Source organism: Ovis canadensis, chromosome 20 (assembly GCF_042477335.2).
Source record: "Ovis canadensis isolate MfBH-ARS-UI-01 breed Bighorn chromosome 20, ARS-UI_OviCan_v2, whole genome shotgun sequence".
In the NCBI taxonomy this organism is placed as follows: domain Eukaryota; kingdom Metazoa; phylum Chordata; class Mammalia; order Artiodactyla; family Bovidae; genus Ovis; species Ovis canadensis.
Window position 1 is genome coordinate 37251732 of NC_091264.1, and position 72089 is coordinate 37323820.

The 72089-nt window shown below is 38.2% G+C and overlaps 2 protein-coding genes and 1 pseudogene across 2 annotated transcripts; all 3 read right to left on the reverse strand.

Annotated features, from left to right (window-relative positions):
• Window positions 1-11736: 11736 nt before the first annotated feature.
• On the reverse strand, window positions 11737-12990 carry PGK2 (phosphoglycerate kinase 2). Its single transcript, XM_069563879.1, has one exon. It carries the CDS (start codon window positions 12988-12990, stop codon window positions 11737-11739), a length of 1254 nt encoding a protein of 417 aa, XP_069419980.1.
• Window positions 12991-23411: 10421 nt separating this feature from the next.
• On the reverse strand, window positions 23412-23962 carry LOC138425110 (histone H3.3A-like; annotated as a pseudogene).
• Window positions 23963-40614: 16652 nt separating this feature from the next.
• On the reverse strand, window positions 40615-57050 carry CRISP1 (cysteine rich secretory protein 1). The gene is made up of 7 exons (XM_069564267.1): window positions 56985-57050; window positions 51615-51743; window positions 45435-45525; window positions 43999-44147; window positions 42232-42323; window positions 41956-42044; window positions 40615-40742 (listed from the first exon to the last, which is right to left on the reverse strand). Exons 1-7 carry the CDS (start codon window positions 57048-57050, stop codon window positions 40615-40617), a joined length of 744 nt encoding a protein of 247 aa, XP_069420368.1.
• Window positions 57051-72089: the final 15039 nt, after the last annotated feature.

Below are 72089 nucleotides of genomic sequence, written 5' to 3' on the forward strand. Positions count from 1 at the left end.
TGTCAAACATATCTACACATAATTTTATTTTAAAAAAATTGATATTGATAAAGCCCATGCATAATGTCATAGAGAGCTAAAATTGTATATATTTCAATACAGAAATTTTGGTGCACAACTATGTCAGAAGACAGTGAAACTGTCAGATGATTGCAGCCTCTTTTAATGAATATATTTGTATTGAAAAGAATAAGAATGTCACAAACTATTCTGTACAAAAAGTACAGGAAGATGAAAAGGACAGAGATGTGGATGGACACCAGAAAAAATAAGATTAAGATAGTTCATTAAAGACCAGACATATTTAAATGTCATAAGAGAAAAGAGAATAACCTTAAGTGAATTTGGGATTAACTACATGGCAAGGCAAATCAGAGACTGACAAATCGAACAAATGAGAAAGTAAGAATTTCTTGTAAATGAGCTCAGCATTATTATACATCAATTGCTAAAATAATTCCTTGCGCTATGATATGGATCTCAGGGGGCCACTATGCTTTGCATGAAAATTTCTAAAGCCCCTTCCTGTGTCTGGGTAGATGAGGGTCCACAGGGCCAACCAGGAAGGGTGCTCAAGCCAGCCCAGTACCTGCGTGGGCCCCAGTGCTCATTTCTTTTCTTTGTGTCACTCTCCAACCTGCTACATATGGAGGGATACAAACCAGCAATAGAGCAGAAAAAAGTAATTAAGACTTTTTTGATCTTAAGGGTATGGTTATCTTTATGACATTAATTATTCTACTGATTGGATAAGTATAATTGTAGTTATTGAAAGTTCTGTAAAGAAATAAACGAAATAGGGTAGTTTGTAAACGTCACTTTAAAGAGTTGGTTTGAGCTTAATTCTTGTCTCACTTGTTGACGTTGCCCTTCAGCATAGAAGGCTTGTAATTCTTTGGACTACAATCATTAATTATTAACTGTGCATTAGAGTTTGTCATCTTTTTGCAAACAATACAATTTTGTAAGACCTTCTGACTTTTTCCATGTGGAAGTGAACCCAGAGGGATTTTATAGGTATTTGGGGACTATCCAAGTTTGACATGGCCTCTCAAAATAACTATTGGTGTGACTTTTTTAGACTATTTTGTTTCTTTGGGGTTAGAAATAAGGAGACTACAAGCAACTACGACTGTAAGTACCTTGCACTTCAAAATATGAAATAGACATTACACCATCTAGTCTTGGGTATATAAAGTAAATCACACAAAAGAAGGAAAGGAGATATAAATGGCATTTCCTTGTTTAGCATAACTGTATCTTCAGATGTGGATAATATTGTGGTTCTGCAAAATCACTGTGCAAGTACTTAGTGTGGTTGAATCAGGAAGGAAAATAGAGTTCTGTTAAGTTAATTCCACTTGAATTCTATAATACTAATGAAATGTAGATTATGTCCATACCTAAGAAATGGGATGAAATCATACCGACAATATTGACTTTACAAAGGAGGAAAAGGAAGATATAAGCATCTGAATGCAGAGTTCCAAAGAATAGCAAGGAGAGATAAGAAAGCCTTCCTCAGCGATCAATGAAAAGAAATAACAACAGAATGGGAAAGACGAGCGAGCTCTTCAAGAAAATTAGAGATACCAAGGGAACATTTCATGCAAAGATGGGCTCAGTAAAGGACAGAAATGGTCTGGACCTAACAGAAGAAGAAGATATTAAGAAGAGGTGGCAGGAATACACAGAAGAACTATACAAAAAAGATCTTCACGACCCAGATAATCATGATGATATGATCACTAATCTAGAGCCAGACATCTTGGAATCTGAAGTCAAGTGGGCCTTAGAAAGCATCACTACGAACAAAGCTAGTGGAGGTGATGGAATTCCAGTTGAGCTGTTTCAAATCCTGAAAGATGATGCTGTGAAAGTGCTGCACTCAATATGCCAGCAAGTTTGGAAAACTCAGCAGTGGCCACAGGACTGGAAAAGGTCACTTTTCATTCCAATCCCAAAGAGAGGCAATGCAAAAGAATGCTCAAACTACCGCACAATTGCACTCATCTCACCTGCTAGTAAAGTAATGCTCAAAATTCTCCAAGCCAGGCTTCAGCAATACGTGAACCATGAACTCCCTGATGTTCAGCTGGTTTTAGAAAAGGCAGAGGAACCAGAGATCAAATTGCTAACATCCGTTGGATCATCGAAAAAACAAGAGACTTCCAGAAAAAGATCTATTTCTGCTTTATTGACTATGCCAAAGCCTATGACTGTGTGGATCACAATAAACTGTGGAAGATTCTTCAAGAGACGGGAATACCAGACCACCTGACCTGCCTCTTGAGAAACCTATATGCAGGTCAGGAAGCAACAGTTAGAAGTGGACATGGAACAACAGACTGGTTCCAAATAGGAAAAGGAGTACGTCAAGGCTGTATATTGTCACCCTGCTTATTTAACTTCTATGTAGAGTACATCATGAGAAATACTGGACTGGAAGAAGCACAAGCTGGAATCAAGATTGCCGGGAGAAATATCAATAACCTCAGATATGCAGATGACACCACCCTTATGGCAGAAAGCGAAGAGGAACTAAAAAGCCTCTTGATGAAAGTGAAAGAGGAGAGTGAAAAAGTTGGCTTAAAGCTCACCATTCAGAAAACGAAGATCATGGCATCTGGTCCCATCACTTCATGGCAAATAGTTGGGAAACAGTGGAAACAGTGTCAGACTTTATTTTTTGGGCTCCCAAATCACTGCAGATGGTGATTGCAGCCATGAAATCAAAGGACGCTTACTCCTTGGAAGGAAAGTTATGACCAACCTAGATAGCATATTCAAAAGCAGAGACATTACTTTGTCAACAAAGGACCATCTAGTCAAGGCTGTGGTTTTTCCTGTGGTCATGTATGAATGCGAGAGTTGGACTGTGAAGAAAGGTGAGCACCGAAGAATTGATGCTTTTGAACTGTGGTGTTGGAGAAGACTCTTGAGAGTTCCTTGGACTGCAAAGAGATCTAACCAGTCTATCCTAAAGGAGACCAGTCCTGGGTGTTCATTGGAAGGACTGATGCTGAAGCTGAAACTCCAATACTTTGGCCACCTCATGCAAAGAGTTGACTCATTGGAAAAGACCCTGATGCTGGGAGGGATTGGGGGCAGGAGGAGAAGGGGACAACAGAGGATGAGATGGCTGGATGGCATCACTGACTCGATGGACATGAATTTGGGTAAACTCCAGGAGTTGGTGATGGACAGGGAGGCCTGGCGTGCTGCTATTCAGGGTGTTGCAAAGAGTCGGACATGACTGAGAGATTGAACTGAACTGAACTGAGTACTGTCATTATAGTGTAAAAGATATGCACGTAAAAAGCGTTTGGAATTCAAATAAGGATGCAATTCCTTATATTATAAATTACAAAAGTAGGTTCCAAAACACCATTGCGTGCCTCCAAGGAATTCCCAACTGAGAAACTGAAAGGTTAGGAGTAAATTCTCTGGCTTCAGTTTTAGGCATATCAGGTTATTTTCACTGACATCTTTGGTCTGTCGGCAATATCCCAGTATGTCTAATGCAGTTTGATTCACTTTCTCAGTTTGACCATTCTGAGGAGGGTGAGTATGGATTTTCGTTTGGAATATCTTATGCAAAACACAAATTCTATATCACACTGTATTCAAGCTATTTCTGTTTTGTTGGCAAGGTTTTCTGCCAAGTCTCACCTTCAGATTTGAAATTCTCAGTCCTCTTAAACCTTTAAACAAACTTGTGTTAGCACTAGTGGTCTTTCCAGCCCTGGAAACCTCAATCATAACATTTTCAGGACCACAGGAAAATATAATTGAGGGATTTCTTTTTTGCATTGGCCACTTTTACACTATTCAAAAGAATTTAAGTAGCAATAGTTTTGTCAGTTTTGGGGAAATAATTCTGATTTTTCAGGCCACCTTCACCTTCCCTTCTGAGAAGACATGCTTTTCCTCTAATTATCTTTTATAGGCCAGTTCTACTAAAAGTGCTTTCTCTAATTCTTTGCTTGTTATAAGCATAATTTGAGGAAGGATCAAAATATTTTTATTAAGGCTTATATCTTTGTTAAATATATATTATTTCATGCAAATGTTTCGTCTTTCCAAGGGAACTCTGATATTGTGAAAATATTCTTAATCCAAAGATGAACCATTCTTCTACTACTAATGATATAAGAAGCTTACATACTTAGAACTTTCTGCCAAACACTGTAATGATTGCATTAGAAATACTGTCTCCTATCATCTTCACATAAACACACATAACTAACACCTTAATATCATTTCCACTTTGTAGACAAGAAATTAAGGATACATATATCTTTTCTCTGGTAAAATATGCAGAGTGTTTATTATAGATATCAAATTCTTGTGATTTTCAGTAATAAGTTTTCATTGGTGCTAAGTCGCTTCAGTCTTGTCTGATTCTGCGACCCCATGGACTGTAGGCTGCCAGCCTCCTCTGTCCATGGAATTTTCCAGGCAAGAATACTGGAGTGGGTTGCCATTTCCTTCTCCAAGTGCCCATCAGTTATATACAAGTTAAAAATCTTTCTGTTTTTGTCTAGTAATTGATCGTTCTGTATCCTAGCCAGCTTGCTTTCTTTCTGTAGCATACTAAGTAGAATATTCAGTTTCTTTTGAAAGTTAAAAAAAACTTCCTGATCGTGAAAGTGAATTTCCTTTTATGCGGCACTGGAAACATTGTTACATTTCTGCTCTCACTGAGCAATTTGTGTTTTACCACTTGTCTTCAAATATCATGTGAGCTACACTTTCAGTTTATAAAAAAAACATGATCAACAGAAACCTTCAGTGTGCTAAATACTGTGCTAGGGTACCCTGGAGTAGAGCCTTTGCGTAAGATGTAAACTCTGACTGTCCAGAGCTGGGAGAGATGGGTATGTAAACAATAAAAGTCCCAATAATCTTAGCATGAAACAAGTGGTTTGCATAAAGAAACAAAAGTCCCAAGGGTTGATTCCTTCCTGTGGATGTGTGGATTGGGCAGTGGAAATTAAAGTAAGGCTTCTTTCAGTGGTAATATCTAGGAGTGTCCAGTTAAATCCATATTCTTCTCAGTTGCAGATGATTTTTCCTAGTTGAAAAAATGATGCATGCACCAATTTAAACTCTAGAAGAGCCCATTCCATGAACACCAAGCCTCTTTCTACTCTATATTTCTATCTTCACAAGCAACCAAATCAGAGCTTTAAACATCTACCAAAGCCACACAAGAAAAAAAAAAAGGAAATCCTAAAATGTACAAGTATCCAAGTATCCTCTGTGAATATTCAATTTTCTCCTGCAGACATGAACTTTGGACTCATCTTCTCTTTATCTAAATGACTCTAATAAGGCAAAGAGCAATTCAGTATATTTCACTGTATTTCATTCTATTTGTACTTCATTAAGCTCTCAAGACACTGTAGTTCAGAGGAAATCACTTTCATATACACAAAGTACAGTCAAATTGCAAGGAAATTTATCTTTGAGAGCCAAATTTCTGATGTTCTTCCCCTTTTCGGTTTAGTGTCTATTAGCTCTTGGTCCTTTTCCCCTCTTTTTCAAGAGTCTTGTAGTTTCAAATATACCAAAAAGGAATTCAGAGCCATGTAATTTGGGAACTAGAAGGAACCTCACATAACATACGAATAATATAACATTTTTTTCCAGATATGTGCACTCAGAAAAGTGAAATTATTTGCCTCGACTAACATGGAAATAGTGTGATGACCACTGGTTCCTGTTTCCCCTTTAAAGTGATCTTTATTCCATACCAGTGGTTCTCAGAATAGCTGAGATAGGAACACTAGGGAGCTTGTTAAAACACAGATTGCTGGATTCTACCCAAAGCTTGTGAGTCAGTAGGGCTGGTGGGTGGCCCAGTAGTCTGCATTTCTAGCAAGTTTCTGGGTGTTCTTGCTGCTAGCCTGGGGAGAACACATTTAGATCCTATTCTACAGCTTGCATTTTGATCCCTTTAGTTTGTTTGGTCTAAGTATTCTCAATCACAAGCCTCTGAGAATTTGCTACTAGGTATTTCTCTCTGGGCAAGTCGAGGTTGCCTTATCCCTTTGGTAAGATATCATCTCTCTGCAGTACACTTCAAGGCTTTATTTGCTAACGGTTTATTTTAAGACCTGAAGTTTTTCTGAGCAATTACTTATTTATCTAATTTAAAGCCAGTTGCTGTATGCATGCTTCTTAAAATACTGAATACTAAAAAGCATTTTATCATATCCCTTACTTCTACTACAGTGGTCAAAATTATTCTCTATCACTATGCATTCTTGATAATCCATCTCTAACTTGCCAACAACGCTTGCAGATTATTCTGTCACAGTTCTAATATCCGCCTGACCTCTTCCCGCTGCTTCCATATTCCCTTCCCTCCCTCCTTTAGTACCTGAGCTCAGGTGGCCTCGCATGTAATAATTGTACCTTTTCTTTTCTCTTATTCCACACACATAAGCTTATAAAAGTCATGTTTCTTCTAAAGACATCATAGAGTCCAAAATAACTCTAAGGTTTTTTGAATATATAAGAAAATAAATATTAAATGTTTTAAGCAAATGTAACCGCCTCAGTTAAAAACACATCTTTAAAAATATTTTAGGTCATTTTTGCATTACTGAATGCAATGTTTAATCAACCACTATAAATAGCACATTTCACTTATGCCTATTGCTTTCTGTGAAAAGAACTGTGTATGTTTTCAGAGAAAAAAATAATATCTAAAATATCTATAGAATTTAACTAGAATTCTTGACAGAAATATTCTCAATGAACTCCTTGCTCTGCTCGTCTCTCGACAGACATGAGGATCCTCAGGGAAAATGAAGAATGTCTTGAGAAGAAAGAGTGTCCTGTCTTGGGAACACTGAAGGGCATCATGTTCTCTTTAATCTCTCTTTTCTTCCTTTTTTGGTAAAGGTAGCAAAGAACCGCTGGAACACATTTTAATGCAAGAAAGGAGTCATTACAGAAGCTAACACTGATTTTGTGTGTGTGTTCATTTAAACATCCATCCATTCAGAGGCCATATTTGGGTAGAGATTAGTTTCCAGATGAGGTTTATTTTCAGATGATGAGAGGTTATATCTTCTGAAGCATTTTTATGAGCTTTAATTCTTTTTTTAAAAAAGTTTATTGGACTATAGTTGATTTACAATGTTGTGTTAGCTTCAGGATTTAGTCATACATTTACATATATTCAGGGCTTCCCGGGTAGCTCAGCTGGTAAAGAATCTGCCTGCAATGCAGGAGACCCCAGTTTAATTCCTGAATCGTGAAGATCCCCTGAAGAAGGGATAGGCTACCCACTCTAGTATTCTTGGGCTTCCTTGGTGGCTCAGCCTGTTAATGTTTGATCCCTGGGTTGGGAAGATCCTCTGGTGGAGGGCATAGGAACTCACTCCACTATTCTTGCCTGGAGAATCCCCGTGGACAAAGGAGCCTGGTGGGCTGCAATCTATGGGGTCATGAAGAATTTGACATGACTGAGTGACTAAACACAGAACAGCACACATATATATTACTTCTTTTTTGGGGTTCTTTCCCCATATGGGTGATTATAGAATATTGAGCAGGGTTACTTGTGCTTTTGAGCTTTAATTCTTCAGACAGTCTTCAGGAGGGCTTCTGTATGGTTCCTGCTCCCAGAAATGGAGGCCAGGTGCAGCTGATGGCAGTGATGCTGCTAGCCTGTGTACTGGGATGAACTCAAGAAGTGTCTACTTACCCATAACCACCCTGGAATGTCACAAGAAGAAGAAAGAAATTTCCATGTTGACATTTTGATGTGGATAGTTGTTGTGAAGGTTGTCCTATGTCTTGTAGGATGTTTTGTAGCATCCTTAGCTGCAATCGCAAGATGCCTACAGCACCATCACCTCTCCTATTTGTGGTAAACAAAAATGTCTCCATTATTTGCAAATGTGGGGAAAATTGTCCCCAGTTGAAAATCGCTCATTGTTAGACTGGCTAGTTTAGACACTGCTGCCTGTACGAGGGACAATGCCTTAATATAACTCATGAATGAGAGCATTCATCTAGGGGTCAGGTAAAGGAAAGTGAGTAAAACAACATGGAGGGCTGGAAGGTGGTGACCATTTTTCTCCTGTGGCAATTGGTAAAACCACTGCTCGTGGTATGGAGCAGACTGAACACGTTCTTACGAAGCCTAAAAGCGTAGGGAAAGGGTTTAGTAAGAAGCAGAATGTCCGCATGTTTTGGCTGTTACATGCAGTTTTAAGCAAACAATGAGCACAGTCAGGAAATATTGGACAATCTGCTTGCTGTCTGCAACCTAAATTGGCCAATAGACCAGGAAAGGTGAGGAAGGCCAAGAATATGAGAGCAGAGTTGAAAAAGCAAACTGTCTTAATATCACAAATAGCAAGAGAAAGAATGTCACTCGTAATTTTTCTCAAAATCCCCCATGTGGACTTTCCAGATAAAAATATGGGAAGGTCACAGGCAAATACGTGATTATAGGTATTGCCCCCCTCATCACTACCTACATTTTTTAGGGGGCCACGAGTTAACCGCGCTTAAAATGAGGAAGAAGGAAATGGATCCAGCAAAGAAGCCAGTGAATTAAAAGCAGAAGTCAAAGGATTAAGAACTATAGCTAGAGGAGATTTTGGGGTGAGGTTCTTTTGACATGAGAGATAGATGGGCTTCTGGGCTGGACAGCTGGAGTTCATCAAATGAAATAAAACTGAAGCTTTGTTCTCACCCAGACACTCTGAGGACAAAGCTGGTGGCAGAAGCTGAGCTCTACTGCAATAAAGAGATAAGATGCCACACCTGGGGTTAAGGAAAACTTCCTTGTTTGCACAAACGCAGGAAGGCTCACTAGGGGTCAAAAAGGGAAGGGGGTGCCATTCCATGATAAATATGGATATACAGCCATAGACCTCTGCAGTGAGATCTGTCTTAGCAAAAAGTTCCTCATGCATTTTTGGGAGAGTCTTAGGACCAGTCACCTGTGAAAAAAGAAACAATTGGTCAAAGATAAACAAAAAAAACGGAAGGACTGTCCTATGCAAGTGATTTAAATCTCCTTACTGCCCTCCTCATTCAGGATGCCCACATTCCTCTCCAGGTGTGTATTTCTACCCTGCTTCTTCTTCTTTTTTTTTTTTTTTTAGTTTTTTAGTTTTTTAATTTTAAAATCTTTAATTCTTACATGTGTTTCTGACTTCAACTGTTACTCTGTGTGCTCTCCCAGTCCTGCTGTGTTTCCATTCATAAACTCTGTATCTGTTTTGCAGTTTTTGCCTCCCTGAAACATTTTTGCTTTCAAAGAGGGGTAAGAATCAGGGAATTTTGCTTCTAGCCTCTAGGCTGGTGGTCTACCTGGTGGACTGGAGGCCAGGTTCAGTTCCTGGCAAGTGAAATAAGATCCTGCTTCAAGACTATTCGTCCTTCCAAGAACACTTCCACAGGGAATTAAATAGATCAGAAACCTTGATTCTTGAGAAAGTTGAAAAATCACTTCGGTCTGGTCTTCAAAAGCTTTTAATTGTGTGATTATATAAAGAATTTCTTGGTTTCTTAAACTTCACCAGCAAGGATGATACTAGGAAAGCTGTACAGTGGCCTAAAGTGGCCCAGTTTCCAATATCTGTTTCAAAAGATGTCATGGAAGATTAGGAAACAAAAGAAAATTTCCAGGATAATGAAACCTGGGGCCAAAAATAATGAAGTAACTTCCTTCCAAAGAAGAAAATCAGAGTGTGATCAAGGAAATTCTCCTACTGTCAGGCCAAGGAGTTCTTGAAATTTCTATCCAGCAAGGTTTATTTCATAAATGTAATAAACCAATGAATTTTTTAAATGAAGATTTTTATTGCACTTATTCCATTTCTTTTACACTTTTGAATTATCAGGTGGGTATGTATGGAGAGGGGCTTTGGACAGGTAAGAAAAAGAAATGACTATACTTTTTTAACTCACCAGACTATTGGACTTCCCAATGGATCACATAGAAAAGGTTGTGTATCACCCAGGGATACCCAGTTTTGAGTGGAATGCAGTAACTGAATAAGACATTTGATTGTGCTTCTTGAAGAAGATATGTTTTCTACACGTAGGAAGGGGGATACATGGATACTCATACATAGATACTTGTGTGGTCAGAGTATCAGTTCATCAGAAACCATTACTTTTACCCCAGTATTTATTCCTATCCCTACTTCCTTTTAGTAGCAGAATCTACTTCCTTTCAGTAACAGATTTTTAGTAGAATACAAGTTGCCCGACTGGAGAAAATACATTCTCAAGTTTCCCTTGCAGAAAAGGACTTATCACACAACTAACAGCCAAGAGAATAAGTGAAAAAATATCTTGCAAGTTTTTGGTATTTAAAAGAAATCCACTGTCTTGTACTAACTTTCCCTTTGGGCTGCCTATCAGGTAATAAAACTCAGACGGACACTTTAGGCAAGTGAAACTCCCTTACTTGGAGGAGCAAGTTTTTTCACAAGATGACCTCATGAAGAAGAGAACATCTATTTAACCCAGACTTCTAGGCAAGAGAATAACATGCTATAATCTTGCTTCAAATACTGCAATGGTCAGTTTCATCTATACGTGAGTCTATATCTTAACTCCTTCATATTCCCTAGAGGTACCGTGGCACTGTTAATATTGTCCTTAGAAATAAGGTAAAATTTCAGGTATATTAAGATTTAACTTTAAACTGAATTATTCAGAAAGTTGAATATATAGAATTGATCAGAGGCTATGGGACAAAGGCTATGACAGCTGGGATAAATTACTGTTCATTTTCACTCTTAATTTGTTAGCAGCATTGCCCTGGACTAGCTCTTGGTTCACAGAATTAAGCAAAATATTTTCCAATAAGTATTTTCATTTCTTGTACATTTCTTAGTATTTTATTATTCTATTTTCTAACATGGAAGTGCTTTCACATCTCTACATTTGCCCATAACTAACCTATACATGTGCACGACTTTTCCCCATAACTGAACTATATATATGCACATATTTTTATTTATCGCAAAAACCCAATTTTAAGATTTAACAGTTATCTATTTATTAAATAATACCCACTTTAAAAATAAAGCAATTACTTCTTTATTTGAAATTGGATTTAATTTTTAGCTCCCATGTATGTGCACTCTTGTATATCTGCACACACAGCTATATTTCCTTCCTTGGGTTTCATTTTTTCCCTTTTAATTTCTCAGGCTTAATATGTATCTTTTATTTCTCTTTCTTATTTAGTAAAAAATTTCCCCTTAGCAGAGCTTTAATGGTACCCACAAGTTCTTAAATATAATTACTTTTCTCAGTTTATTTGGGCTCTTTCATTGTTTAATATGTTTAAGAATTTGTCAGCTTCTATTCCACCCTTCCTCAGCAACCATTTTTGTCTTGTTTCCATGGGTCAAGTAGTGAAACAATAATAAAGTTGGTCTAAAATTAAGAGAGACAGCTTCAGCTTATTCAACTCATTTTAATAAGTAACTCACTTTGTATGAATCACAACGGTAAAGTCCAAATGAGAACCTGAAGAGAGTAAGCAAGTGCATGGGATAACTAGAATGAGTGCATTGCTGGGCTGATGTTAAGAGTTTCTGATGGTCGGTCCATACTTTGGTCATATTGCCTGAGTTTTTATTTAAAGGTTCATTTTAACAAAAGTCGAGTTGAGATGTGAAAGTACTAAGTTGACTTAAAGGCTGTGGACAGAAAAGAGTAAGTAGGAAGGGACACTGTCAACTACAGGTTGCTGAGGGCATTCACTCCAGGAAGGACTTTACCTTCCAGAAGCTCTAGACTGGCACCTCCCCCAGTGCTCACGTGACTGACTTTATCTTCAGTGTTCCATTTGGCACAGCAAGTAGCAGTGTCTCCACCTCCTATAATGGTGATACAGCCCTTGGAAGTGGCTTTCACAACTTCATCCATGAGGGCTTTTGTTCCTTTAGCAAAAGCATCCCATTCAAATACCCCTACAGGTCCATTCCACACAATTAACTTGGCTCGCCCCACCACAGCTGCGTACTTCTTAATGGTCTCAGGACCACAGTCCAAACCCATCCAGCCGGCAGGTATCCCTGATGCTACAGTGGCTTGGCCAACCTTAGCATTCTCCTCAAACTTGTCAGCAGTGACAAAGTCAACAGGAAAGGTAATGTTCACACCATTCTTTCCAGCTTTGGTCATAATTTCTTTGACAATCTTGGCTCCCTCTTCATCGAACAAGGAAGCACCAATCTCCATGTTGTTCAAGACCTTAAGGAAGGTGTAAGCCATTCCCCCACCAATGATCATCTCATTGACTTTGTCCAGCATGTTTTTGATGAGTTGGATCTTGTCGGCCACTTTGGCTCCACCAAGTATAGCCAAAAATGGTCTCTCTGGGTTTTCCAAGGCTTTGGCAAAGTAATCTAGCTCCTTCTTCATCAGGAATCCAGATGCCTTCTGGGGAAGATTCACTCCCACCATGGAACTGTGGGCCCGGTGAGCTGTCCCAAAAGCATCGTTGACATACACATCCCCTAGCTTGGAGAGGGATGCTCGGAAGGCTTCTATTTTATCTGGCTCAGCTTTAAGCTTATTTCCAGAAGGATCTTGGCCCTTGCCTTCTTCTTCCACATGAAAGCGCAGGTTCTCCAGCAAGATGACTGTACCGGTGGCTGGGTTGGCACACGCCTTCTCCACTTCCGGACCCACACAGTCCTTTAGGAACAGAACGTCCTTGCCCAACAAGGATTTGAGTTCAGCAGCAACAGGCTCTAAGGAGTATTTATCAGGCATTGGCACACCATCAGGTCTACCTAAATGACTCATAAGAACTACTGACTTGGCTCCATTGTCCAGACAGTACTTGATGCTTGGGAGAGAGGCCTTGATTCTTTGGTTGTTTGTGATCTGGTTCTTCTTCATGGGGACATTGAAGTCAACTCTCATGACGACTCGCTTCCCTTTCACATCCACTTTGTCCAAAGTTAACTTCTTAGAAAGAGACATCTTGACGATACAAAGACAGGTTAATACATAGATTCCGGTGTTGAAGAGAACCACTTTACTGCTGGCGAGATGTTGGGTGGGTGGTGTTTTCTAACGCCTTTCCCCTTGGCCTGCCCCTTTCTTCCCAGCACTAGCTCTCCCACGAGGCCAGCCATGATTGGACCATGGAAAGGAAACCGGCTTTGCGATTTGTCAATGGTCCTGTCAGTCTGAATTCAGAGTGTGCTGCGTCGTGCAGATTCTAACTGCCAACGCTGAAGGTGAACCCGGAACTGGCGGCTTGGGGGGTGACTGTTGAAGAGGTGAAGAAATTGGAATTATACGCCTCCTGCTGGTTCTTTCCCACATCCCTTTTAACAATTTTAAAAATTCTTTTAAAAGAAAAAAAAAAAAAGCCCTCATTCGGTCAAATCCTGATTATATTGAGGGTAAAAACTTGTGCAGCATCCCATTAAAGGATTTGAAATAATGGGTCTCTGACACCTTGTTTATTCAAGGCAATATAATATGCTTCTGTTTTATTCCTTATCTTGACAAATAACTCTGCTAAGAGCATGGTTTTGTGTTAGACTTTGGCTTCAGATAAATTCTCGGGTGTGGGGTGGGAATAGCATGTTCTTCCAGTCTCAGACTACTTGCTTCTTCCATTCTCAGACTACTTGCTTCTTCCATTCTCAGACTATTGTGAGGGAACGATGGTGACTTGTTCAAGAGAAGCTCCTGAGGTCATAGCAGAGAGAGTGCCAGTAGAGCACTTAAGGTAGTGGTGACATTTCTTTCAGGCTACAAAATTATGATGAAGCTCTTTACCTTTTTCTCTCCTCTCTCTCTGTTTCACTATCAGCATAACTTTAAAATTCATCTGAAAAGAGCATGGTTTCATGAGGATGAAAACATCTATTTGAATTGAAAATGAGTGAGAGTTTTTATTTTGGGGGAAAGTATATGTGGCTTATTGGTTTAGGTATAAAAATTGTGTAACTTTCTGCTCAGTTCAGAGTGAGTTTGAAAATAACTCATTGAGAAGTTCCCTGGTAGTCTAGTGGTTAGTATTCTGGAATTTCACTGCCACGGCCTGGGTTCAGTCCCTGAGATCCCATAAACTATAACTCATGCAGTAACATTATCTATAGATTAGCCAATGAATACAATTGTTAAATGTATACATTGTAATAATTGGTTGATTTTGAGAACTCAGCATAAGAAAATGTTGTGGAAGGGTACATATCAACATATGGCCAGACATCTATAACTTCTGTACAAGATGGAGACGTTTGCCATAGATGCTGATTATCTGTCTCTTATCTAGTCCTGGAGATGCCAGTGTGATTAAGTAGATTTCCTTTAGCAGCTACCAACCTATAGGAGGCCTATGGGAACCTAAGATTATTGAGCTCTTGTGTTTCTTAAGGCAAGGAGTATGGAAAGGGGGGCCTGAAAGGGAGAAAGAAAGGGAGAAGTCCAAAGCCCAAGAAGAGCTATTGGACTACTGTTGAGGATTTTTGTTGCACTGTTTCTCTCCCTTGTGTCCTGTTGCAGCGGGTGTGACCAGGAGAGAATGAATAGAAACAGCAGCAAGAGTGTACATCTCCTGAGCTTTGATGAGTAAGTTCTGGGTTCCCAACTCAGCAAAAAAACAAACAAACAAACAAACAAAAAAAAACACACACAAAAAACGTCAAGTGAGAAAGAAACAGAAAAAAAGGGAGAAAGAAACCCCACACAAGAAGCATTAAACCAGCGCCTTGGAATTGGTTCTAATTCTCTCTTATTGTAGAAGAATGTGAGGATGGTGCTGGGGTTAGACTAAAGTGAGGAGTCAAGAACAGTTATACTTCAGTTTGGCAGGCTCTCCTTTCAACTGATGATATGAGGATAGAAGTTATTAAAGTGGATGAATTGTAATATTCCCTAGAGAACAGATAATACCCATAGTGGAAATAGGAATGAGGAAAAGGGAATCACAGCAATGTAAGAGCTGTTTTGTTTAATATTTTCTTCCAGTTTCAACACACACATACACACACAAATGAAATTAGCACCTGAGTTTGGTTCACCCTGCTGATGTTAGTAATCAAGGGAATAAAAGTATTTATAGGGGAAAAATTCAATATATCTGAGTGCGCCCACACTAAAAGAGAAAGACAATAAACAGCACAATATACTCAGAAGTCAAATTCATGAGAATTAGACACAAGATTAAAATAAATGGGAAAATAATCTTAAAGCAAAAAAGATAATGTAAGTAGGAAGGCTGATGAAGCAGCTACAAAGCATAAACACTGGAACACATTGGACATAAAAGATGCTGAAACAACTCAAAAGTGTAAGTTACATGGTAAAATAGATAAAAAAGTAACTAAAGAATGAATTAGTGATCAGATAATTTGTGGAGGAATTGTTACATAATACATTTTAAAAGGACCAAGAGGAAGAGAGTAAAGACAAAGTCAAGGTGTGTGGGAACTAACAATTGTTTATACATCACAGAGATGTCATAAAGGGATAGAGAGAGCATGAAGGTGATAGAAAGAACAGTTGTAAAAAGTGATATCCTATAATTGAATAAACATGTTAGGTCTCAGTTTAAAAGAGACCATAACATAGTACAAACAGACTTGAAATAAACACACACTCTGGAAACAACATTTAGGAATATCTATATCAAGAAACAATTTTTTATAGTTCTATTATTTATTTGTATTTATATATAATTGACATCTAACATATTTGTTTCAGGTGTACCACATAATGATTCAATATATGGTTACATTGCAAAGTGATTGCCACAATGTCTAGTTAACACCCATCACCACACACTGTTACAAATGCTGTTTTCTTGTGATGAAAACTTTTGTGATTTATTCTCTTAACATCTTTCAAATAGAGAATGGGTAAAGGAGATGTGGTATATATATACAATGGAATATTATTCAGACAAAGAAAAGAAGGAAATTCTGTCATTTGCCACAACATGGATGATACCTGGGGGTATTCATGCTAAGGGAATTAAGTCAGACAGGGAAAGAAAAAAATTTTTTTTGAAGTTTATAGAATGAAAAAGCAGATCACATGCAAGGAAAAAGCTTCAGATTGAGAGTCCACTTATCACAATAAGCAAAAGACAACTTTTTACCAAAACCTTTATATCTAGGCAACATATCATTTAAATGAAGTTAAATAAAGGTATTTTAAGTTCTAAAAAATCAGAATGTTAATCTCACTGAGGCTGTCTTTTGTAAAAAAGTAAAGCAACTCAGGACAGCTTCTACCAGAATATTTAAATAAATTTGGGGAACTAAATAGTATTTCAATCTTAGTAAAACTTGTCTGACTAAGTAATGATCACAATTTCTAGAGTTTTTAATGTTATTAAAAATGGTAACTTGATTTTTATATTATTCCATAGTTACTGCCAATATTGCAAAACATTGTTTATGTTGATAGGTTGATTTTATATTGGACTTCTTTACTGAAGTTTCTTAGTTTAAAGAGAAAACTCAAAAGAAGCAACAAACAAATGACTTAAGTGATCATTTAATCTCTAAATAATTAAACCAGTTTCTCTTTCCTTCTTGTTTTTAATCATGTCTTAATCAAATTGTTTTGATAGAAACTTTCAGTAGTATTTTGAACACTTGTTATAGTATCAGGCATATTTCAGATACTCTGCTTTTTTCACAATTTATCTTCTTTGAAATTAGGATGATCCTGGTATTGAAGACATTTCATGGTAATTTTTTTTTCTTTTTCCTCTTTACTGGCTTATACAATAATTATGTATTATACAATTGATAACATCACCTACTAGATGAAAATACTAAAACACCAACATTTACCCCTAGTTGCCATGCTTTATTAGTCAATATACTGAAAAAAGTTGAATCCCTATTTTAATATTAGCAGAAGAAGTTGACAGTGCATGGCAACAAGTATATACTTTTTAGGGGCTAGCATGATGTTTAATGGGCTTCCCAGGTGGCTCAGTGGGTAAAGAATCTGCCTGCAACACAAGAGATGCAAACAGCCAAGAGTTCAATCCCTGCGTCAGGAAGATCCCCTGGAGGAAGGGGCAGCCCCCTCCAGTATTCTTGCCAGGAGAAGCCTGTAGACAGAAGAGCCTGGTGGGCTACAGTCTGTGGAGTCGCAAAGAGTTGGACATGACTGAAGTGACTGAGCATGCACGCATGATGTTTAGTAGCTGTTGATACGAGAGAAAAGTGTAAACAGAGGAGGCCTCCTTGTCACTTTCACTGCTTTTATTCCTGCCATCTCATGTCTAGGTCAACCTGAAATGTGTGTTTTATTGTAGCAAATATTTACCTGTGTTTACATAGGTGTGTAGACAATGCTATATCCTGCTGTTGCTCTGGCCCAGAAGTTTTCGGATTTTGTTTGTTGAGATATCCGATAACTGCTTCTCCATCATATCTATTTTTCCCCCACAGTTTCTTCTCTCTCTCTTTCTCTCTCTTTTTTTTAAAATAAAACACTTTATTGGGATATGATTGACATATGGAAAGCTGTACGTATTTGATGTATACAACTCAATGAGTTGGGAGATACACTCATGTAACCATCACCACAACTTAACACCATAAGCATGCCCATTATCTTCAAAGGTTTCTTCTACCCTTTTCATTTATTATTTTTTATGTGATTAGAACACTTAATAAGGTATATCCTCTTAGAAAATTTTTGAGTACACAACACAGTATATTGTTAACCATAGGAACAATGGTGGATAGTTGGTCTCTAGGACTTATTTGGCATAACTGAAACTTTGTACTCATTGGTTAGTACCTCCCTGTTACCCTCCTCCCCCGGCCGCAGGCATCCTCCTCATAAATCCAGCTGGTCTTTTAGTGGCTCCTCAGCTGTTTTTATTTGTCAGTGGCTGTTCTTATATTTTGTAGATGTTGAAAACAAGACTTTGAAGTAAGTAATCAGATATGGATATAACCTACTATTCTGTTAGTAAGTCATTTAACATATTTTGCTCATTGTAGTTTCATTTAACTTTTCTGTTGGCAATATATGTGAAGTATACATTTCACTGTGAAACATACAGAGTTCTGGGTACTGAGGTAAAAATCTGCATGAGTATAAGCTAACTGAATCACTTGTTTTATGACCAATATAGACTAATCTCTCAGTAAATATTAGGCTTACTTTTTATGAAGCAATCAATCTCTCTTTCAGAAATTCTAGTGAATTGCAAAGTTTAAAAGCCTTTTTTTTTTTTTTTTTTGCATCTGAAACATTTTTAGTAAGCCCTGGGGACTGTTCTTAAAGACAAAGAAGGGGAAGTTATGTGCTTATAACACGTTAGTCACTGTAGAACTAGTTTCAAAAAGCTAAAAAGTTGTGCAATACATTGCAGTTATATGAGCAATACATATCTTTTAAAGTTTGTATTTTATCTGCCGATTATTTTATTGACTTCCTTATTTATTTGTCCTTTTCTACAACAGATAAACATGTGGCCAAAGTTAAATGGCTGAATTGCCCACATCACAAACGGATACTCTTGTAGGACTTTTGCATGCAAATTACCAACCTCTGTTATCAGTTATTGATTAAGGGAAGCCCGCATAAACCTAACCTATGACATAAGTCTTAGATAGGGACTTTAATTTTACTAAAATGAAGTAAACAAGAATCATTAAAGGGGCTTTCCTGGTGGTTCAGTGGTGAAGAATCTGCCTGCCAGTGCAGGAGACACAAGTTCGATCCCTGAGCTGGGAAGATCCCACGTGCTGCAGAGCTACTAAACCCATGTGCCATGACTATCGAACCTGTGCTCTAAAGCCTGGGAGCCGCAACTACTGAACCCGTGTGCCACAGCGACTGAAACCTGCATGTCCTAGAGCTCACGCTCCACAAGAGAAGCCACTGTAATAAGCCCACACACTGCCACTAGAGAGTAGCCCCCACTCGTTGCAACTAAAGAAAAACCCATGTAGCAATGAAGACCCAGCACAGCCAAAAATAGATTACTTTTTAAGTTAAAAGAATCATTATAAATAAACAAGATAAACCATTTCTATGTCAAGCAAATCCTAGGAGAGGATTGATGTCTTGCTAAGGTTAGGTTGTGTTTTATTTTTTCCAAAGGAACCAAATTGTAGGCAGTCACCTTCTAAAGCAAACAAACAAAAAAAAATGTGTTATAAAAACTGTTTGTTTCAAAATAATATTTCTGAAGTGATTCTTGCAGTTAAAATTGTAACCAAATACTGTGTAGAAGCCAGAGGGTCAAGCTGGTGAACAGATTTATTTTTCAAAAGATGCATTTACAACATTTAAGAAATTTTACTCTAAGAGTATTTTCATTGTAAGACTAAGGAATTTGTTAACTAAAAGTTGAAAACAACTCCACAAACCTGTATAAGTGTCTTACAATTACACGCCATGGGCCAGGGATCCCAGACTCTCAGAGCTATTATGCTATAACATCAATGGCAAGGCAGACAGCTGTGTGGGACTTCAGATTTTTCTTCCATTTGTCAGGAAGTGACAGTTGTTTACAGGGAAGATGCCTTAGGTTATACATGGCATCAACAGGAAGAAGAGAGTGTAGACTGTGCTGGTGGCTAAGAGGACAATACAAGTGGCTTCCACTTGAGTTAGTCAACACACTTCCTGGCTTTATCAGGGAAACACCCTGCTTCCTGCCCACAGTGTAGGCACGTGCAACTGACTGGCTTCATAATAGCATCCTAAATCCCTGGTCAATAGGTGAGTCCATTGGGCAAGTGCCAGATGAAAACTGGGCAGTGAGTTTGTCTCCTGGGCACCTGTAAGGTGAGCATACATGAGCAACTGATGCTGGCATCTGACGGTGTGTGGCTTTTTATTTTTTGCAGAGTTCACAACTTTAAGTAGGTAATCCCAGAATGTGACTAGGACAACCAACTACTGAGCATTCCTAAAATAAACTTTTTCATCATCCCAGGGCTGATGTTTAATCACAGTTGTGATATAGTCTCATAATAAAAATCATATATAATTTTTAGAATGATATAACATTTTATAATTAATATTTTATAGTTAAATAAGTATATTCAATGTCTTAAGAAATTTTGCACTATAACATCACATGTGATTTCATATATCATAGCAAAGCAAACACAGAGTTCAGCCTCATTAATTGCAAGGTCAGCCAGTCCAGTTGCTCAGTCGTGTCTGATTGTTTGCAACCCCATGGACTGCAGCACGCCGGGCTTCCCTGTCCATCACCAACTCCTGGAGCTTGCTCAAACTCATGTTCATCGAGTTGGTGATGCCATCCAACCATCTCATCCCCTGTTGTCCACTTCTGCCTTCAATCTTTCCCAGTATCAGGGTCTTTTCCAGTGGGTCAGTCCTTCACATCAGGTGCCTAAAGTATTGGAGCTTCAGTTTCAGCATCAATCATTCCAATGAATATTCAGGACTGCTTTCCTTTAGGATGGACTTGTTTGATCTCCTTACAATTGAAAGGTAAATATTACTGAGTTGGAAGTGATTCCATATATTCATTATAATTTCTATACACACATGAAAACCAGAAATAAAAACATTGTATGCAGTTAATTTACAAATATTTGCCCAGTGCTGATTGTAAACAAAATGTAATTTTAAATGCATATGGTGTATTGTATAAATGCAGTGTGTACAAAGTTATATTAATTGAATGTAGTACTGGCACCAAAACACACACACAGATCAGTTGGACAGAGAGTTGAAAATAATTATGTTTAATTAATCTACAACAAAGGGGGAAAGAATATATAATGGAGAGAAGATGGTCTCTATAGTAAGTGGTTCTGGGATAACTGGACAGCTACATGTCAAAGAATGAAATGAGAACATTTTCTCACACTATATACAAAGTAAATTCAAATTGATTAGAGAATTAAATGGAAGACTGGAAACTATAAAACTCCTAGAAGAAAACAGATGGAACACTCCATGACATAAATCATAGCAATATATTTTTGGATCTGCCACCTAAGACAAAGGATATCAAATAAAACATAAGCAAATAGGACCTAATTAGCCTTAAAAGCTTTTGCACAGCAAAGGAAACCACCAACAAAACTAAAAGATAATCTATAGATATTTGCAAATGACCAATTAGTGGTTAATAGCTAATATACAAATAGCATAAATACACAAAATATACATAGCTCGTACAACTCAATATAAAATATAGCTCAATATACGAATATATAACAATATACAAATAGCTCATACAACTCAATATCAAAAACACAAACAACCATATTAAAAATGGAAAGAAGACCCAGAAAGACATTTTGACAAAGAAGATGTACACACGGCCAACAGGCACAGGAAAAAAATGCTCAACATTGCCAATCATCAGAGAAGTCAAAACCACAAGGAGATATCACCTCACACCTGTCAGAATGGTTATCATCAAAAGAGAACTTAATAACATTTGAGGATCTGGACAAAAGGGAACCCTTGTATCCTGTTAGTAGGAATTGTCAACTGAAAAAAGAATGCACTCACTGAGCTGTGAGTTCAGTTTTATTTGGGGCTTATTGAGAGCTATAGCCTGGGAGACAGCCTCTCAGGTAGCTCTGACAAACTGCTCCAAAGAGATGGTGTGGGGACATGAGTATATATATGTAATTTTGGCACATGTTTCAGTAGAAGATTGTTGCGAGTCTCAAGGAGCATATATAAGTCTTTGATAATGATTTTAAAGCTTTTCTAAATATGAGAAAATGCAAGAATTTGGGTCCATAAAATTTTCTCCTGACAATATCTCACTATCTAGAGGCCTGTTCTGCCAGTTTCCCCAGATCAGAGAGCGCCTCATTCCTGATCTCCACCCTGAACTCCTTTCAGTGTTGAAGGTCAGCAACTACAGTGGCTAATGACTCAATTCTTGCCAAACCAGATGACAAGTGACATTTTTTAGTTGTCAGAATATAAATTGGTGTAGCCATTGTGGAAAACAGTATGGAATTTCCTCTAAAAATATAAGTATAATATGATCCAGTAATTCTGGGTATATATCTGAAGAAAACACAAAAACAATAATTGGAAAGGATACCTGTATCCAAATATTCAAAGCAGAATTATTTACAGTAGCCAAGATATGGAAGCAACCTCAGAGTTCATTAACAGTTGAATGGATAAAAAGATGTAGTATATATGAACAATGGAATACTCAACCATAAAAAGAGTAAAAGTTTGCCATTTGCAGAACCATGGATGGACTTGGAGAGTATTATGCTAAGTGAAATAAGGCAGAGAAATACAACTACTGTATGATATCACTTACATATAGAGTCTAAAAAATACAACAAACTAGTGAAGAAAACAAAAAAGAAACAGACTCACAGATATTGAGAATAAACTAATGTTTCCCAGTCAGGAGAGCAATGCGGGGAGGGACAAGATAGAGTAAGGTATAAGAGGTACAAACTACTATGTGTAAAATAAGCTACATGGATATATTATACAGCACAGGTAATATTACTGATATTTTGTAATAACTATAAATGAAATGTAAACTTTTAAAATTGTGATTCACTATTTTGTACACTTGAAACTATTATGATATTGCAAATCAACTGCATTTCAATAAAAAGTTAATAAAAATTAAAAATAAAGGAACCAGTTTGTCAAAAAACAAAAAATTAAAAAATAAAAGCATGTAGTTTTAGCATAAAGACAGATATATAGTACAATGGAAAAGACAGAAAACCCAGAAATAAACCCTTAAAACATATGACAAAATGATTTTCAAGAAGGATCCTACATCATTCAATGCTATGGAGAAAGACAGTCTTTTCAACAAGTAGTGTTGGACAAACTGAATATTCATATGGTAAAGAGTGAAACTGTACCCTCATTTTATACTGTATTAAAAATTAACTCTAAATGGATTGAAGACCTAAACATAAGAGCTAAACTGTAAAACTCTTAAGGGAAAAGCTTCATGGCAGTGGATTTATTATAATTTTTTTTATAGTTTAATGTATTTTAATAGCAAACTTACAGGAACAGCACAGAAGACAGACAACATTAAAAACATGTGCTTGCATGTAGGCCAACTCAGTTAGAAAAGTATAGTGTATGGATGGAATCTATTGCATGATAAAAATGCTACAAACACCATTTACTTGCAGTCAATAAGAAATTTACTTGTTTTAAAAAAATCCAAATGCTGGCATTGTCCAGAAAAATTTAACAAGTTTATTTATAATTGTTATAAAGTTGAACTGCTGAAACTTGTTCACTGAAACATTTTGACTTTCATTAATGCTTTATGTCCCCGCATTTATATTAAAAATTCACACACAAATGAAAATGGAAAAACTGCCGATACCTGATTTCTGTCCCCTATTTTCCACTTGCAATCATATACCAGGTACCTTTTGATCCCATGGAAAAAAAAAAAAATCTAACGTTGAGAACTACCAATAACAGGAAGAAGAGAATTTTTTTTTTTTTTTAAAGAATGAAATGTTTCCCATCATGGATTCTTAAGCATGTTCTCCTCGTATGCGGCGTGCTAGCTGGATGTCTTTTGGCATAATTGTTACACGTTTGGCATGGATAGCACACAGGTTGGTGTCTTCAAAAAGGCCAACCAGATAGGCCTAACTTGCCTCCTGCAAAGCACCAATAGCTGCACTCTGGAAGCACAGATCTGTTTTGAAGTCCTGAGCAATTTCCCGCACCAGACGCTGGAAGGGAAGTTTGCGAATCAGAAGTTCAGTGGACTTCTGATAACGTCTAATTTCACGGAGTGCCACAGTACCAGGCCTGTAATGATGAGGTTTCCTCACCCCTCCAGTAGAGGGTGCACTCTTGCGAGCAGCTTTTGTAGCGAGTTGCTTCCTTGGGGCTTTACCACCAGTCGATTTGTGGGCAGTCTGCTTTGTACGAGCCATGGTATAGAGACCTCCTTACTTACCCCCCTTCTCCTTCCGCTGGAGCTCCGCGAGCTAGAGATGGCAGTGGATTTAACAGTGAATTCCCCTATGAGACCTGAAGCACAGGCAAGACAGGAAAAACAGATAAATTGAAAAGTGAAAAAAGTGAACATGAAGTCACTCAGCCGTGTCCAACTCTTTGTGACCCCATGGACTTCAGTCCTCCAGGCTCTTCTGTCCATGGCGATTCTCCAGGCAAGAATACTAGAAGGAGTTGCCATTTCCTTCTCCAGGGGATCTTCCTCACCCCAAGGATTGAACCCAGGTCTCCCGCACTGCAGGCAGACTCTTTACCTTGTGCACCATCAGGGAAGCCCCATCAAACCAAAAATTTCTGTGTAAAATGGACATAATAAACAGAGTGAAAAGGCTACTCATGGAATGGAAAACATTATTTGCAAGGTGTATATCTGATAAGAGCATATAAAGAACTACTACAACACAACAACAAAAATCAAACAACTTTATTAAAAAATGGGCCAAGGATTTGAATACACATTATTCCATGGAATTTATAAAACTGGTCAATAAGCCCATGAAAAGATGCTCACTATCAAACATTAGAAAGATGTGAATCAAAACCTTAATATTTTGCCAGCTCATACTGTTGTAGCCATGCATTCCGGGAAACAAACTCGCTCAGAAGGACAATGCAGATAGTGGAGTGCAGTTTATTACACCGGCGGGCCCACGGCAGATCTCCTCTTAGCCAAGGACCCCAACCAGCATTTGTGAAAATCTTTTATACCCCATGTGTACTTGTCTGAACCCACCACTCCAAATTCCTTGAGACTTACATAAACCAAGGAAAATACAATCCCAGTAACCCCATCACTCACGTGCTATGTGCTCAGACAGTCAGACAATTAGCCAATAATCAATAAACCCGAGGTTACACTCCGATAGATACAGAAAAATTTATGGCCTGTCTGGAGGAAGGGGTGATTAGTATATGTTTTCTCTTAGGTGATGAGTAACCTAGATGTGATCTTCAAGGTTCCCCTGTCTGGAGGGGGTCTTATCCTTCTGTTGTTTTCATAGGCACTAAACACAGAGTTCAGAGTCCATTGGAAAGGTGGCCGAGCATGATCAGCATGAACAGGCCTAAGATGGAGTCCTATGAATTCCTTCTTCAATATCCATAAGAACAGTTACTTTAAAAAAAAAACACACACACAACTACAGAGTATAACGAATGTTGGGGAGGATATGTTGAAACTGAAATTTTGAGCGACTTCATGTTCACTTTTTTCACTTTTGTGGGTGGTAATGTAAATCATGCAGTTCCTGTGGAAAAGAGTACAGTTGTTTCAAAAAAATTTTTTTTAAAAATTACCAAGGATCCAGCAAAAAGCAGGAACTCAGAGACATTTGCTCACACATGTTCACAGCGGCATAATTTCAAAGGCCAAAAGGTATAAACAACCCAAATGGTCATTGACAACAAGTGTATAAACAAAAGGTGGCATATTACATAATATGGAATTCATTAAAAAGGATTAATATTCTGATATACGCTACAAAATGAATGAGCACATATTTGAATGAATTTGCTTTATGAAATAAGCTAATCACAAAAAGACAAATACTGTATGTTTCCACTTATATGGGGAACTTAGGATAATCAGACTGATAAATACAGAAAGTAGAGTATACATTCCAAGAACTGGGGCAAGGGGAAAATGAATAGTTATTGTTTCCTGGGGACAGATGTTACATTTAGGAAGATTAAAATGCTCTGTAGATGAATGATCATGATGGTTGTACAATGATGGGAACTGGCTTTATGCCACTGAACATTAATGCCATATAATGGTAAAAATGGTTTGTTTTATGGGAATCTCTGTACAATAAAGGGGTTGTTGTTTTTGTTTAGTCACTAAGTCATGTCCAACTCTTTGTGACCCCATGAACTGTAGCCCACCAAGCTCCTCTGTCCAGGGATTTCCCAGCCAAGAATACTAGAGCAGGTTACCATTTCCTTCTCCAGAGAATATTCCCAACTCAGGGATCGAACCTGCATCTTCTGCATTGGCAGGTGGATTCTTTACCACTGAGGCCCCAGGGAAGCCCCAAGTCATATACTGAGGGAACCATATTTCATTGGATTCCAAATTATAAGTCATTTTCAGTTCTGTTCAGTTCAGTCGCTCAGTCATGTCCGACTCTTTGAGGCCCCATGAATCACAACATGCCAGGCCTCCCTGTCCATCACCAACTCCCAGAGGTCACTTAGACTCACGTCCATTGAGTCAGTGATGCCATCCAGCCATCTCATCCTGGGTCATCCCCTTCTCCTCCTGCCCCCAATCCCTCCCAGCACCAGAGTCTTTTCCAATGAGTCAACTCTTTGCATGAGGTGGCCAAAGTACTGGAGTTTCAGCTTTAGCATCATTCCTTCCAAAGAAATCGCAGGGTTGATCTCCTTCATAATGGACTGGTTGGATCTCCTTGTAGTCCAAGGGACTCTCAAGAGTCTTCTCCAACACCACAGTTCAAAAGCATCAATCCTTCGGCGCTCAGCTTTCTTCACAGTTCAACTCTCACATCCATACATGACCACAGGAAAAACCATGCCTTGACCAGATGGACCTTTGTTGGCAAAGTAATGTCTCTGCTTTTGAATATGCTATCTAGGTTGGTCATAACTTTTCTTTAGTTATAAGTAATTCAGCAAGTGTAATTTGCAATAAGATGGTAGAATGATTTCAGTTGTTCCCACCTTTTTGTCACATGTGCTTATAGCCAGTGAAACAATGTGTATATTTTCCAGTGCACAGTTTGCCTGTTTATAATAGTGACTATGTTCTCATCTGACGATGTCCATTCCACCTTCAAAAAATAGATTCATAGCAACAGCCTTCAATTGCATTGCACCATGAAATTCGATCTGTCCATTTCGAATGACTTCCAAAAATACGCTGAAAAGAGGAAATTGGGCTAATTCTACAAAAATTGGGCATATTATTCAAGGATATTTTCTTGTTTTTATTTAAAAAATACATCACTGATCTTGTAAATGACATCCTATAAGAGAAAGCAAACTCAGTTGTATCTGTCCTGGCAATATTCTCTTCTGTCATGAATGAATTTGTGAAACTCGTGTTTGGAGAGGAGTTGGCACGCAAACTTTGCAGTCAGATCAGTATTTTAGTCTGTGCCAGTTTCAGGCTGAGCTGGATGGAAAAAGTTGAAAGCAAACCAGAGAAGCCTATGAGTTGTAAAAAGTGAAGAAGAACTAAAGAGCCTCTTGATGAAAATGAAAGAGGACAGTGAAAAAGTTGGCTTAAAGCTCAACATTCAGAAAACAAACATCATGGCATTCAGTCCCATCACTTCATGGCAAGTAGATGGGGAAAGAGTGGAAACAGTGGCAGACTTTATATTTTGGGCTCCAAAATCACTGCAGATGGTGACTGCAAGCAAGAAATTAAAAGCCGCTTACTCCTTGGAAGGAAAGTTATGACCAACCTAAATAGCATATTAAAAAGCAGAGACATTACTTTGCCAACAAAGGTCCATCTAGTCAATGCTATGGTTTTTCCAGTAGTTATGTATGGATGTGAGAGTTGGACTATAAGAAAGCTGAGCACTGAAGAATTGATGCTTTTGAACTGTGGTGTTGGAGAAGACTCTTGAGATTCTTTTGGACTGCAAGGAGATCCAACCAGTCCATACTAAAGGAGATCAGTCCCGAGTGTTCATTGGAAGGACTGATGTTGAAGCTGAAACTCCAATATTTTGGCCACCTGATGGGAAGAACTGACTGATTTGAAAAGACCCTGATGCTGGGAAAGATTGAAGGCAGAAGGAGAAGGGGACGACAGAGGATGAGATGGTTGGATGACTCAATGGACATGAGTGTGGCTAAACTCCAGGAGCTGCTGATGGACAGGGAGGCCTGGTGTGCTGCAGTCCACAGGGTCGTGAAGAGTTGGACGTGACTGAGTGACTGAACTGAACTGAACTGATGAGTTGTAACAAGGCTGGTGCCTTGAAACCAGCCACTTAGAGGTTTTCATCATGCATGCCCTTGATAGAAACATTTGTTCACTTAGCCATCCACTCATGGTGTGGGCTCCTGAGTGAGCATGGTATTCCAGGGATACCATGGATACCAAGGGTCTGCCTTTCCCTGGGATAAGAAGACCTGCATTGGTAATTCATAGATCTGAGTCCCACACTGTCTCCCTGGTCTACAACTGTGTAGTTTCAGTCCCCTCCTGCATCTCAAGCTCTCAATGGAGAGTGGCCATAACTGCCAGTTCAGAGCAGTTCATGGTATGTAGCAGTCAAATCTGGGGACTCCACCCAACGATTGTCCCCGCCTTCATCTTCACAACATCTGTCTCTTCTCTCAAAAATACTCGAACTCTTATTTGAACTCTCCACACCAAGAAAATGAATATAACTTTGAAGAACACAGAAACATGTATATATCCCTTGGCTTTAATACGTTTAAACATCTGCAGTGGCCAACTAACGTCATAGAGCTGCTTCTCTACGTCAAGCAATGCAAGTCTTCAGCAATCCAGGCAATGTAGATTTCTGCCTCACATCAGAAGAATATGAATTTGAGTAATTCAGAAGCCTGAGGTGAACACAGTGTGTCACGAAGGATTGTGGAGAGAAGATGAGAAAGAGCATCAGTATTAAAAGTCAGAGGTATTGTTTCCTGCTTTAATTGTTCCTTCCCTGTCCCTGGCAATATGCCTTCTCATAAATGCAACCAGGATTAGGAATTCTTTCCAATAATTTAAAAGCAGTTTTACCTTGGGCGTGATTTTTGATCTCTTTGTATTTCAGTTTCTGCATCTGTAAATGTGACCCACTTGTTCATACTCAAAGTTTGCTCCAAAGATTTAATGAGATACCCCACGCAATACAATTGTGAAACGGTAAATGTGATACTACACGCACAATTAATAAACGACAATTTGGATGAGAAGCAAGTACAGTGTTAGTATGTCGATTGACATGTGAAAAGTAAACATTAATAGCGAATACAATACACCAGGATCTGTTATGTATCCTGTATATAAACATTTCCCTTATTATTTTTTGCAGCAACTCTACAAGGGAGGTGCTCTTATCTCCATTTCAAAAGAGGAAACTGAGGCTCAGATATGTTATCATGCAGATGTCAGCAACAGCTATTATACAAGATAAAGGAGAACCTCTTTATCAGCAGGTGCGGGGCAGTTTATCTCCCTGACACTTGTTTTCTCATTGTGTACATCCACTTAAAGAACTGTCACTTCAGTTCAGTTCAGTCGCTCAGTCGTATCGACTCTTTGCGACCCCATGAATCGCAGCACGCCAGGCCTCCCTGTCCATCACCAACTCCCGGAGTTCACTCAGATTCACATCCATCGAGTCAGTGATGCCATCCAGCCATCTCATCCTCTGTCATCCCCTTCTCCTCCTGCCCCCAATCCCTCCCAGCATCAGAGTCTTTTCCAATGAGTCAACTCTTCGCATGAGGTGGCCAAAGTACTGGAGTTTCAGCTTTAGCATCATTCCTTCCAAAGAAATCCCAGGGTTGATCTCCTTCATAATGGACTGGTTGGATCTCCTTGTAGTCCAAGGGACTCTCAAGAGTCTTCTCCAACACCACAGTTCAAAAGCATCAATTCTTCGGCGCTCAGCCTTCTTCACAGTCCAACACTCACATCCATACATGACTACTGGAAAAACCATAGCCTTGACTAGATGGACCTTAGTCGGCAAAGTAATGCCTCTGCTTTTGAATATGCTATCTAGGTTGGTCATGGCTTTTCCTCCAAGGAGTAAGCATCTTTTAATTTCATGGCTGCAATCACAATCTGCAGTGATTTTGGAGCCCCCCAAAATAAAGTCTGTCACTATTTCCACTGTTTCCCCATCTATTTGCCATGAAGTGATGGGACTGGATGCCATGATCTTCGTTTTCTGAATGGTGAGCTTTAAACCAACTTTTTCACTCTCCTCTTCACTTTCATCAAGAGGCTTTTTAGTTCCTCTCCATTTTCTGCCATAAGGGTGGTGTCATCTGCATATCTGAGGTTATTGACATTTCTCCTGGCAATCTTGATTCCAGCTTGTGTTTCTTCCAGCCCAGCGTTTCTCATGATGTACTCTGCATATAAGTTAAATAAGCAGGGTGACAATATACAGCGTTGACGTACTCCTTTTCCTATTTTGAACCAGGCTGTTGTTCCATGTCCACTTCTAACTGCTGCTTCCTGACCTGCATACAGATTTCTCAAGAGGCAGGTCAGGTGGTCTGGTATTTCCATCTCTTTCAGAATTTTCCACAGTTTATTGTGATCCACACAGTCAAAGCTTTGGCATAGTCAATAAAGCAGAAATAGATGTTTTTCTGGAACTCTCTTGCTTTTTCCATGATCCAGCGGATGTTGGCAATTTGATCCCTGGCTCCTCTGCCTTTTCTAAAACCAGCTTGAACATCAGGAATTTCACGGTTCACGTATTGCTGAAGCCTGGCTTGGAGAATTTTGAGCATTACTTTACTAGCATGTGAGATGAGTGCAATTGTGCAGTTGTTTGAGCATTCTTTGGCATTGCCTTTCTTTGGAATTGGAATAAAAAGTGACCTTTTCCAGTCCTGTGGCCACTGCTGAGTTTTCCAAACTTGCTGGCATATTGAGTGCAGCACTTTCACAGCATCATCTTTCAGGATTTGAAATAACTCAACTGGAATTCCATCACCTCCACTAGCTTTGTTCATAGTGATGCTTTCTCAGGCCCACTTGACTTCACATTCCAGGATGTCTGGCTCTAGATGAGTGATCACACCATCGTGATTATCCAGGTCATGAAGATCTTTTTTGTATAGTTCTTCTGTGTATTCTTGCCACCTCTTCTTAATATCTTCTGGTTCTGTTAGGTCCAGACCATTTCTGTCCTTTATTGAGCCCTTCTTTGCATGAAATGTTTCCTTGGTGTCTCTAATTTTCTTGAAGAGATCTCTAGTCTTTCCCATTCTGTTGTTTTCCTCTATATCTTTGCATTGATCGCTGAAGAAGGCTTTCTTATCTCTTCTTGCTATTCTTTGAAACTCTGCATTCGGATACTTATATCTTTGCTTTCTCCTTTGCTTTTCCCCTCTCTTCTTTTCACAGCTATTTGTAAGCCCTCCCCAGACAGCCATTTTGCTTTTTTGCATTTCTTTACCATGGGGATGTTCTTGATCCCTGTCTCCTGTACAATGTCACGAACCTCATTCCATAGTTCATCAGGCACTCTATCAGATCTAGGCCCTTAAATCTATTTCTCACTTCCACTGTATAATCATAAGGGCTTTGATTTAGGTCATACCTGAATGGTCTAGTGGTTTCCCCTACTTTCTTAAATTTAAGTTTGAATTTCGTAATAAGGAGTTCATGATCTATGCCACAGTCAGCTCCTGGTCTTGTTTTTGTTGACTGTGTAGAGCTTCTCCATCTTTGGCTGCAAAGAATACAATCAATCTGATTTCAGTGTTGACCATCTGGTGATGTCCATGTGTAGAGTCTTCTCTTGTGTTGTTGGAAGAGGGTGTTTGCTATGACCAGTGCATTTTCTTGGCAAAACTCTATTAGTCTTTGCCCTGCTTCATTCCACATTCCAAAGCGAAATTTGCCTGTTACTCCAGGTGTTTCTTGACTTCCTACTTTTGCATTCCAGTCCCCTATAATGAAAAGGACATATTTTTGGGGTGTTAGTTCTACAAGGTCTTGTAGGTCTTCATAGAACCGTTCAACTTCAGCTTCTTCAGCATTACTGGTTGGGGCATAGACTTGGATAACTGTGATATTGAATGATTTACCTTGGAGACAAACAGATATCATTCTGTCATTTTTGAGACTGCATCCAAGTACTGCATTTCAGACTCTTTTGTTGACCGTGATGGCTACTCCATTTCTTCTGAGGGATTCCTGCTTGCAGTAGTAGATATAATGGTCATCTGAGTTAAATTCACCCATTCCAGTCCATTTTAGTTCGCCGACTCCTAGAATGTCAACGTTCACTCTTGCTATCTCTTGTTTGACCACTTCCAATTTGCCTTGATTCATGGACCTGACATTCCAGGTTCCTATGCAATATTGCTCTTTACAGCATCGGACCTTGCTTCTATCACCAGTCACATCCACAGCTGGGTATTATTTTTGCTTTGGCTCTATATCTGTGTGCAATTACATCACCAACAAAAAATGGATTTTTTTTTTTAGAATTGTGTGTAAATTATTTAGCTCATCTTTAGAACAACGTTTGGGAGACAAACTGGCTTAGATTTTCAGTTTTCCCTGGCACCCAAAGAAATTTTGTGTATACACTGCCATCTTTTGGTTATTTCCTAGAATTACCGTCATGTTACAGAATTTACTGAGCTATATAATGAAGTAACTCATTAGCCTGGCCCCAGAGTAAGAATGTGGTTTGCAGGTTTTAATCTAATCATACATGACAATACCTGATTTTTTTTTTGAAAATACCTGATTTTGTCTTGGCTTCATCTGACTGAATGAATAGATATCACAGAACACGCTGCATTTAGGTTATAGCATCACTCAGCTATGGGAATATCATTGTAATCATTAGGAGAGAAATCTTGCCTATTGTGAGAAGGTTACCAAATGAATAGGACTGGAACTTAACTGCCTAACTCACAGATGATTGCTTGAGTGGATACTGTGATGTGCTTCTCAGGTTCCTTTCTACAACACAGGATGTACTTCCCCTGTAGCTGGGAGTTACTCACAGACAGCCCTACTGTGTGCCCCTCTAAGAATTAGCTTTGCCCATGAACAGAGTTTCCTCTCAGAGCAGCCCACACATAAGAACTGATAGCTGTGGGAATTGTAACCACCAGGCACCTCTCTCCACGTTGGGACAGCTCTGAAGGGCCATCCCAGTTTTATATTTACCTTGGGATTAGCCGAAGACTCTCTTGTGACTGCCTTCCAAGCCAGCTTCTCCAGGTGTATAATCCTGTTTCTCTCCCTATGTCCACAGGGATGTGTAAATCTGGAGATTTTCCCCCAGTAAGTGTCCTGCCAAGGAATCTCCGTTCCACACTCTGCCTACCTACCTGCAACTTGATATACACAGTTTGCAGTTCAGACCTCTTTGAGGGAGCTCTCCAGCACATTACCTCTGATTAATATTGGAAGGATATTCCTGTTTTGTGTGGTACATCTCTGATTAAAATCACAAGAGAATGTTCATTGTATTTGCTCCAAAGATGTGAATTCTGGCTTGAACAAATGATTCTGTTTAATCAGGTTCAGGATTAGAACCTGATTTTTCTTTCTTCTCTTTTTAGGAGGAGGTGTTTGTGTTTTTCTCTTCACCCCCATTCCTGTTCCTTTAATGTGTTGCTGCTAATTTTATCAATTCCTTCCCATATATGCCCTATGCGTTTTTACAGGACAGCTGATCTCCTATATTCCTTTTGACATGTTACATAGTTTTAAGAATGTTTTAATTTTATCATTTTGTTGATCTCTCAGACCTAATGCAAAGAGCTAACTCATTGGAAAAGACCCTGATGCTGGGAAAGATTGAAGGCAGGAGGAGATGGGCACGACAGAAGACGAGGTATCACCAACTCAATGAATTTGAGCAAACTCTGAGAGATGATGAAGGGCAAGGAAGCCTGGTGTGCTGCAGTTCATGGGATCACAAAGAATCAGACATGACTTAGCAACTGAACAACATACCTTTGCTCCTTGACACTTGGTTTTATAGCACCTAGTTGGCTCCCTAGGAGGTTTATAGTGGAAAGACAAGTTCTCTCTTTATGGGATGCAAGGGAACTGGGAAATAGACTTGCCAACATTTACTTATCTGGTTGCACCGTCTTAGAATCTGGATGTCTTAATTCTCACAGCATCTTTGTCTCTGGGCTACTGCCCAATGAAGATAAGTCATGAAATGAATCTTGTTAACCAAAAATAACTTGTTAAACAAAGTTTGATATACGGAAGACATTGACTAGCCTCATATTAGCTGGGAGTGTGGCGTTGTGTTCACTCTAGATCTCTCAAATGAGGATCCCAGAGAATGGAGGTCGGGAATGTGTGCTTTACCAAGTTCTTCCATTGATTCTTAATACATTCAAATTTGAGAAGTCTAATGAAATTAGACTGTCTGTTGGAATTATTGCTCTGTTATTTGCTAACTGTATGATGTGGGAAAAAGTTACTTATGTCCTCTGGATCTCTGTTTCTCCTGAAAGAGCATAGCCTGGTCTGTGAGGACCAGACTTTAGTACAGGCATACCTTGGAGATACTGCAGGTTTGGTTCCAGACCACTGCAATAAAGCAAATATAGCAATATAGTGAGTCATAGGAATTTTTTTGTTTTCTCAGTGCATATAATAGTTATGGTTACACAGCGCTGTAGTTTATTAAGTGTGTAGTATTAGCTTTATGTCTAAACAATGTACTTGTGCATGCGTGCTCAATCATGTCTGACTCTTAGTGACTGTAGCCCACTATATTCCTCTGTCCATGGGATTTCCCCAGCAAGAATACTGGAGTGGGTGACCATTTACTACACCAGGGGATCTTCCTGACCCAAGGATCAAACTGGCATCTCCTGTGTCTCCTATATCTCCTGCACTAGTAGGCAAATTTTCTTTTTTTTTAACCACCGAGCTACATTAAAAATGTACATACCTTAATAAAAAAACATTTTATTGCTAAAAAATGTGACCATCATCTGAGCCTTCAGTGAGTCATAGTAATAATGATACAGATCAGAGTCCTTGGCCTTTCCCCAACCAGTAGAAATTAATAAGTGGCCAGATAAGAAATTCAAGAAAGTGCAAGTGTTAGTTGCTCAGTTGTGTCTGTTTGTGATCCCATGAACTGTTGTTGCCCACCAGGCTCCTCTGTCCATGGAGTTCCTCAGGCAAGAATGCTGGAGTGGGTTGCCATGCCCTCCTCCGGGGGATCTTCCCAACCCAGGGATCGAACTCAGGTCCCTTGCATTGCAGGCAGATTCTTTACCTTCTGAACCAGCAGGGAAGTCCAAGAAATTCAGGCATGGCTTTATTGGGGCCCCTGTTGCAGCAGAGGAGTGAGAACTGACAACAGGTTCCCATGCTCGCTCCATGAGATGGGGCAACTTCATTCCTTATAGCAGGTGAGGGTAGAGGTGTGTCCAGGGGTCAGGCTGGAGGAGCGGCTTAGGCTGCTTGCCCAACCCTTTGGTGTATTCTGTGCAGAGGGCATGCACAGTACCCTGCTTTGGCTCCTGACACCCTGTTTTTGCTCCAGGCTCTTCAGAAGTGGCAGCTGGTTCTTTTGCTCTTTTTGTATCATGTCATCCGTAATTTTCCCCAGCAGTCCATGCAGAGTTATTTTGAGTCCCTCACAATTTATTTGTATTTTGTTGCTCAAGGAGACGTGTGACTAAGTGCAGCCACCACAGCAAAGCGTCCCAGGTCTCAGACTGTCCCGGCGTGTAGCATCTCCTAGGCCTGGCTGTGTCTGCTGCAGATGTGTTGGTAGGCAGGGTGAGTCCCCAGCAAGGCTGATTCTGAGGCCAGGCCTGAGCTCTGCAGGGGCTCCAGCCACAAACTGCTGGGGGTGGTACCTTGGTGGGCTGGGCTAGACCCCGCTGGGGCAGGAGCTGCTTTGAGGAGCATTCTGGTTCAGTCTAGGGCATCTGCTGAGTGTGGAAAACCAGTCCCAGCCAAGGTTGCCCACTGGATGTGGCAGGGCAAGAGCTGCTGCGGAAGAGGGCTGGCCAGCGGGGTGAGGGGGGTGGGTTGAGGGGGGCACATGTGCAGGGGAACACTGGGCAAGGCAGGTGACCCTAGCCTGGTAGATGGCAAATGTCAGAAATGTACCCCCAGAGCCCGACCAGTTAGGCTGAGGGAGAATGAAAGATAAATGGTGCCTGCCAACTCTTGAATCCCTGGAGATAACTCCAACAGACCCACACTCCTGGGCACTTTCTGTAAAATGAGTCAATGAATTTCCTTCATGTCTGGTGGAGGTGCTTTTCAAACTGCTGCCTCTGTTCAGGGACTTGCAAAGAGTGAGTTTGAGCAGAGGCTCAGTTGTGTATAGCCCTCAGGCCCTTCTGGACATAAGCCCTGTTGGCTTTCAAAGACTGTGTTATGGGGGCTCACCTTCCCACTGCAGGGGTGCCTAATGTGGGGTGCATACCCTTCCTCCTCAGGGAGGACCTCTACCCTTATGCTGTCCTCTCCTGCTTATGGGAGTGGGGGTCCTAAGTAGATTCTGTCTCTTCCCCTCTTACCTGTCTCAATGTGGTTTTTCTTTTTATAGAGCTAGTTGTAGAAGTGCTGGCAACCACATTTGCAATACGCATTGGTGATATAAATACTCAGCAAATAGAACAGAAAGAAACCACTTCATCTTAGTAATGGCCGTGTATTCCCTTCATTTCCATGAGAGACCCCAGTTCAGTTCAGTTCAGTCGCTCAGCTGTATCCAACTCTTTGCGACCCCATGGACTGCAGCACGCCAGGCCTCCCTGTCCATCACCAACTCCCAGAGTTCGCTCAGACTCATGTCCATCAAGTTGGTGATGCCATCCAACCATCTCATCCTCTGTTGTCCACTTCTCCTCCTGTCTTTAATGTTTCCCAGTGTCAGGGTCTTTTCCAATGAGTCAGTTCTTTGCATCAGGTGGCCGAAATATTGGAGCTTCAGCTTTAGCATCAGTCCTTCCAATGAATAATCAGGACTGATTTCCTTTAGGATTGACTGGTTTGATCTTGCAGTCCAAGGGACTCTCAAGAGTCTTATCCAACACCACAGTTCAAAAGCATCAGTTCTTTGGCTCTCGGCTCTCTTTATGGTCCAACTCTCACATCCATACATGACTACTGGAAAAACCATAGCTTTGACTAGACGAACTTTTGTTGGCAAAGAAATGTCTTTGCTTTTGAATATGCTGTCTAGGTTGGTCATAGCTTTTCCTCCAAGGAGTAAGCATCTTTTAATTTCATGGCTGCAGTCACCATCTGCAGTGATCTTGGAGGCCAAAAAAATAAAGTCAGCCACTTTTTCCACTGTTTCCCCATCTATTTGCCATGAAGTGATGGGACCGGATGCCTTGATCTTTGTTTTCTGAATGTTGAGTTTTAAGCCAACTTTTTCACTCTCCTCTTTCACTTCCATCAAGAGGCTCTTTAGTTCTTCTTCGTTTTCTGCCATAAGGGTGGTGTCATCTGTGTATCTGAAGTTATTGATATTTTTCCTGGCAATCTTGATTCCAGCTTGTGCTTCATCCAGTCCAGCATTTTGTATGATGTACTCTGCATATAAGTTAAATAAGTAGGATGACAATATACAGCCTTGATGTACTCCTTTCTGGATTTGGAACCAGTCTGTTGTTCCATGTCTAGTTCTAACTGTTGCTTCTTGACCTGCATACAGATTTCTCAGGAGGCAGGTCAGGGGGTCTGGTATTCCCACCTCCTGAAGGATTTTCCACAGTTTGCTGTGATCCACACAGTCAAAGGCTTTGCTGTAGTCAATAAAGTAAATTAGATGTTTTTCTGGAAGTCTTGCTTTTTCGATGATCCAACATGTTGGCAGTTTGATCTCTGGCTCCTCTGCCTTTTCTAAATCCAGCTTGGACAAAAATTGTGAATGATAAAAATAATAAAAGTTAATACCTAACACAACATGTCAGGATCTGTTAGGAATTCTGTATGTATTTTCCCATACTTTATCCTCACAGCAGCTCTACAAGGGAGGTGCTATTATTATCCCCATTTGCAAATGAGGAAACTGAGATGCAGATATGTTATCAGGTCTATGTCAGCAACAGCTAATGTACAAGGAAGATGAAAGGAAGAACCTCTTTATCAACAGGTGCGGGATGAATAACCTAACACTATTAGAGTTATCTTTTTTTGGTACATCCACTTAAAAGGGTGACCTATTGCCCACAAAGTGTGGAGGCTGTTTTATTTTGTTTTCATCATAGTCTTTTTATGAAAACCATTGAGCTACTTTTTAAAGAATAATTTAAAAATAGCATAACAGTTGTTTTTCCTTGGCTTCAAATGTTTAGTGATCATATGTATATGCTGCCATCTTGTGGTCATTTCCTGGAATTAGTCTTTATGTGAGTAAACTTTCTAAACTGGGATAAATACAGCCTGGTGCAGAGAAAAAAACATGGTTCTACAGCTTTTAATTATTACACACCACAAGATATATTTCTTTTTTTCCTAGTATGTGTACTTTAGAAAATACATATTTCTATCAAACTATATATCCAACCAGTCCATTGTGAAGGAGATCAGCCCTGGGATTTCTTTGGAAGGAATGATGCTAAAGCTGAAACTCCAGTACTTTGGCCACCTCATGAGAAGAGTTGACTCATTGGAAAAGACTCTGATGCTGGGAGGGATTGGGGGCAGGAGGAGAAGGGGACGACAGAGGATGAGATGGCTGGATGACATCACCGACTCGATGGACGTGAGTCTGAGTGAACTTGGGGAGATGGTGACGAACAGGGAGGCCTGGCGTGCTGTGATTCATGGGGTCGCAAAGAGTCGGACACGACTGAGCGACTGAACTGAACTGACATGTGCATGAATGAGTTGAATTGACAGAAAATATCCAAACATGGTATAAGATTTTCTGGCAAAGAGAATACTAAGGCCATCAAGAAATCTTGCTGTTATGAACAGGCTGCCAAATGCTTAAAACAATGACCTCCAAAGTAAGCACTTGTCTATCTGCATATCTTGGAGCATTTTAAACACATGCTTCGTATACATCTGCATAGAAATGAGTTTTTATTATAAAGGCTTTAAAATTGAGAATCACGATCTGTTACATTTGCCTGTTGCATTAAGCCAAGAGTTTTAGTTTCCTTGTGACCTGAATCCATTTTTGTGCCCATTTGCTCTGCACTACAAACCCAACAACCTAACTAGGTTTTTGCCATCAAGGATGCTCTTTACTACCTTTGCTTTTCAGGGTTTCTGGACATCCATGAGCATATGTGCGCGTGCACACACACACATCTGCTTGTTTTCTTTTTTTAAGTGAAAGCAAGTATATTTAAAGTGATACACATTCCATAAACAGAGTATGGGCTATCTTCACATACATTTGTTTTTAATAGAACAATGTATTTGAGTTCCTGAGTCCAGTCTTGACACTCCTGACATAGACCTTGGGTATACCATGAAATTTCAAGTCCACAGGAAAGAGTGCTACTGTGTCAACCAACACTCCTGATAAGCTGGGGTCATTGGAGTGATGTTGGGAAGTAGTCAAAAAGTTGCGCTTGTGAAAGATTCAACAGAAACCTCAACGGAGACTCAACGAGGGGAGCTTTCATGCCCTGCAGCGGTAGCAGAGCCCATCAAGAAAAAGAAAGCTCCCGCTTCCTTCCTTCAAAGACTCTCCAATAAAGAGCCATTGCTGTTTACTATAGTCCTCCCTCGTTCCTTTCCTCCCTGTAAAGGCATCTTCCTTCCTTGCCAAGTGGGGACTTGCATGTGGCACCCCGTAGCTGCCCACTCCAAATTGCAATTCTCTGCTGATTCTGAATAAACTCATCATTGCTGGAGAAATATCTGGCAGTGTATTTGTTTCAGTTCAGCACACTATATGTTTGCGTCACACCTACTTGGAGATATTTCTCAGTATGAATCTCGTTTGGGGTAACACAAAAAATTTTCAGTGTTGAAGTAAAACCATTTCTACTGCTTCTTTCTTTTACTTGGTATGGGAAATGATAAAAACCTGAGAATTGTTTTTTATATAAGCTTTCAGAAAGAAAGCACATTTACCAAAAAAATACCTGAAACGAAACAAAATACCACATATTGTGTTCTCTGTGTAGCCATACACTTCTCTAGGTTTCTTTAATATTCCAGTTCAGTTGGAAATAAGGGAAAGAATATCCTCCATGCATGGATTACCCCTTGCATGTAATCAATGCTGAATATTTATTTTGTTAAATTAAGCATTCACACAGTTTTCTTGCCCTGCTTTACAAATGTGTATAGATATGGGAATGAAACAGTGAGACCTTCAAACCACTTCCCATTAACCAACATTTACCTTTCAAGTAATGAGACTGGACTCTTTGTTTGCTTTGTGGATGATTTTAATGGTTGATTTAAGGTAGAAGTGAAGTTAAGGAGAGATGAGTTATTAGTGTGTGTTAATTGTGCAGGGAAGACAAATACCAGGGAAGCTGGAGACCTGGGAAAGCAGGAGAAGAAGTTAAACAGGGAAAGACCCTTCTTTAGCACAGTTTACTGAATTAGTTATCCAATCCATTGAATCATGTCAACCTGAGAACTAGACATCACATGATTTAAATATGAGGCAGGTGTTGAACTCTTTCATATTTAAATCATATTTCATTCCATATTTCATAGTTTTATCACATTTCATCAATCATATTTCACTCCAGGTTTAAGAAAGTTTAAAACAATGTTGCTTCACAATGTATCAGAACAGGAGTGAAGGGCATTGTTGTAAAAATAATCCATGGGATTGCAGAGGGTCGGACACAACTGAGTGATTAACACTTATATATGATTAGTGAAAATTAGTATCTCAGGTGTAATTAAAACCAATTGAAATGCATCAGAAGCTGCTGGAGCAAAGGAAGGTCAAAGATGATCCAACAGCATGTTACAGTTGCAAATAAAAAAGGCTATTTTATCTCAGTTTGACACATACAACTAGCTTTGCAGAGTCGTTGAACTGACAGGTGGTTGCAGCCAAGATGTTGAGTTTGTGTATTACAGTTATTATGTTCATCGTAGTAGATGCAGGGGTTCGCTGAAAGGAAAAAGCAAGGTTACGCTATATTGACTCAAAAACTCATCTCTCAGCTTCTTATGCATTTGTAGGTGAGTAAAAGGCTTAAGAGAAGTATATTCTGTTATAGAGTCAATACTATTAAGTAATACTTATTTTCTTTCTACTCTCATTTTACTTCTATGGCATTTTCCATTCCATTCTAGACATTGCTTTTGTCTCTTGGATAAAAAAAAAAACAAAACCCTACCCCATTACTCTGTAGCAAAGGTAATTAGTAGATATTTTATCTTTCTCCAGCTACATTTATTTTCAGAAATGAGTTACTGAAAGTGACAGGGAGAAGAAGAAGGAAAAGAAGAAGAATGACAGAAAAATTGATAAACGAAAAGAGATTGCCTTTTTCCTTGATTTAAAAGCAAATGGAATAAAGTGGTCAGGTGAAGGAAAATAAACCTTTCAGTCTTCCAAATCTGCAGACAAAGGATATTTTTTGGTGTGGGGGGGGGAGGTTTATTATTTCTCCATAAACTTACTGAAAATTAAGTTATAAACATATTCCCATGGACTAGTAAATTATGCCTGAAGGAAACTTCAGAAAAAGACACTTTTTGTTACCTAAGGAAATGAACATGGAATTGGAACCCATTTAGTTAATACTACATTTTAGATAAGATTTACTTAAGAAATAAAAAGATGTACAGTAAATAGACAGTATGATCATCAGCTCATGTCTTCCAATGTGTCCGTGGAAACTTAAAAGTATAAGGATCACCCAGTAAAAAATTACCACTTGCTCTGATAAGTGGACAGGCAGGTAGAGGGGTTATGGCCAAAGAGCAACCTGAGAACCCTGGTAACCTGAAAGCAAGATGTCTAACTTCAGGGCTGCAATAACAGAGCCAAGAAACTCTTTATATAAAGAGCAGAAAAAATTATATTAACGTCTTATCCAAGATGCCCTTATTATAGGGTGAGAACTTTAAGTTTTAGGATGGAAAGTTGACTTTAGACCTGGATGTTCTAATTTCCAATCCAATAGATTTACTCATTGGTCTTCTGGGTCACTTTGGGAGTGGGAGAAGGGAAATCAGATAATGTTAATTACTCCTTTGGGATGATTGAGGAAAAAGTAATATTACAGAATTTATAATATTATTAAACACTTGATTTTAATGACCCATAGCTCCTAGATCAACGATCAATATTAAGCACACTGAGACGTAAAACTTACTACATAGTTTATCTTCACAGTTATTTGGACAGTCTCCACATGGACTTCCCTTATTATAAGGTACATTCTTCTTGTCAGGATCATTTCCCCTTAAAAAAAAAAAACATAGGAGAAAGCGGTCTAATAAAATTCCTTTTTGAAAAATGCAAATAAAATTTTACTCACTCTTGAAAATATGTTAAAATAATTTAAAACAAATGATTTTTGAGAAACTAGAGGATGTAAGGGAAATGAATTTCTAAAAGTTCTGTGAAACTAAAGCTATATAATACATACTCATGACAATAGTGACAAATGTAGAGATAATGAATTCCTTTATGACATGATGACATGCCACAGCCAACAAGGTAAGAAGCGGCCCAAACAACCTGTAAAGATGAGATCGTTACATTAATACTTTGCTCTTTTGCTACACGATTCCAAAATGAATATTGTTACCCATGATTGAAAATAAACACATATGCTTTTCGGATGCTTTGAGCATGGCTTTTTAGGAGGTCATAGAAACAGAGAGATTCCCATGTGTCTAGATATCGTGCATACATATATGCATTCTTGGGTGCCATCACTGACCCTGACTTATGTGCTTCTTCTTATCAAATCTGTATGGAAAACACAGTAACATGAGGAAGACTGTTTGGTGATTGCATAAAAATTAGAGCATGGCAGCAATCTAGCTTAATCATCAAAAAAGTGGCATGGTAGAGAACAGTGAGTTGGCTCTTGAGAAAACAATGAGTCAGGTTCTAAATCCATCTCTGCCACTTCCTGGTGGGATGTCATTTACCAGCTTGTTTTATGTCTTTAAATCTCATTTTATTATTTGTAAAATAAAATATAATAATACTAGCTTCTACATCATAGGTATATGGTGGGGACTGAATAAAAAAAAACTTTCAAGTGTTTGGAAGAAGAAATGTTAAATTACTGCTTCAGAGTAATGGAGCTCATGTTCTTTTGATGGAAATAGTGGGTCTAGTCTACTTTTACCTAAAAGAAAAGGAAAATAGGAGTTTTTGTCTTACATTGTCATATTTTTAGCTCTCTGGGTAATAATTTTATTTTTGTCCTCTGATAGCATAAATTATAAATAAATGGTCTAATGCTATACTATTCTAGGATTCCTGGCACATACCACTGTGTCCAATGATATCAATCTTAAAATAATAATGCTATTGGGATGTCCCTGGTGGTGCAGTGGTTAAGACTGCACTTCACTGCTCGGGGTGTGGGTTTGATCCCTTGTTGGGGAATTAAGATCCCACATGCCACGTGGCCAGGTAAATAATAATAATAAGGAAAAAGAATTCTACTTGCTAGTCTCTATTTAGAAATGTCTGCTTTGCTTTAGAATAAGTGATTAAGTCTATGTTTCTTAAATGTGGTATCTCTGTAAGCTTTTAACATTAATCTGAAGTAGGTTTTATTGTGAGTAGATTTTATTACAGATTTTGTGTCACAGCTGAGTCTTCTGCTTCGGGGATAACGCTGTTTTATCATTTGTATTTCTTGCATATTAAGTATTTAAATCTATCCATTCTGGATGAGTTTTGTTAATTTACATCTTGCTGGAAAACAAATCACCTGATTTAGATATTCAAAGTCATTTTTGTAGAATTAATTTATTGTCTACATTGAAGCCCAGTGGTATTTTAAAAATGTGAATCAGATCAAATCATTCTTCTGTTTAATGACTTCTACTACATTCAAAATACAAGGTAACATTTATAATAGCTAATATGGCTCCAATGATAAGGCCCTTCCCTCTGTGTTCATCTCCTTCAACTCTTGAAGCTATCATGGTTCAGCCTCCTTCTCCAACCCTTTCTTAGTTTTTTCTAAACTAAAGAAGTCCTTGAACATACCCAGATCCCAGATAATGGTTTCCAAGTATTATTTCCCACTAAAAGTTAAGAAGTATCTTTGAAGACTGTAAATTTGCAAAAAGTGGGTGAATGATTTCCCATGGTTCTTATTTGCCTATTTTCCACACACCCTTAAAGTCACTTAATCAATAGGTATATTGGCCAGCACACAGTTTACCTGAGTGTAATGGTCAGTTGTCACGTCATCATCTTTCAATGTCCATTCCCCATACTGGAAATATTTAGACTCACTGTACCAGGTCCTGATCACATTTGACCATGAGATAGGATAAGATGTCAGATGCATATTTTCTCCACAAAAAGTATCTAAGAGGAGGAAAAAGGACTAGGTTATACTTTACAAAGCTTGTAAACATTTTATAAGGATATTCTCCTATTTTAGAAATGTTTCACTGGTCATCCAAGCAATGTTTGATAAGAGGAGACCAACTCAGCTGTATTTGGCTAACAGTTTTCTTTCTCACTGATGAATAACCGTGTGGTGCTCAGGCTTGCTGAAAACTGACAGTAGGAAATGATCTGCAAGCTTGGAAATCAGATCAACCAGCATTTCAGTTTCTGCTGTGTCCAAGCTGATGGTGAAAGATGAAACCAATCAGAACAGTCTATGAGTTGTAACCAAGTCCATGCCTCGAAAGCAACCACACAAAGTCTTCATCATGCAAGGACCTTGGAATACACATTTGCTCATTTGGCCATCCATTCACTTCTGATGTGGGCTCTCAATCAAACATGACGTTTGGTAATAAACTGCCTTCCTCTGGGGCAGGAAAGACTCATATTGCCAATTCACAGCTTAACAGCATTGAGTAAAGATGCCCCAAAATCTTTAAATACAAAGTGTTATTAATGTCTGCTCGTGTAGGAGACACTAATGGCTTTTCAGGAAACTATCAGTGTTCTACCTAATATATATGCCATGAGATGGGTTTATTTTTGAGCATCTAAACTTGTTCTTATGGGCAGCTCCATAGAGTTGAATATGACTCACTTCTCAAAGATAGCTCTTTCCAAAGTTAAGTATAGTCCCATGGTAATACTGTGAGTAGCTGAAATAACTATGGGCTTCCCAGGTGGCGCTGGTGGTAAAGAATCTGCCTGTCAGTGTAGGAGATGTTAGAGATGCGGGTTACATCCCTGGGTTGGGAAAATCGCCTGGAGGAGGGCATGGAGAGAAACCCACTCCAGTGTTCTTGCCTGGAGAATCCCACAGACAGAGGACCCGGTGGGCTATAGTCCATAGGGTTACACAGAGTCGAACACGACTGAAGTGACTTTTAGCATGCATGCACAAAATAACTACATGGAGTGGGAACCTTCTAGCTATACAGCTTTTCATCTGTTATTATTGTATTCAACTATCCTATGATATTGAGAGCTTTGACTCTTTTCTTTTGGTGATTAGAATCAGGAATTTGAAAATTTGAATATCTGAATTTAAAAATTAGCAGTAATGAAACAGTGCGATGAGTCACAATTCACTGCCATTTATGGGGTAAGTGTAAATACATGCTAGATGACTTAACTTACCCTTACCAAGTTACTGAACAATTCCTGAGGACCTTTGAGCAAAAAGGTGTGTTGTATACCTACTTGTAATTCGCCTCTTGAGTGCATTGCTTTGTACCAATTCACAGTCCTTTGACAACATTCTGGCATTTTGTGCAGCTTCTTCACTCCAATTCTACAAGTGAAACACAAACACATGGCCTTAATAACATTTCTGTGATAAGATTCTAGTTCATTCTTTCTAAAAATCCAAAGCTACCAATATTCTCAATTGTGTAGGCTAACAATTGAATTCTCTTAAATATTTTGGTTCGAAGAGGAAGGCAAATCTTTCAGTCCATTGTTTTAACCCTCAAACTTACAAGATCAAAACTTGATGATAACATTCAGATGTAGCTTCTTTTTTCTGAAATATTAGCATTTAAGTAAATGCTTCCATTAAAATAGACAAGTTAGAAATCCATCTCATTATTTATTAATAGTTTTACCTTTGACACATTATTAAATCTCTTTGAATCACAGTTTCTTCATCTGTAAAATATGCCCCATAATTCATACACGATAGTTTGTTCAACATTTTTAAGTTTTTAATTTGGATAATTCATGCAATACAACTATGATATAATAAATCTTATGGTACATGCTCAATAAATAAGTATTTCTGTGATTAGAAACAAATATAGTGTCACATAACTCGATCTAAATTATGAATAATAATAGCAAGTCATAACTAACATACATGCAAGGATCTGTTACCAATTCTTTATGTGTATGCTCTCATCTTTACTCATAGCAGTTCTACAAGGGAATCACTCTTACTATCCCCATCTACAAATCAGGAAACTGAGACACAAAGATGCTGCTTAACTTTTCAGGATAATACCATCTATAAGTGGCAGAAAGAAAATTAGAACCCAAGTTCTTCTGGCTCTGGAGCGTGTGCTCCTAACTCTTGATGTGTGTCGATTGTGCTAAGTTGAAGCATTTTGTTGGGGTTTTCTCGAAATAAGATGAAAAGTAGAAAGTCTACATCCCTTGTTATAGGAGTGTGACAAATGTTCTCCCGGACACTCTCTCATTCTCATGTTATGTACGTCCACTTAAAAGATTGTCCCCAGATATGCACAAAAGACATTATTACTGAACGAAAGTTGCAGCATTTCTTGTTTACTATGGGCTTTTATATAAATCATCCAGCTACTCTTGAAAATAATTTTTCAGTGATGCCCTCACTTAGTTTTTCAATATTTTCCCTGCCGTTGAAGAAGTTTATCTCATACGCATAGGCTGCCATCTGTGTTAGTTTTATAGAATTACCCCCCAGATTGATGAACTGATTAAATTGTGAGGTTAACTAAGTAACTTATTAGCTTAGGGTCAAAGTAAAAATGTGGTTTTTGTGGGGTTTGCTTGTTTCATGCAAGAAAAGATGTATTTCCAGAGTGAAATAAGTCAAAAGAGAAAAACCAGTATCATATATTAATGCATACACCTGGAATCCAGAAAAATGGTAACATGAATTTATTTGCAGAGCAGAAATAGAGACCCAGACATAGAAAACAAACATATGGATACCAAGGGGGGAAAGGGGAGTGGAATGAGTTGGGACAGACATGGATATGTCTATATCCATATATAGATAGATACACATACTACTATGTATAAATAAAATAGATAACTAATGAGAACTGACTGTAAAACAAGGAATTCTACCCAATACTCTGTGGTGACCTAAATGGGAAGGAAACCCAAAAAAGAGGATATATATGTATCACTGATTCACTTTGTGGTACAGCAGAAACTAACACAGCATTATAACTATACTCCAGTTAAAAAAAAGAAAGAAAGAAAGAAAAGAAAACTAGCCCTTGAGGAAAGAAAAGGAAAAAAAAAAAGATGTAAGATATATTTCAATGATGGATACATCTAATTAAAAAAGTAGAGATGACATAAAACATCTCATCAGGGCATAATATCTCCTGGCAGTGGGAATAACATCATTGAACTCACAAATATAAAATCTTGCCTATTCTGACCAGGTCACCAAGTGTTTCGAACTGGAACTTATCTGGCTAATTCATTGCTGACCATTCATTGTGCATGCTAAGATGTACCGCCCATACCCAGATCGCTTTCAGAACTGAAGCACTTATTTCCTCTTGAGCTGAGAGTCTTGCCCACAGAAAGCTCTGCTGTCCTTTTTAACACATGTTGTCCCTATTCATGAGCATACTTACTTCCCTAGGGCAGCACATATCTAGCAGCACAAGCACAGAGCTATAGTAACTATAAATGCCACACAAACTCTCTCCAACTCAGGACAAGGTCTACTGAGCTGTCCTAGTTGTCCAGTTTCCCATGGGATTAATGGAGGCTTCTGTTGTGCCTATACTCACGACCCAACTTCTTTGTACACTCTATGCTGCTTCTTTATCCACATCCACAGATCTCTGTAAATCTGGAAATTGTTCCCCAATAAACATCATACATGCTAATCTCCATCTCAGAGTCTGTTTATCTTCTTGTGTAAAGTACCTGAAACCGTAATTACAAACAGTATGTGGTTCATACTTCTTTGAGGAAGCTGTTTGGGATATTGCCTCTGAGTAATGTTGGTAAGATACAAATGTTTTTATTATACATCATAAGTTAAATCAAAAGTAAGTATGTATGGTTATTGCAGCAAAATTACAAGTTCTGGCTTTAGTAAATGGTTCTGTTTAAATAAAATTCCAACTTTATGTGCAGAAACTTTTGTTTTTCTTTTCTTGAAAATCTTTGCCTGGCATTTGTGATTGGCTTTTCAGCTCTACTATAATTCTATCAGTTCCTTTCTCTCCATACCCTATGCATTATTTACGGAAAAACTCAGCTCCTATATTGTCTTTTAAAACGTTACTCAGTTTTATTGGTACACTTAATTTATCATATTATTGATCTCTCATACCTTTACATCTTAACACAAATATATTAATTTTATAGAGGATGAGATGGCTGGATGGCATCACTGACTCGATAGATGCGAGTCTGAGTGAACTTTGGAGTTGGTGATGGACAGGGAGGCCTGGCGTGCTGCGATTCATGGGGTCGCAAAGAGTCAGACACGACTGAGTGACTGAACTGATATATTCAATGCTGTGCTGTAGTCACTCAGTTGCGTCAGACTCCTTGAAACCCCATGGACTGTAGCCTGCCAGGTACCTCTGTCCATGAGGATTCCCCAGGCAAGAATACTGGAGTGGGTTGCCCTGCCCTCCACCAGGGGATCTTCCCAACCCACGGATTGAACCCAGGTCTCCCTCATTACAAGCAGATTCTTTACTGTCTGAGCCACCAGGGAAGCCCAAGAATATTGGAATGGGTAGCCTATCCCTTCTCCAGGGGATCTTCTTGACCCAGGAGTTGAACTGGGATCTCCTGCATTGCAGGCAGATTTTTTACCAGCTGAGCTACAAGGGAAGCACATATATTTAGTACTATGTTATAATATTTCCTCTGTATTTACCTTGAATACACAATAATAAAGTCTCTGAAATCAGAGACTATATTTTCTGTTCACTCTATAACTTCTTCACTGCCTCCTAGCTACATTTATTTGCTGATTTGGAAACAGGATTTAGAACCCTGTTTGTCCTAAGGAAGGTAAAGTGTTAAGAGCTGGTCCCTGGAGTTGGCCATTCGTATTTGAATCTGTTTTTATCCAGTACTTAAGACTTTGGACGAGATACCTAATTTCTCTGATGTTCAGATTTACCATCTATAAAACAGAGATGATAGTATCATTTACATCACAAGATGATTGAGAAAATGAAATGAAATAATGCAATAATGCTTCAGCAATACATGTACTATGAACTTCCAGATGTTCAAGCTGGCAGAGGAACCAGAGATCAAATTGCCAACATCCGCTGGATCATCGAAAAAGCAAGAGAGTTCCAGAAAAATATCTATTTCTGCTTTATTGACTATGCCAAAGCCTTTGACTGTGTGGATCACAATACACTGTGGAAAATTCTGAAAGAGATATGAATACCAGGCCACCTGATTTGCCTCTTGAGAAACCTATATGCAGGGCAGGAAGCAACAGTTAGAACTGGACATGAAACAACAGACTGGTTTCAAATAGGAAAAGGAGTACGTCAAGGCTATATATTGTCACCCTGCTTGTTTAACTTATATGCAGAGTACATCATGAGAAACACTGGGCTGGAGGAAGCACGAGCTGGAATCAAGATTGCCAGGAGAAATATCAATAACCTCAGATATGCAGATGACACCACCCTTAAGGCCGAAAGTGAAGAAGAACTAAAGAGCTTCTTGATGAAAGTGAAAGAGGAGAGTGAAAAAGTTGGCTTAAAGCTCAACATTCAGAAAACGAAGATCATGGCATCCGGTCCCATAACTTCATGGCAAATAGATGGGGAAACAGTGGAAACAGTGGAAGCTGTGGCAGACTATTTTTTCTGGGCTCCAAAATCACTGCAGATGTTGATTGCAGCCGTGAAACTAAAAACCGCTTACTCCTTGGAAGGAATGTTATGACCAACCTAAACAGCATATTAAAAAGCAGAGACATTTCTTTGCCAACAAAGGTCCATCTAGTCAAGGCTATGGTTTTTCCAGTGGTCATGTATGGATGTGAGACTTGGACTATAAAGAAAGCTGAGCACTGAAGAACTGATGCTTTTGAACTGTGGTGTTGGAGAAGACTCTTGAGAGTCCCTTGGACTGCAAGGAGATCCAACCAGTCCATCCTAAAGGAGACCAGTCCTGGATGTTCATTGGAAGGACTGATGCTGAAGCTGAAACTCCAATACTTTGGCCACCTGATGTGAAGAGCTGATTCATTTGAAAAGGCCCTGATGCTGGGAAAGATTGAGGGCAGGAGGAGAAGGGGACAAGGGAGGAAGAGATGGTTGGATGGCATCACCGACTCGATGGACATGGGTTTGGGTGGACTCTGGGAGTTGGTGATGGACAGGGAGGCCTGGCGTGCTGCGGTTCATGGGGTAGCAAAGAGTCGGACTCGGCTGAGCGACTGAACTGAACTGAATGCGATAAGATTATATAAGAATGCCTTTCAAACTATAATAAGTACAATATGCTGTCAGTTACAATACTCAGAATGCAAAAATGCCTATGCTAGCTGTTGGCTTTTATTATTTTGGGTTCTAAGATGACCAAGAGATATATTTCAAGATCATTTTTCCATTTACTCTTTTCCTCCTTTTTTTGTCATTTGCCTGAGAAAACTGTCCCCTAGGCTCAGTTCCCAGTGCCTGTGTTATTTCTAACCCTTGTTATTCTAGGCTAGTCTGGGGCTAAACAACCAAGTTTAGGATCCCCCAAACCTGAGTGATACATCTGGGATATAATATAGGTGAGGCTAGTCACCTAATACACCTGAATAGTGCCTACATTTGTTTGTTTGATAACACTTTGCTCACACTGCAGGTTTACAGAGAAAAGACAATTTCTCTTTTCTTATACGCTAAGTTGCTTTAGTCTTGTCTGACTCTTTGTGACCCTTTGGCCTGTAGCCCACCAGGCTTCTCTGTCCATTGTATTTTCCAGGCAAGAATATTGGAGTGGGTTGTCATTTCCTACTCCAGGGGATCTTTTCAACCCAGGGATTGAACTCAGGTCTCTTAAGTCTCCTGCATTGATAGGAGAATTCTTTACCACTAGTGTTTGAAACAAGGAAACAGATTTGCCAATACTGGCTCATCTAGCTTCACCACCAGGTTAGAACATGGGCATCTTGATTCTCAGAGCATCTTAGTCTCTGGGCTACTGCCCAATGAAGACAGCTATGAAATGCCTCCCCAAATGCATTGTTAAAGCACCTGTAGCATCTGCTATACTGATGATACTGACTGGCAGCATCAGCATTATCTGGGAGCTTGGAATGGTATCCATCTCAGACCTCCTGAATCAGACCTCAGAGAGTGGGGCCCAGGGTCTGGTGCTTCATCAAATTCTTCAGCTGGCTCAAGCAAACTAGAGTTTGAGAAACACTGTCCTAGGGACCATTAAGAATGAAACTACACTTTCTGTGACGGATGTGGCTCTGTCACTTACTAACTCTGTGAGTTTGGAAAAGCTACTTACTTCCTCTGAGCCTCTGTTTCTTCTGTTGCATGATCGGTTTATTTGTGAAGACCAGACTTTTAGTATATGGAAACCAAATAGAACTTAATAAAATCTCAGTAAACACCGTTCCTATCATTGGCATCATCATGGTTGCTGTTTAATTAATCTTACCATTTTCAGCATGTTGCTGGCTGGTGGAGATACTCCTCTCCTGAGGATGTTATGTGTAGTAACAATTTCTTCTTGGACAGCCTCCATTTCCGTAAAGAGTGTATCATATGGGACTTTGGATGGTTTTGTCTGTGACCAGAAAATTACTAATTAGTCTTGCTTCTTTTAAGTGGAATTTGTAACACATAGTATATTACTTGTAGACTTCATGAAATAAATGTACAGTTTATATTGAATAAACAATACTCTACAGCTCTTTTCACTCTAAGACATCTCAGTAAGCTAGTTTCCATTGCTCCATTATTAGTTTTGAGGACTTCTGAATATCAATCTGACAGTACACAAGTCTACAGAACAGTGCACTATGAAAGGGTTGTTTTTCAGATTTATAATTGGTATTTTGGACCATATTGAGGCATTTTTATTGGGCAATACGAACCATAGTGGAAAATGTTTTGATACTGTTATACCTTTTACTGCCTGACTTCCCTTCCTTGGTGCATTCTGCACCCTACCTCCTGCAAGTGTTCTCTTTGCATCCCAAATAAACCACTCACACTTGAATATTGTTTAAAGGTATGTGTCTGGGAGAGTCTAAATATTCATCACTGAGTACAAAACCTTCAGGATCTTCAACTCAGATTGTGCATCTTTGTCTGATTCATACGAGAAAACATTGATATTTGTATCAGCATATGTACATACAATATAGAATTCAAGTCAACTACAAACTAAAATGTTTCATTTTTTTTACCTTTTATCCTGTAGCTTACTAAGAAAAACAATTAATGGCTTTAATATTTTAGGTTAGCATTAATTTGTTTAAAGAACATCTTTTATGTGTGTGTGTGATTCACATGTATTTTATGCTATTTTTTTTTAAAGTGAAAAACTTATGTGGTATAATTTGAGTGGTATCTGTGTATTTATCAACTACCACAGGACTATCAACAGTTTCTGAATGGATAGGATTCAGCCATACTTTGCTCAAATATAGTAGTTCTTGTCTTATATTTTATTTAAAAATTTAAGGATATTGGGAGAAGACAAAACTATAAAATCATTACACTTCTTTAGAAACTGTCCCCTGTGGATGTCATTTCTTCAAAAACACACTCATAAGGTGCTATTTTCTGTCATACTGCAAGTATCCTGGACTAGATTAGAGGGATCAAACTGCCAATATCCGTTGGATGATAGAATATGCAAGAGAATTCCAGAAAAGCATTTACTTCTGCTTCATTGACTACCCTAAAGCCTTTGACTACGTGGATTACAACAAACTGGAAAATTCTTAAAGATATGGAAATACCAGACCACCTTACCTGCCTTCTGAGAAACCTGTATGCAGGTCAAGAAACAATATTAGAACCAGACATGGAACAAAAAACTAGTTCCAAATTGGGAAAGGAGGACATCAAGGCTGTATATTGTCACCCTGCTTATTTAACTTATATGCAGAGTACATCATGCAAAATGTCAGGCTGCATAAAGCACAAGCTGGAATCAAGATTGCTGGGGAAAATATCAGTAACCTCAGATATGCAGATGACACCATTCTTATGGCAGAAAGCAAGGAGGAACTAAAGAGTCTTGTGATGAAGGTGAAAGAGGAGAGTGAAAAAGCTGCCTTAAAACTCAACATTCAAAAAACTAAGATCATGGGATCCGATCCCATCACTTCATGGCAAACAGATTAAGAAACAATAGAAACAGTGACAGGCTTTATTTCTTGGACTCCAAAATCACTGCAGATGATGACTGCAGCTATGAAATTAAAAGATGTTGGCTCCTTGAAAGAAAAATCATGACCAAGATAGCATATTAAAAAGCAGAGACATTACTTTGCCAACAAAGGTCCACCTAGTCAAAGCTATGGTTTTTCCAATAGTCATGTATGAATGTGAGAGTTGGACCATAAAGAAAGCTGAGGGCCGAAAAACTGATGTTTTGAACTGTGGTGTTGGAGAAAACTCTTGAGAGTCTGTTGGACAGCAAGGAGATCAAACTAGTCAGTCCTAAAGGAAATCAATCTTGAATATTCATTGTGAGAGAGTAACAGGCAAGAAGGTTCAGTTCAGTTCAGTTCAGTTGCTCAGTCGTGTCTGACTCTTTGTGACCCCATGGACTGTAGCCCACCAGGCTTCCCTGTCCATTACCAGCTCCTCGAGCTTACTAAAACTCATGTCCATTGAGTTGGTGATGCCATCCAAACATCTCATCCTCTGTTGTCTCCTTCTCTCGCCTTCAATCTTTCCCAGCATCAGGGTCTTTTCTAGTGAGTCAGTTCTTCGCATCAGTTGGCCAACGTGTTGGAGTTTCAGCTTCAATCAATCCTTCCAATGAATACTCAGAATTGATCTCCTTTAGGATGGACTGGTTGGATCTCTTTGCTGTCCAAGGGATTCTCAAGAGTCTTCTTCAACAGCACAGTTCAAAAGCATCAATTCTTTGGCCTTTAGCTTTCTTTATAGTCCAACTCTCACATCCATACATGACTATTGGGAAAAGGATAGCTTTGACTAGATGGACCTTTGTTGGCAAAGTAATGTCTCTGCTTTTTAATATGCTGTTTAAGTTGGTCATAGCTTTTCTTCCAAGGAGCAAACATCTTTTAATTTCATGCCTGCAGTCACCATCTGAAGTGATTTTGGAGCCCCCCAAAATAAAGTCTGTCACTGTTTCCATTGCTTCCTCATCTATTTGCCATGAAGTGATGGGACCGGATGTCACAGGACTGATTTCATTTAGGATAGACTGGTTGGATCTCCAAGGCTAGGGGTCTCCAAGTGGAGGAAATAGGCTGCAAGTGTCAGACGTTTTTTCTATCTCTCTTTAAGGGCAGGAGGAAACAAACTACAAGTGTCAGATTTTTTTTTCCCTTCTCTATACAAAAGTAAAAGGAGGTTTCTCTTAAAATTCTCTGATCCCATGACGACACCTGGTTCCACGTAAACGTAACTTTTCTCAAACCTTGAGCTAACCAATGCATTTTTCTTATGGAAATGTTTTTCTTAAGCTATGTTAATGAACTACGTATTTACCCTAGACTCTGTCTTCAAATTGGTTCCACCTAAGACTCAGAACCGACTTGACAAACCAGTATGTTTTACTCATACAATTGTTCTCCTAATCTATGTTAATGAAACCAAATATTCGCTTGGAAACTTGCCTTTCTTCAAGAATCATGTCCATCGTCTTATAGCCCTGGGGTGACTCACCTTGTGCCAATATTATCTCAAAATGCAAGTTGTGGGTGAGGAGCCTGGTGCCACTCTGAGTTTTGAGACATTTCCTTTCTCTAATTAGCAGCCTGCTAGTAGCTATATAACATCCTGCTAAAGACTAGCAAGGGGGCACTCTTTCTGCCCCCTTCTGATGTCTATGTCAGAAACTTTCTCTGTCTCTTTTTTACTTTAATTAAACTTGGTTACACAAAAGCTCTGAGTGATCAAGCCTCATCACTGGCCCTGGATTGAATTCCTCTCCTCTGGAGGCCAAGACTCCCTGTGTCTTTCACGGCTCAGCAGCAACCTTTCAATTGGAAGGACTGAAGCTGAAGCTCCAATATTTTGGGCACCTGATGAGAAGAACTGACTCATTCAAAAAGACCCTGATGCTGGGAAAGATTGAAGGCAGAAGGAGAAGGGGATGACAGAGGATGAGATGGTCGGATGGCATCATTGACTTGATGGGCATGAGTTTGAGCAAGCTCCTGGAGTTGGTGATGGACAGAGAAGCTGGGCAGGCTGCAGTGCATGGGGTCACAAAGAGTTGGACACGACTGAGTGACTGAACTGAACTGAACTGGGAACCCACAAGAATTTCCCTAAGATCCATATGATAACTCTCCCTGCTCCTCTTAAAATATGCTGCTTCAGTGAATTTCATGTCATTTAGCTCAAGCTATCCACCTCCAAACATTTACTTTTGTGTAGTGATTTTCCTGTAAATTCCTCTCATTGATAGAAATTGGGTCTCCTGAAATAATTCATCTTGTCTACCCCAAATTCTGCAGTCAACAGGAGTGACAGCAGCATTCACAAGGATGACTCAACCATCTCATATCCTGGGCCCTTGAACTTTAATCTCTTAAACTTCTCTTCTGAGGCTTTTTAGTTTTCTACCATAAAGGTTGCAGCCAATATCTGATGATCACTTCAAAATGCAATACTTTTAACTTACCAGAGGATTGCTGGGTATCAGGCAAGAGCTCCATCTAGTTTCTCGTGGGGAAAGAAGTATGAGGGATAAGATCCAAACAAGCACCCCAGTAATCTAATGTATGTAGATTTTCTTTCATTTATTGAATTAAGCAGCTTTCACTTTTTTCCACTTTTGACTTCTATCTAGCATGTGAAAATATAAAAACCACTCATGTTCTATACCAAAACTATTAACCAGTTCATCATAAAAAATATTTTCAGTACATTGCAATGTAATATTTTCCTTATATCATTGAGATTTTTCTTACAGGTACATATTATTGTATGACTTGTAAAATACTCAGAATTTATTTCTTCTTATATACCATTAAATGTTCCATTTCTGTTCTGTGAATGTTGAAACTCTTGTTTTTAATAAGTAGTGAGATTCAAGCATCATATATTGACTCCATTGCTAACAGCTCCTCACATTTCTCTCCCTGCTGTTGGCATATTTCATTTTTTATTTTTGGTTGTGAAGTGAGGCTTGTGGGATCTTAAGTTCCAGACCAGGAGCAGAACCAAAGCCCCATGCAGTGGAAATGTGGACTCCAAACCACTGGACTTTGAGGGAAGTCCTGGCACTTTTCATTTTATATTTAATTTGGATGTGTTAAATTCTTGTCATAGTCATAAATCAGAAAGCTCAGTTGGGATATTGATGAAATACTTACCTTATCTGGAGAAAAACTAAAAAACAATATTTCCCCCATATTTTCATGGAAAAGGCATGGATCAGCTGTAAAGAAGTAATTCCCACCCTACATTTTTAGCTTTTTGAATTATTCAGAGAAGTTTAATGATGTAGGCATGGGCTTGTGAAGTCAAACTGCTTAGATTTACCTTCAGACTCTGCCACTTCCAAGTTATCTGACTTTGGACACATGACTTAACCTCTTATGTTTGGTTTCTTTCTCTGTATTATGAGATTAAGAATAGTACTTGCCTAATAGAGCTATGGTGAGAACTAGGTGAGTCCTGGGCATGTGCCTGTGTGTGCTCAGCTGCTTTAGTCGTGTCCGACTCTTTGTGACCCTGTGGACTTTAGCTGGCCTACTGGGCATAGCATCCTCACAATAGTGCCTGGAACAAAATAAGTTGTAGCACAGAGTTAGCTCTTATCCTTCTCTCAAAAGTAATCACAAAATATACAATCCTCACATACTTTTATAATCAAAACAGGCAGGCAGCCAGCAGCAACGGCCAGAAACAAGAAGCATTTCATTGTCATCCCTGTAAGAAAAGTAACATAACTTTAGACTATTGCCGACTTGTGGGGATAATGTTTTGTCATAAGTCTTTTTGGGAAACACTTTTACATGCATCTGCATTTTTTATTTTTTTGCAAAAAGGGACCTGCAAGATCAGAACAAAGTTTTAATATGCTAGTCATTGGTACCAAGAGAGGAAGAGAGAACTATGATTGGGAGAATAACAGAAGTTAGTGTTAATCCCTGGAGTCTCTGAATATGTTACATTTTGTGACAAAAGAGAATTAAGGTAGCAGATAAAGTTCAAATTGCTCATCAGTTGACTTTAGAGTTGGGATAGTGTCCTGGCTTATCCATGTGAATTCAATGTAATCATGATAATGGTAATTCGTTTCAGTTGTGCCCAACTCTGTGACCCTATGGACTATTGGCAGCAGGTTCCTCTGTCCATAGGATTCTCTAGACAACAATATTGGAGTGAGTTGCCACGCTCTCCTCCAGGGGTCTTCCCGACTCAGGGATTGAACCCATGTCTCTTATGTCCTCCTGCATTAGCAGGTGGGTTCTTTACCACTAGTGCCACCTGGGAAGCATATATGAGAGACAGAGGCAGCATCAGTGATGGATGATGAGGAAGGCTCAGTTAGCCACAACTGACTTTGAAGACAGAGGGAAGGACTATGAGCCAAAGAATATGGGCAAGCTGTTGAAAGTAGGCAAAGGCAAGGAAATGAATTCTCCCCTGAAGCTTAGCTCAATGAGACCCATTTGGATTCCTGAGCTCCAGACTATATAAATAGTAAATGTGTACTGTTTTAAGATTCTGAGCTTATAGGAATTTGTTGCAGTAGCAACAAGGAAACTAATATAAACACAGCAAGATTAGATTTGAATTTTCTATTGCTGGAGAATCCCAGGGACTGGGGAGCCTGGTGAGCTGCCGTCTATGGGGTTGCACAGAGTTGGACACGACTGAAGCGACTTAGTAGCAGCAGCAGCAGCAGCATAGCATACTTTGGCCACCTGATGCGAAGGGCTGACTCATTGGAACAGACCCTCATGCTGGGGAAGATTGAAGGCAGGAGGAGAAGGGGACGACAGAGAATGAGATGGTTGGATGGCATCACCGACTCAATGGACATGGGTTTGGGTGGACTGGGGGAGTTGGTGATGGACAGGGAGGCCTGGCGTGCTGCGGTTCATGGGGTCGCAAAGAGTCAGATACGACTAAGCGACTGAACTGAAATGAACTGATAGCAAGAGGGTGTGATGTTGGTGCACATGCTTTACATACATGATTTGGAGATATTCTGTAAAGTCTGTTCACTCTATCAAGAGCGGTTGTCATTGTGAGTGGAGCAAATCGGAGTGAATTTTATTTTTGTCTGATACAGGTTGCCGATGCTAGCATATTAATAAATATAGGTTATTAAATTTGGTTGATACCTTCTTTTTACAGTCTGCCAAGTTTAGTTCTGAATCAATCCTGCTGAGTGGGAAGCAGAAGGGGCTGTTTGGTTCTCATTTTAAAGAAGACTTTCCAAGAGCAGGTTAGACGATTTGCACAGAATAATACAAACAATACAGTTTGCCATTGCTGTTAAACTTCCCCTACAAACATATTTGTATGAGAGGAATTTGTAAATCAATTCTTTCAGGGAACATACACACATAAGCAATCTGTCCTTTACTGCATTTTTTTGTATCTTTTTTTTTCCCTTCCTCCGTTTCTGCCTCCAAAATTTTACAAACCCTCAAACTCTAAAGTACACAATAACACAGATGAAATATACAACTTATTCTGTTACTTAATTCTCAACAATCCAATAAAGCAATTTTTTTCCAAGAAAAAAACAGAATAAAAATCTTCTCAACTATAGTAGGTTGATACATACACACAAGTTAGCATTTATACCCGTTATACTATATCTCTACATCTTTTTCTAAGGGAAAATTTGCGGGGGGGGGGGGGTGATGTGAATGCTCATTATCTTAATTGTTATGATAATTTTGCAGATATATACTAGCATGTACCTCAAAAAACTGTCATAAAAAGTTTAAGAAATACCAAAAAAATTATTTCACACCAATCAAACAACTGGAATTGATAATTCAGATTTTTGTCTTTCAAGTCTTTTTTCTTATGCATAAATTCAATATTCAGATTCATCCATAATATGCATAACGCATACAAAAATTGTATCCTGTTTCCCCCAGAATTTCTATTATTATATATTCCTTATGATCATTGTTTTGATAATGTGAAATAGCTGTAATTAGCTTTAGATTTTGACTAAGTCTGATTTTAAGCTTTAATATTTTTCTCTACAAGTACTGTTATGTTATTATAAATATTTTAAAACAAATACCCTGCCATTTTTAGGATATTTTTCATAAATTATCATAAGATTTGAGCTTCAGAATTTGAAATTGATTGAAATCTTGCACTTTTTTCTTTTGACATGATATAAAACTAATATTAATCTAAATAAACCTGATACACAATAAGTGCTCAATAAATATTTATTAAATAAATTATATTTTGTATAGTTGAAATAATTGCCTATTTCAGAGCCCCCCCCCCCAATCTGTTAATTAAATGTGATATAATAAAAGTCACACTGATCCTGGTGTTAAAATACTAATGATTTGTTCTTAGTTTTCTTATTAGCTCTGACACCAATAAATCCACAAATTCTCTGAAAATCAGTTTGTTTTTGCTTAGAATGAAATCCAGCATGTTGGAGATATAGATGGCTTTCAAATTCATAGAAGTACAGGAGACAACCAACTCTGGAGCTGTAATTTGCTCAGTGAGCTTTATAATCCAAACTTGAAAGCCATGCTATATTACACAACAGGGTTATAATTCTGATAGATAGCTTCTGACAGATAGCTTTTGAAGACATACAGTATCCTCCATATTATTGAAAATAGATAAATAGAACCTGGATATTTTATATACAGATATAGTATCTTCTGTCATAAATAAGTGAAAAATCATTGTTTTATAATGACACAAGGAATTTGATACAATTGATGATTTAATGCTAGCTATTATATCCTGTACAAGAACTGAAAACAACTTATAAAGAAGCTTATCATGACCTCTTGAGACTGTTTAGGGGATAGTCAGTGTCATCTGGGATTATTGTTACCTTAACATGTTGGGCTCCTCCAAAGAATTTTGGTTGATGTTAAGGGCAACTAAGCTAAAGGAACATACACATTTTTGAGCCTAAGTTTTGGCTTGGGTCTAAGAATAAGTAGAATGTGTGCATTCAACTTAAAGCTCTTCAGAGATCAAGGTACCAGAAAAATAGGAGGCTACCTTTATTTAAGGTTCACATTTGGAGAAACAGTCAAAACAGAAAGATAAAGGTTAACAGTTGGGAATCAGTGGTATAGTAAGCATTTTAGAATGAAGATTGGATTCAGGTAATTATACATGTATTCTTGTTGGCCTGAAATTTTCTATGAATGTACTGATTTGAGGCTCTGGAGTAGCCCTTAGAGATAGAGTCAGATGCTTGGGTTAAGGGACTAGAAAGCAACAGGCATCAGGTGGGGATTTTGGCAAGCAGTGATTCTGGCAAAATGATCAATGTGCAGAAATAAATAGAACTGGAGAGCATGACTCAGAGGTTGAGCAGAGGTTGTAGGGTGGAAAAAATAAGTGGACCCAGGGTAAGAGACTCTGGGGACCCACTGAGACTTATCCACTGGAGAATTAATGCAGGTAAAGTTTCAGGACCAGGGCCAAACTCCAGGATGATCTAAATGATTCTCTATTGATTGGAGGTCTGAAAATCTTCGTATAAACTAGGCCATTTTAACTATGAAATTCCATTTCCTGTACTTAGGTAAAGGCAGCTTTTCTGAACAGAAGTATTACAGAAGCAGCTGACATATCACCTCACTAACTTTAGCTTCAGTCCCTACTTAACACAGTTATTTCATAAGCAATAGACAATTTTAAGCCCAAACTCTTAAACTCTCTTCTGATAATATTAGAAACTTGATACACTTTAAAAAATTAATTTTCCCTATGTTTCTGTTTCAGTTTGTAGGTCTTATTAACAAATAAACAGAACTTGGCTATTTGTAACTTAATTTGGTAGGAGGAAAGATCAAAAATGAAGAAAAACACTAAGGATAACCAAGTCCTGCCCTCTGGCATGCCCTTGGGAATTCATTCTCATATATGGATTAAATTGCTAGACCATGTCCTACTCAGAAAGTACTTACAAGAACAGTCTCTTCCTTCCTTTAATCAAAGAGTTCATAAGAATGAACTCTACCAAATTAGGTCACCAGCCCTTTTTATCTTATTTACCTCAGTGAATTTGTGAATTTAAAAATAATAACCACCACCAAAAGTAATATACATATAATAGTTTCAGCACTCAAGAAAGTGCCTAATTCTTTTGAGTAATTCCCAAGAGTAAGAATCATTCCAATTTCCGTAATTTAATCAACTTTATAACTTTACGTAGACAGAATATATATTGTTAGCATATAAACATTTTCACTTAATATTACGCCTATGACATTCATCCATGTTGCATGTAAAGAAGTTTATTTTTGCTAATAGCTGGGTAGTATGCAGGAATTAGAATTTATTTATTATTAATTAACATTTGGTTTGTTTTCAGTTTAGAGCTATTACAAATAAAATTTCTATGGACACTTTTCTGTATGCCTCCTGGTACATATTATTATTTACTTTTTGGGGACATAGAAGTGGAATTATTGGGTTATACAATATACATATGTTTTCCTTCATCAAGTACTATAAAATATTTTTCCAAAGGAGTTGTAGAAATATGTACTTTTATGCTTCTACGAGCTTCATATCCTTGCCCATACATGGTATTCTTTTTTAAAAAAATACTCATTATGTGTATGTTTCATCATGGTTTTTAATTTGTATTTGTCTACTTACTAATGATATGGAACACATTTTTATATAATTGTCAGCCACTTCCATATTATCTTTTGTGAAGTGTCTGTCAAATTTTTCACTCTGTTATAATTAGGTTGACTGCATTTTTCTTATTGCTTTGTAAGAATTCTCTACATATTCTTGATATAAAATAGTTGTCAAATATGTGTGCTGTAAATCTTTTCTCTTAGTCTGGGAGATGAGTTGCCATTTCCTTCTCCAGGGGATCTTCCCAACCCAGGGATTGAACCTGCATCTCTTTTGTCTTTTGCATCGGCAGGTGGATTCTTTACCACTGAGACAACTGGGAATCCCACTAGCGGCGCCACTCTAGATAAGTGGACCAGTGTAATACAATAGGATATGTAAACAGGATTGCATAAACTGTTCATGTGTTTTATGGTTTAACTGTTTTAAATCCATGCCTGTTTACTCCTAATGTAAAATCTGAAACTAGCCTGCCTTCAGTTATAAAAGAGCCCGAGGGCCACTGCCTTATGACAGGCTGGTTGCTTTGGAAGCAGTGTCACACAGTTCCTGACATAAAAGATGCCTGCCTTGGCACTTTAAGATGTGTATAGCCACATGGTATTTGGCCCTACATGAAAATTAATTTCTTCTTAGTCTTGCTGCAAGAAGTTCTGGAGAATGATCTGAATAAGTAATATTACACTTGTATAGTATGTCTAAGTTTATTAAAAGCATGGAAATAACTAATATTTAATTTTCTTTTCCCCAAAGTGGTTATACTGTTTTTTCTAAACTTTTTAATTGAAGTATAGCTAATTTACAATATGTTGATTTGTTTATACAGCAAAGTGATTCAGTTTTATATATATGTACATTCTTTTTATATTCTTTTCCATTATAGTTTATCACAGGATATTGAATATAGTTCCCTGTGCTAACAATAGGCTCTTGTTGTTTATTCATTCTGCAGGTACTAGTTTGCATCTTTTAACATCAAACTTCGTCTCTATAGCTCCCCCACTCCCCTTCCTCTTTAGCAATCACAAGTCTATCCTCCAACTAACATTTATATTATGATGAATGGTGTTAAGGCTGCACATAATCTCTTATTTAACATTATGAGGATGCTATTAAGCAGTCATGTATCATTAATCTCACTTGTCAGATAATTAAACCGACACTTGAAGATATACAGAACTTACCCCAGTTCACACAGTTTGTCAGTGTTATGATGAGAACCAGATATTTGGCTGTACAGTATATTCTTGCCTTTACACAGTACTCCACATGAGAGATTTGCTCTATGAGGAAGTCAGCTCAGTGAAAATGTTTACAAGACAGTCAGAAATTTACAGGCATGAACATATAATACTCAGAACTAATCTAGAGCCTGTGAAGACTACAAGTCACAATTGTGGATGTGTTTCTTGTTTGTAATCCAGATAATGTCACCTATGAACCTCACCAGTCTTAAACTGCCACATTTAAAACAAACTGCAGAGATTAGCTGCGTGATTTAGTGGGGCCACTATAGATAGCAGGACACGCAAAATGATCCCATGGCCCAGAAAAGAGAAGCAACTTATCGGCTTTCTTTGCATGCTTGCATGCTTGCATCTTAGTAAATAAATATTTAAGTATTTACTAAGATGTTAATATGTGCCATGCCTTCCTCTAGACATAAAGAAACCTAGAATAATCAAATACATAAACTGCTCTCAATCTCCTGAAGTTTGCAATCTATCACCTGGTATAAGGTACATACAATGCATTCATGGCAACTGCACTATAAATGCCAGACAATTTGAAATTCTGGGAATGAAAAGAGAAGCAATCAATTTTCCTAAGGAACATCTTGTACAACAGGAAAGCTGCCTACAATATGAGAACGTTCTAATAAAATTTTGTGTAATAAAAAATGTCCATGTCATTTGTCAGACATGGCATGGATTAACTGCCTTGAAATGTCTGGAAATATTAGATACTAAAGTACTAAATACTCCATATGAGCTAGATAAGGACAAATACATAAGACTTTCAAAGCAAAGAAGGACATTGCTACACAGACAGAAATTATATGTGAGTGTAGAAAATCACTCTGAAACCAGGTATAATCAGATGCTTTTGTTTTATTGTTCTGAAAACTTGGAAAATGTTTGTTTACTTGAGCATCTTGCCATTTATATTGAAGTCTCTATGTAGTATAATATAAATGGAAGTCTGTCTGTATATTATACCCTTCCACTTATATTGGAAGTTTATTATCACTTTCTTCTTTGGAAGAAAAAAAACATTATTGTTTAATAAAAATATATTCTTTAGCTCTTTCCTGAACAAGTTCAGGTGAATATCTACAAGGGAACAAAGTAAGGGAGATAAGGTAGATAGTGTATAGTCTTGGATTATTTTGTGTTATGTGTTGAGGTAGGGAAAATGAAATAAACAAGAACAGGGATATGGAAGGCTCTTGAGACAGCATTCTCTGACTTTGCCAAAGAGTTGATAATGAATGCCTGGAAAACAGTTTGTGAGAAAGGATGACTAAATGTCACTCAAAACTTGCTCACCTCTAGCCATAAGAATTTGTTGTTGTTTCTGGAGATGGATGTTAGTAAGCTGGAAACATGCCAAAGCTTATCTATAATTCTCCTAATATTTTGTAGACAGAGAAATCACATCTCTGAAGTAAAACTCACAAATTATTGAGCAATTTTTTTTCTTTCACATGGTAAAAAGAAAAGCTGGAAAAAGAATTCTGTTACTTCATCAAACCAGCATGGTTTATAGATTGGAAATGTATGATTTGTCATTTATGTCTTGCTACACTGCTGTTTAGAAGGAAGAGTGTTGATTCAACACCAAGTCAAGTGTTTATGGAAACTTAATTGCTTTGGTTTTATCTGTTGGTCCTGTCAACTCCTGGCATTGCTCTACCCAACACAATGCTGTCTGTATTTTTGTCACTGATGTCTTCATAAAGAGTTGCTATCCAGCTTAAAATATGGTTTTAAAAGAATTTGGGACGTGTTGGAAAGCACAGAATAACTTGATTTGCATACGAGTCCCATGTATGGATGCCAGTTGGCTGCTTCATTCACATCTTTCTTATTTTCATACATTGTCCTTTTTCTGTTTAAGCTTCTTAACATAGTATGAAATAATCTGCCATGACTTTTCTTTTCCTAAAACAGAAAATCGAGACACATTGGTCTAACATATGATATAAAAAAAATGATAGAACAGAATAGAATTGGATTTATCACAGAAAATCTTTGGGAGATAGATGAAGACTAATATGTTTATAAGCAAGTGCATCATGTTTATTAAAACATATGCATCTTAAAAAATTTTAAAACATCAATTATTTACTTAATGATTGGCTACCAAAATTTCAGAAAACACAATAATTTTAAAACAGATAAATATAATGAAACAAAAATAAAAATGCCATTTCTTCCTGACATATTTTTAGTGAGAGTGATATTTCTAGCTAATTCATAAACGGGTCATCAATACCATACAATGGATTCAATAATAACTTGAACAGACTAAAAAGGCCTTTTGCACAGAGGAATAAATCTGTGATGAAACACTGGACTGAAAAATCTGGAGTGTTGGTAACTCAGTTTAGTACTGCTCAGTTTGTTAGATGTGCCCACATTCATGAAATATGTAATAAATGAACTACAAAACTATATATTTCATGGTTAGAAGAACATAACAGAAAAATTAGACTTGGTGTCCCATGTTTGGATTAGGTTAATGATTGATGTTCTCTGCTCAAGAAGCCTCCCTTTCTGTTCCAGTTCTTGAGTAGATAACATTTCCTTTTCTTTGATCATTCCTTTTGGGAAGTTAGTTGCACAGTTGTGTCCAACTCTTTGCGATCCCGTGGACTAGCCTCCTCAGCTCCTCTGTCTGTGGAATTCTCCAGGCAAGAGTACTGGAATGGGCTGCCATTCCTTTTTTATATTCTTATAACTGTGCTTCTATCTGCTCTCACACAAAGCAAGACATGTTCCCTTTTATTAGAGCATTTACTTTAGAAAACTTGCAATTGTAAATTCTTTTTCTCCTCTTAACTGTGAAACCTTTAGAATCCAGGAATCTCGTTCTCAAATACCTTGGAACCATCCTTTGAAATGTAACCGTCAAGGAAAATAGAGCCACTGCCTATGGGTCCCTGTGGGAGGATAGATGCCCAATTTCAATAAGCAACAATTAGTAAACACATTGTTGTAAATTAGTAATCACATTGACTGACCTACCCCCTCATGTCCTCCAGTACTTTTCCATTAGTTCATGCCGGCATTTAAAATCCTCTGTCTTTTGTTTTAACAGAATCAAGTTCAATCTTTCTTTTCTCTTGCAATATAGTTTCGACTCTTACTGCAATAGTCTCGAATACAGTTTTCCTTGATATATTTTAGCAAATGTCAGGTGAAATTTTTCTTTTCCACTACATCTCTTATTATTCTCCATCAGTTCTTCTTTATTGTTTTATACTCCAGGTGAGAGTTTGTGAAGTCTTCATTTTAAGGAGACATCAGAGAATTGAATTAAGGTGAAGTCAAGAATGCATGGGGTTAGATTAACGTTGAAAATGTCATTATCTTCCTATGACAGCTTTCCTGGTGCTTCCCTGGAGCTTTCCTGGTGGTTCAGATAATAAAGAATCTGCCTTCAATGTAGGAGACCTGGATTCAATCCCTGAGTCAGGAAGATCCCCTGAAGAAGGGAATGGTTACCCACTCCAGTATTCTTACCTGGAGAATTCCATGGGCAGAGGAGCTTGGCAAGCTACAGCCTATGCAATCCCAAAGAGTTAAGAGTTGAGGTGGGAGGGGAGTTCAGGATGGGGAACACGTGTATACCCATAGCGGATTCATGTTGATGTATGGCAAAACCAATACAATATTGTAAAGTAATTAACCTCCAATTAAAATAAATAAATTTTATATTAAAAAAAAGTTGAACACGACTGAGCATCTAACACTTTCACTTTCCTACAGGAGCAGAATTTATCCCTCCCAACTTCAGACCTGACAACAGTCTAGGGAGAGAAAGATTTCTTTTATATTCAGCATTAAGAGGAGGCTTGCACTGGCAGAGTAAAAAAGGAAAAAGAACAAGAGGATACAATTATTTTCAAGGAATATTGGGTAGGAAATACTTAAGACAGCAGAAGAAAGATACAAGTCACTTAGAGAATCAGGAAAAAAAGAAAGAGAGATGTAGAGAAATTATAAAATGTTAAATTCAAAAATGCAAAAAAGAAACAAACTCCTTAAGCCTCCTGTAAGTAAATCCCTAAGTTTTGTATATTATTGGTGCACAAAATATTTGAATGCAGAGGTGGGCTCCCCAGCTTCTCAATAGTTAGTAGGAAGATTAATCTTTCTCTCTGGATGCGTAGCCAGAGAAAATAACTCACTAGACTGGAGGTAGCATAACACATAACTCCTATTTACTTCCTCAGTTGCCTCTCTTTCATCAGTCTCCTTTAACCCTGGGAAATGGAGAACTATCCTACATGGGCTATATAGCATTAGTATTCAGTACTTCTAGATCTTAAATTTAGAATATGAATGAAAATATGGCCTCTAACGTCTAGAAGCAAATAATTTGTGACTTATTTTAAGTATTTAGATTCTCTGTTAGGATGAACAGTAGAAAAGCCTGAAGTAAATCTCTAATGTGCTATATTTCAATAATGTCGAATATTTGTGAAAGTACTGAATACACTAGCAAATCCAGAATTCCTCAACAATTTTATATAGCTTTGGGGATATATTTCATATTATTAGTTAACAAATCACTTCCCTCAAAAGGTGGTCCTACCTACTTCTTTGTTCTCACTTGCTTTCTTAAACATTTAGTCTTCATTTGGAAATCTCTGCATTTGTTTGTTGAGTAAATCATTTGATAGCTGCTTCTGGTAGGGGTGGATAAGATAGCACAATGAACATATTTGTATACTATGCAAAATCATTTTTTTTCTCCCTTTTAAAAAACCTGTAAACTGAATTGGCTCTTTTTACTTTATAATGACTTTCCTTGTTTGTTGGCTTTGATATCTTTTATTCTTATGCTCAAAATATTTGCTGATCTATGACTGTCAGCTTATATTTAAGAGTAAAACAACACTACAGACGCTCACTAGGAAGCTCAATCTGTGAGGGTAGAATTAGCAACTGGTAAACTTGACCATAGAGGAATCAAACATCAATGTAGCTTCTCTTTTAGAGATGACCCCAAGATACTCATGGATTTACCTGTTAGTTTGGTAAAGTGCACTGATGCGGAAGAGTCGTTACTGGGATTCTCAACCACAGGCATGGTTTTCTTTGCTTCTAAAGTGAATTCCAAAAGACAATGAAGTTTTAAAGCATATGACCCTTGTTTACTCTTTTCCCCTCCTCTCTTCTGATTCTGTGTTTTCATTTTTCTTTCTCATTCATCACAGCCACTAAGTGATTCCCCATTGGTGGGTGGAAGCAATATTTGATAATTCAGTTTTATCATCTGACCATTTGGTGTTCTTGGTTGATTAATGGTATTAATCTGTCCTCCACTAGATGAGAGATGATGGAGAATCCAGTTTGTTAGTCATTTTCAATGATATTTCTGGTTGCCAGCTCCAAGAAGTAAATAAGTTTATGCCTGCTGGGAAGGAATGTGCAAGTCTTTTGTGTCTGTTTACTTGTGATTTGTGGCTGAGGTTGTAGAACTAAAGCTACAAGCTCTCATGCGTTCGTCTGCCTGGGAGCTAGTGTGTCTACAGTTAAGAAAAATCTGACTTTCCTTGTGTCAGTATGAAATGCTTTCCTACATCCAAAAATTACTAGTTAATCATTGTAAAAGGGATGTACACAGCTGTAGAAAGTTGTGCTATGTGGAAGACAAACGCATAGGACAATTAAGGAGATAACTGTATTCAGCCTCTTGTGATAGGGAAACAGGTGGAGATTGCCTGAAAGAAAAGGAGTCTAGAGTTTTACAGAGTCAAGTAAACAAAGGAATCATACACAAGTGTATGAGAGTCAGGAGGAAGGAGGGAAAGTGCAGTATTTCTGAATATGTAAGAGTAGGATAGTCCTTTGTGGCTAGTCTTTTCTTGGAATCAACATATGCTTGGGGATTTCTTGATAGTTGCTACTGTCCAGGAACACAGAATTCAGATACAGTTAATTTCTTCAAACGTTTGTGTTTGACTGTCAATTCTTATTTTTCCACCTTTCATGTTTTTCTCTTTACAAAGGATTTAGTTAATTTTGATTAAGAGTTACAATTACAGCACAGAGAACTCTACTTAATGCTCTGTAGTGACCTAATTGGGGAGGAAATCCAACAAAAATATGGGATATGTGTATATGTATAGTTGATTCTGTCTTTGCTGGACAGCAGAAACTAACACAAAATTGTAAAGTAACATTTTTACTATTCTCCAATAAAAACTAACAAAAATAAACAAATGTTCTACACACAAAAATTAAACAATTTATAAACAGTGTTTCTTATTAGTTAGTTACAGACGTAGATCTTCCTTATGGATTGAAGAAATCCTACTTTTTAATTTTTATTTAAAAATTTATGTATTTATTAATTTTGGCTGTGCTAGGATTTTTCTCTAGTTGACATGAGCAGGAGCTACTCTCTAGTTGCAGTGTCTGGGCTTCTCACTGGGGTGCCTTCTCTTGTTGCAGAGCATGAGCTTGGGGCACACGGGTCCAGCAGTTGCAGCACCTGAATCTCAGTAGTTGTGATTCCCAGGCTCTAGAGCACAGGCTCAATAGTTGTAGCACATGGCCTTAGTTGCTCCGTGGTATGTGGGATCTTCCTGGATCAGGGATCGAACCCATATCTTCTGCACTGGCAGGTGGATTCTTTACCACTGAACCACCTGGGAAACCTTTAGATTTTATGGTTTTATCTTTTGTCTGTATCGCTCAACTTTCTGTTTTGTTTTGTTTCTAAAAAACACATTTTATTGCACTTAAGCTATAAGAAAATAAAATTTCTAAGTGAATCAAGCCATAGACACAATCCCTTTAAAGGTTGCTTTTTGTTTGTTTTCTTTTCTGCTGGAGGGGGATGGGCTGCATCTAAGAAGAGACAAGAATGAATCTACTTGAAGAAAGCTACTCTGGTTTTTTCCACATTTATTCTTCCTTTCATAATTAACTTTCTGTCTTAATCTGGTGCTATGATTTCTAAAAGGTAGGCATTTTTTTTTTCTGAGTTTGTTGGTCAGATTTTCATCCAACAAAAGGAAGTTTTAAAGGCAAACTTAGTCAAATAGGAAACAAAACATAGAAATCTGGGTTCCATTTTCAGTTCTGTTGCTCCATGTTGTGTGACTTAAATAGTTTTTAGTTGTTTCATCAAAATAGCATAGTCTGTGCCCTGCCAATCATCAATGTATCCTGAACAACTAAACCTTTCTGTGTCTTCATTTCCTTGTTTATAAATGGAGGTACTAATAAAACCTATTTTGGGAGGTTGTTATGATTGAATGAATTAATATCTGTTAAGCATTTAGATCAAGGTCCCAGAACATAGTAACGTCTGTATTTTGTTAAATATATAAAAATTAATAAATCTGAAAAAATGAAAGAAAAAGTTTCAACTATTATTGCTAGTAAAGTCTATACAAGGAACAACAGTGACAGAGAAATACATCTGTATGTTATTTTTTTCCCAAGGAGAAATAGAATAATTTTTTCTTCAGGTATCAGTTTATTCTAGACTGTGAAATCACTGTTTTTCAAACTTTGCTGAGTCCCAGCTTGCATCTTTGTTTAAAGGATGAACGTCTTCCTCTATAGTAGAAAAGATTACTCTTTACCTTCTACAGAATGTGCCTAGATAAAATTCCTAGTCTTATCAGCATTATTTTTAATTATTAATAGTTCGTAAAAAAATGGCATTACTCTCTCTCTGTTTCTACAGAAGGTGGGCCTCTGATTATGATGGGATGCCTTGCTCTGGGCTATAAAACTACGTCCTGTTCCAAAGATAGGAGAAGTTTATTTCTCCTTTGGATAAAACCAGTTCACAAACACAGGTAGCATTTGGCTGCCTCCCAATCTTCTCCAACACTTTTTGTGTAGCTCACCCAGCCCTGAGAAATCCTACAGCCCTCATACTTAGTTCTGGTCTCTTCTCCAGGCAAATAACCTTTCCCTCTCCCTTGCAATAGTTTTTCAGTCAAAAGTCTGTCTTTACTAATTCTGGATTTGTTTTCTGTTTGACATAATAAGGTTATCATGATTTTCTCTCTTAAAATTTCTTTAAACATCTCAAATATAAAAATATGGAGGTTTTCCTTTGCCACCACCAAAGGGGAAAATAACCTTTTAATTTAAAGTTTATGGAAAGCTATTGAATTATCTGTTTGGAGGAAGATTAGAACTTAGAATTCTGATTCTGTATATAGATATCATTATGAGATATCTTCTTTTAATTTTTCCATATGTTTCATCTTTGCCTTGTGCTTCATTTCATACCCCTGAATCCAAAGCTCTTCTTATTTAATATCTTTAATTTATAAAATCTTCTATTTTCTGTTGGAAAGGAGTCATCTGCCCTTAGAGATAAAGGAGGGTACTGGAGAAGTGTTTCGGAGATTAACTCTTCTAAATACTTTTTTCCCCTCTAAGTCTTTATTGAATATATTATTATTCAATAAATAATATATTATTATTCAATAAACAGTATTGCTTCTGTTTTATGATTTGGGTTTTTGTTTATGAGATATGTGGGATCTCTGCTCCTTGACCAGGGATTGAACCCACATCCTCTGCATGGGAAGGTGAAGTTGTATCCACTGGACTACCAGATAAATTCCTCTTCCAAAGACTTAATTGATCTTTCTACATTTTATTTACAATCATTTCTATATATTTACCAAACAGGGTTAATGTTTCTAAAATTTCATATTTCTCGCTGATAGTAGTACACTACTGTTCTCATATTTGTTTGTTAATCAAATATATGATAAGCTTATGGTCAACACATTTGTGTTGCAAATATATATATACATTGCAAAAATCTCTAAGAGTTCATTTGCTTCTTTATAACTAGTAAAATATTTTAGTTCTTAAAAATTATTTTAGTATTTTTTAGTATTTTTTAAGCACCA

Excerpts from the sequence above, each read along its gene's own strand:
- PGK2 (XM_069563879.1), bottom strand. The coding sequence starts at position 12,990 with ATGTCTCTTTCTAAGAAGTTAACTTTGGACAAAGTGGATGTGAAAGGG.
- CRISP1 (XM_069564267.1), bottom strand. The coding sequence starts at position 57,050 with ATGACAATGAAATGCTTCTTGTTTCTGGCCGTTGCTGCTGGCTGCCTG. Across the intron at positions 45,526-51,614 it reads CCAGCAACATGCTGAAAATG|AATTGGAGTGAAGAAGCTGC; the intron begins GTAAGATTAATT and ends TTTCACTTGTAG. Across the intron at positions 42,045-42,231 it reads ATTTGTCACTATTGTCATGA|GGGAAATGATCCTGACAAGA; the intron begins GTATGTATTATA and ends TTTTTTTTTAAG.